At 39.0% G+C, this 72089-nt stretch overlaps 2 protein-coding genes across 2 annotated transcripts; one reads left to right on the top strand and one right to left on the bottom strand.

Moving 5' to 3' along the window:
• Positions 1-48179: 48179 nt before the first annotated feature.
• Positions 48180-59072, top strand: pou1f1 (POU class 1 homeobox 1). The gene is made up of 7 exons (XM_085384271.1): positions 48180-48918; positions 50686-50847; positions 51703-51801; positions 55879-56139; positions 56285-56449; positions 57020-57080; positions 57179-59072. The coding sequence occupies exons 1-7, from the start codon at positions 48783-48785 to the stop codon at positions 57417-57419; spliced, it is 1125 nt and encodes a 374-aa protein (XP_085240397.1). The 5' UTR covers positions 48180-48782; the 3' UTR covers positions 57420-59072.
• Positions 59073-59634: 562 nt separating this feature from the next.
• On the bottom strand, positions 59635-68932 carry chmp2ba (charged multivesicular body protein 2Ba). The gene is made up of 6 exons (XM_085385064.1): positions 68726-68932; positions 65916-66007; positions 63750-63944; positions 62729-62831; positions 62364-62470; positions 59635-61317 (listed from the first exon to the last, which is right to left on the bottom strand). Exons 1-6 carry the CDS (start codon positions 68757-68759, stop codon positions 61204-61206), a joined length of 645 nt encoding a protein of 214 aa, XP_085241190.1. The 5' UTR covers positions 68760-68932; the 3' UTR covers positions 59635-61203.
• Between the last annotated feature and the right edge of the window lie 3157 nt (positions 68933-72089).

Below are 72089 nucleotides of genomic sequence, written 5' to 3'. Positions count from 1 at the left end.
TGTCGGTGCTTTGACGCTTCCCATGATTTCTTTTCTCACTTGACCCACTAGAACAACACCCTCACTGTGTACCGGAACTCCCGATTTCCAAAGAAAGATACTTGGCCAAGCATTGTGTCTTTTCATCCTGTTAGTGAAGTGCTCAACATGGTTGTGTGTTGGTACTATGCAGAGCTTAGCACAGCATTGTCTACATGCTGTAGCTGTGTACTGTCCATCCATCCATCCATCCATCCATCCATCCATCCATCCGTCAATCCATCCATCCGTCCATCCATCCATCCGTCTGTCATCCATCCGTCCATCCGTCCATCCATCCGTCTGTCCATCCATCCATCCGTCCGTCCATCCATCCGTCCATCCGTCCATCCATCCATCCGTCCGTCCATCCATCCGTCCATCCGTCCATCCATCCATCCGTCCATCCATCCGTCTGTCATCCATCCATCCGTCCGTCCGTCCGTCTGTCCGTCCGTCCATCCATCCATGTCTAGCTCACAAAGGCAGTAGTCTAAGCAGAGAACCCCAAACCTCCTTCTGCCAGGCCATGTCCTCATCCCATCTCAGAGGATACTGACGCAAGCCTGCTAAGAATTATTAAATTCTCTCTTAGAAAACCTCCCCCAGCTTCCCAAATGACTAAACTCCTTATCCTATTGATAAGGGACAGCTCATCCACTCTTAGGAGGAAACTCATTTCTGCCACTCAAATCTGTGATCGAATTCTTTCCATCAGTACCTAGAGTTCATGGCCATAGATGAAGGTGGGACCATAGACTGACCATAAACCTTAACACTCAGCTCCTCTTCACCTTAACAGACTACTACAGCATCCACATCACTACAGACGGCACCAATCCATCTATCAATCTCCCACTTCACTCTCCCCTCACTACTGAGTAAGATCCTGATGTATTTAAACTCCTCCACTTGGGCAGAAACTTGTCCCTGACCCAGATTCAAAGTAATATTTTTTCAGAGTTTCTTCCTCTTCACTTTTAATTTTGCTGTCATTACCTTACCCGTACATGACAACTTTTCAACAGTACAGCATTCTACCTACATAAAGCATCAACGCTGTGGGCTTACATGTTGTATTTGAGTTGGAAGACTACATGCAAGAACATCTGTATTTACATAGACAAACACCTTTGCAAACGTATACTAAGGTGTAAAGCCTGCGGGAGGCTTATAGATAGGGAATGTTTTCACAGATAGCTGTCAGAGTCAAATTTAAGCAATTTTAGGCTTTGAAAGGCATCAGCAGTTATCTACAGGCCACTTTGCCCTTTGTTTCTAATGGTGATCCACTTTTAATAAACCTATTAGAGCAGATGAAAAGGGAACAGCAGAATGCAAATGCAGCGTGAATTTCTTTATTATATGGTACTTCCAACAAACAATCACCCCCACTTCAATAAAAACATGTCTACCACCATCACTGTTTCATAGTGTATCATCAAATGTGTTTAAGAAAATGAACCAAATAGTGCTGTTTGCTTGCCTTCACCTTTTTCATAGCATGTCCACATCATAAATCTGTTTTTTTAACATTATCAATAATATTATTGACAGGAATGTTATATAATTTATATAAATGATACAAAAATAACTGCACCTTTTGGAAGGATAAGTTAGTGACGCTTTGAGTTTTCAAAGGGAAGAACTGGCAGAAAAAGGGGGAACTGTGCTACACTATTCCCTTTGGGATGAATGCAAGGATTCTGTGAGACTTTCAGGTCTCCAAAAGACTTTTTGGGCTGTCTCTTTGATGCAGCCCCCAGAAGATATGCAGGCATAGAAAGAGACATAGAATAGAATTGAATACATGGATGGACATATGAGATCCTGTGGTCTTTACTGCATTGCTCTCAGAAAACAAACCTAACCAAGTGATATTGTTACATAAGCTTTCAAGATGAGCATATAAGTATGATGAGTTGTTTATTCCTTAAAACACTCTGTGTAATGGACATTACAGCCTCTAGGTGCCGCTAATGGGTCTTTATGGGTCCTCCCCCCCTGTTCCATTAGGAGTCAATTTCATATAAGATGCCATAGGGGAGACCATCTTTCAAGGTCCAGGGCAGAGTCCACTCAGTTAGATATGACCAGATGATGGACTCTTCAGGGCTAATAACAAACCCCTGTTTTTCTTTTCATTTTGTATTTTTCTTTTAGAGTGTGCATTCATCACCCTTGCAAAGTCATTTAATGTCTAATGGCTTCAATTAATTTTTAAGAATAAAACAAGTAAATAGGTGGCTATTTTATTGTTTCTGCACACTTATCTATCTCTCTCTCACACACAAAAATGAGAGTGTGCAATATTGCTATGTTTGTTCTCTGCTGTCATGGTTTTGAGCATCGCCTTCAAAAATCCATGAAAAAAACAATAAGAGCTGTCAAGATTTCGGTTTCTTTTGGCGGTTAATGTAGGCATAAGAACCCTTAATTTGAATTTTCATCTGCCATGTACTGGTGACAATTAATTAAACATTGATTCGGGGAGGCCTTGGACTTTTTAAGGTAGCTGGAAAGCAGTAATGCACATCTTTTTAGGACAGGCAGAGCTATGAGACAGAGAATTCAACAAGATATATTTTCATTGTCTGGTAGCAATTGGTCAGATGTGTCTAAACAGGTTTTGATTGAGGCTCTTGATTCTGTGACATGTGTCAGTGAAAAGATGTACATCAGCTATGTGGCTGGGCTTTGTTAAGAGCCAGAGGGAAATGGAAAGAAGACAAGATAATGCTTGTCCCAGAAGTCTTTCTTTAAAACGATTTAAGCCATTACATTTATGAAAAATGTGCCAGCCCTCATCTGATTTACTTGGATCAGCTGAAAGAGAAATCTTAAAAGCTTCATTTCTCTAATAAAATTATGTTTTGAGGTAAAAGGTAAAGGATAACATGTGTATTTAAGAGTAAAGACAGCAAACAAATACCCCTTCAGGACAAACAATATAAGATGTTCTATTTTGCTGATATACTGTCTTTTGCACTGCTGATACTATCAAATAATTCAAAGTGTAAACAGAAACAGCAGGTCTTGTCTGCATACCAATCACAAAACTACAGATATTACATACTTTTAAATATTTAAAGAGTCTTATGTTAGATGAAGAACTCTCAGCTAAGCACTGAAATCCACTGTGATGCAAAGAAAACAAGTTTATCGGAGCATGACATAAACAGAAGGGGAACACAAGGTAAATATCATTTTTGTAGTGAGCAAACACATCCGCTACACCTTTTGGTTTAGTTCATCTACTCAGTGCTGTTTGCTAGTTTCCTTTGAGGGGCTGCAAAAACTCAAACTGTAAAATATTCAGAGCACAATGCATCAACGCACAGGTTATTCAGTATTGCCATAGAGCTTTGCTCTTTACTGCTCATCCCTTATGGAGTAATTATAATAATAATCCTGCAGCCCAAGCTTACAGCCTAAAGTTTACCAACATTGCCTCTCAGAACTTCTCAGAGGCATATTTTTCAGCTACCTTTCAGCGTAAGGGAAATATTAATGTTACATTCACATTTACATAAAGTTGCAGGGATGCTTTTATCATTTCTTACACAGAATACCGTGATGCACTCTGGGTGAATTAGCAGAATGTGTGACATGGGTGTCTGTTTTATTGTTGAACCCTTGTCATTTTGTGTTTTGTTTGCTTTTTCTGTTGCTAAATGTTTATATATATATATTCTGCTCATTTTCCATGTTTTGTTTGCTTTTAATGTTTCTCTTTTTATTGAAGTCTTTGTAAGTCTCTCCAACCCCACCCACCTCCTTCCCCGAAGGTCCCTAAACCCTCGTTAAGAAACACAGAAGTAGTGTAGTACCATTGCTATTAAAACTGTGACTATTAAAATGGGATCTCATAAATTTCCTATCTGTAAATTTGACCTTTGACCAAAATCAAATGTGTCAGCTAAAGATGTATGAAGCTTTAATAATTTAATGAGGTAAATATGTTCTTGCAGAATCAAGCATGATCACAAGTAAGGATGAGGTAGGACAAACTGTCAATAAAAACTAGCCTCAGGCAAAATTGATTCTATTGCTGTACTACTGCTCTTATTGATATTTAAAAAATAAAATCCTACTCTGTCTTGCAGTATATGTTGCAACATAAATTTTAGAATGGATTTTGCAATGACTTGGATCTTTTTGTTAAGCATGAAATGGATAAAGCATCACTCTGGTATGTGATATTGTATCTATGGGAATCAGTTAGCATGAGCTACACTAAATACTTGCTACTCCGGGGCCCTCAGACCATCACGAGCCACGACGTGTCCTTGGTCTGACTCTGCTACTCATCACTGAGGTCCACTATTTTTCTTTCCAAGATAACTTCGCAGCTGTAATTAAGTTCCATAAATAAATGTGTCACCTTGACCAGAAAAAGAGCCCAGCGTGGAGACCTTCTCAAATATTTCATGTCATTTAAATGAAAGAGTCCTTAATACTGTCCTCAAGCTTCTGAAGGATGGTGTGGCACTTTGCTGTGCGTGCACATGGACCACTCTAGTATCCTGGGAGTTATATCCATATGTACATCTTATCTCAATATTAATGTCAGTGGAGCAAGATGTATATCCTTTATAACGAGGCAGGAAGTCAGGGGTGGATGAACATTTACTGTGTCCAACTGACATGTAGCCAGGACAAGCCCTGCGATTAGCATTGATATTTCCATATCCTGAAAACACAGACTTTCACCATTAGCCAAGTCATTGTATAACCTTACTATAAACTAACCTTGCCATATTTTCCATAAAAAGACTCAGCCATGTGCACACATCAGGGAAGAAATACTCTTTTTTTCAAATGTTGTTAGTAGATATAAATGTTGCCAAATTGGCCCATTAGGATATTGACATTCACATCTGCAGATGTGCATGAACATGCATGCAGTCAGATATGTGACCATGCTTGGTTCTCACAACTATATGAAAAAGCAAAGCCTCTCCTTTGATGCCATCACTGTTTCTCACTCTCTCTTTATCATACCAGCACATAATCCTACACATATGCTGTAATACGCACACAAACACATCCACACTCCCTTCACATACAAGGCTCTGCCTGTCTCTACCACACATCATCCTCCTCCTTGAGCACACTTGATGTAATGCTGTAGGTTTGATCTTCCATGGGTTGGTCCAGGAACACCAGTGAACCTGCTGATGCTGCTGGTCAAAGAACTATTTCATTGCAGCAAAAAAGCCTTGTAGCTGAATTCCACCAGGTATTTGGAAACCTGATTGCCTGCTATAAAATGTCCTTCTGATGTGAAGCACATTATGAGCAGCCAGAGAATATGGCTGTATTATATATTCACAAACACACATGTAGCAACTCGAAAGCCTTTGCTTTCAGAAGAACATTTCAAGACAAGATGATTTTTTTTCCTCATCCTTTTTCACTCTTGATAAGCCATGAAGATCCAAACAATACTCAGTCAATGCAAAAACAGCCTGTACCAGGAGCAGGTACATTAATTTGTTGCTGTCTCTTATATAATTAAAACCGCACGCTCATTATGAAGTCACTGTGTTAGATCTGAGAGGAGGGTAAACTGAATAAAAGAAAAGAAAACGAAGGACTGTAACTTTATCAAAAAATAGAAAGGTACAAGTGTAAAGATGGTGCATCGTTCCTGAGTCTTTTTGAACATCCAGTTCAGACTTTATCGAATTATAAGCGTGGAAATAGTTGTGCTTTGCACAAAGGTGGAGGCAAAGTGGGAGCTCTGCTTTGATTTATACATGTACAAAGACAACGTTGCAATATCTGAGTGACATTTCAAAAAACAATTAGGGTACCAAGACTATATTGATGCCACATTAATTAAGCTTAATATGCACTTGGCACATAGAGATCTGTCTCTGTCTAGAAAGTACTTCCTAATTTCGGTCCATGAATTCAAAAGCTGAACACAGTCTGTCTCTCAATAAATGCACAACCTGCAGAAAATAAACTTACCCACTCTTCCGCTGCAGCGATTAAATAACAGACGAAACCAGTCACTGAGAGAAGTGTATTACATTCCCCATTAATGTCCATTCACAGCTCAACGACGCTCACGCCGACACCCGTCCGTGTGCCGACGGAAGGGGACGCGCAAGCGAGAGCGCGCCTCTTGGCCAGCATAGACAGAGCTCTGAGAGATGCGTCAGTAAGGAGGAGGTGTGAAGACAAGATAAGAGTAATAACAGCCCTCCAGTAATGAAGAAAACGAGTATTATTGTGGCATTTTGTATATAACTTTGCCAGATGCGCAAGAACGTCGCCTAGCCTGCTACTGGTTCGCTATGACCTTAGTGTAATGCAGCGTAATTGGGTATCTTATACGATGGAAACGGGGTAGTGGATACAAAACAAGGATGTTTGACTGCTTAAATGTGTTGGAGCCACACGCAAGTTGTGAACATGCATGCATCAGGTGGAGTACAGAATGGTTATAACTTCTGTAACTTGAGTTTTGCACCAACATTTGTGCTGAACATAAATAGTTAACATTAACATGGGGAATTTGTAGCAGCAGTACACAGTGCCTAGAATATGCATCATTGGTCACATTAGCAAGAAAACTCGCTGTATTGCAGAAACACACTTATTTTACAGAGAAAGTGTGAAATCTGTGCAGGTTTCATGAGGAGGCGATGAAAGCCTTCATTAAAGAATGCAAACAAGTATGAAGCCACTAGAAAAAAATAATGGAAAAAGTAGATGTCATTTTGGTTGTGTTGGTGGTTGAGATGTTGGTCATTACTAGGGAATTGGAAAACACTGATTATAAAATGAGCTGGCTTATGATCTAGAGCTGGAGGTGTGTGTTATCAATCTCTCAACTCACCTCCCTCTGAGCACTGCAGCTCTCTGCTGTTTATTTAGCCGGGTGTTATGTAAATGTGTAGTCACTATGTTTCCTGTAAGAAACCATTGGTTGATGTTTAGTCTCTTATGATTGACTGGTGGATGTAGATTGGCTTTATAGCTGTTATGGCAGGGTGTGGAAATAAAATATGGCCACTTTGTGATGTGTTGCGTAGGCTGATCATGCACTGTGGACTTGCATTTGCTTCATTTGATTTAATAAGAAAACATAAGACTGGAAAATGAAAATAAATTGGTCTTAAATTTTCTGCACTGCAGTCTACTCGGCTTGGCCACAGTGATAAAGAATTATCATTGCTGCTGCCTACAACAACACCTGTGAGAAGCTGAAGCTCCTGTTAGTCACTGAGAATAAAGTATTGGTTGCCAAATGATACAAAACCTTTACTGAATCACATATAGACAGAGTGAAAAATTTGGTTCTTGTAAGTGTTGACTTTTGGATAAATGTTCCATTTCCTTAGAGATAAATCTGTGGACAGCCTTAATCTCTACAATATCTACATCAGGTGATTCTATGCTCCTCAAAACAAACACTGGCCACATGTAACAAACCTCCTTTATCTATTTAAAAAAGCTCATTTGTGAAACTGACATTTTATTTGATATGCTGGCTCTTGGGTTTCTCCAGTGGGGCGATCGTGGCTCAAGAGTTTGCACTTCATCTTGTAATCGGAAGGTTGCCTGTTCGAGCCCCGACTCCAGCAGTCTCAGTCGTTGTGTGCTTGGGCAAGATACTTCACCCATTGCCTGCTGGTGGTGGTCAGAGGGACTAGTGGCACCAGTGTCTGGCAGCCTCGCCTCTGTCAGTGCGCCCCAGGGCAGCTGTGGCTACAATGTAGCTTGCCATCAACGGTGTGTGAATGGGTGGATGACTGAATGTAGTGTGAAGCGCTTTGGGGTCCATAGGGACTAAGTAAAGCGCTATACAAATACAGGCCATTTAGTCTATGCATAACAAGTGGCCTTGTTCTGTGGGAAAGGAGAAATACAATTAAGTAATTCTGGGAAACCACAAGCCTATTAAAGTGGAAATGTCCCTTCTTTTAATAAACCCTCCGGAAAGTAAACCAATTTGATCAAAGTGTTGAACCTTTGGGGGAAGCCATCTATGTTGTTATGTTTAGGTAGTACAACCTGCAATGAATCTGCAGTGAATTAAGGCAATTCAGAGGCCAAAAGAGGGTCCAACACTCATACTGGTAAGGTGTACCACTAAAATACAATTGAGTGTATATTATGCTGTTTTAATGCTAAAACAATTAATGGATCTATGAGAATGCAACCTTAAGTGGATATAATTTATTGGAATTTATTGGCCTGGGAGCTGCTGCCATTCCCCTTTGAGACATTCTACAAACCGCAGCCTCAATTCATGCTCAAGACAGCTGCCATTATCTACTAGAAATGGTGTCAAACCTAAAATGAGGATCTCATCCCAGGTAGTGAACTAAAAACAAAAACAAAACCTTAACTTAGCGATCCATTTCAAAGTGTTCAGCTTAGATGTTCAAAATGCAGGGTCAATTCCCTAATTTGTGCACTCAAATATTCTTAAAACAAGTGCGTACACAAAATTATCAATCGGCGAAACGTGTTTATGAGCCAAATCAATTTCAGTTATTCAGTGTAGTGAATTAGAATGATTCTAAATCAAGAGCAACATGCTCACTCTTTGCAATCAAAGGCTCGGGCTGCAATAATTAAGGTGTTGAATGTTGTGTCCCCTAAGGCAAGAACTGTCGCCGAGGAAGGAAGCAGGTGGAGGACAAGAACCGCCTGATCTGTCAAACCAAGATCAGAGACTCAGTGCAATAATTTGACAAACCTCCATAACCTAGGTCTTACAAAGAAATGAGAGTGAAAGTGATGAAATCCAAGGATGGAAACTGAATACATTTTATGGTTATTTAACACATTTGAAAGCTGATACAAGCAGTAAGGGAACTAATGGTATTAAATGTTGTTTTCAGTCAAATCCCTTTCAGTCATTGTTTTAATATGCTTTATATACATTCATTTAAAATATATGTTTTACTATTTGGGGATTCGGTATTTGTCCATATTACACAATGTGAAAAATTTCACACAAGAAAATATTGAGTAATCCCGGATAGTAAACCACAGATTTGTGCGTACACAGGTTTGTAAAAAAATAAAAATAAAAAAAGATATGGGCAACATTTTCTTTACCATTACATCTACATACACATATGTGTCCATTTCATTAGGGTTTAATGATATAAGCTGGTAATTCTGTGCTTTCATATGCAAGCAGAGTGCATGAACGATTTACATTTGAGCAGGCTGCTCTTAAGGGTAAACACCAATAAACTGCTTTCTAATTAAATCAATTTCTAGGGAAAAATGTAGGAGTCCAGTTTCAGGTACCTGCAAGCGGAGGCTCGGGAAGTCTATATTTTACGTCTATTGCTGTTGTCTATCTATCGAAACCTAATCTTCCATCATCTTTTTTTATCTGCTTTAAATAACTAAAGCTTCATATTTAAACCAGCTCAGGCTCCTATTTTTATTCCGCATTATAGAGAGACTTTATAAGGAGCTCTCAGTAGAGAAATTACAATCACAGTTGTTGTTTTTAATTAGCAGTGACTTTTTTTGCCATCTTATCAGTGTGAAGATTAAACTGAAAATTTAATGAACCTTCATCCTGCTTTAGTCATGTGTGTCTGCTTATTGCTGTCTTCGACTGCAAAATCTGCCACTTTTAATGTTGTCTTGCTTGTTAACGATCATACACAGCAAGTTAAACAGAATAACGTTTCTGAACAATTAATATTTTAAGTCTTCACTGAATTTAATATAGTATCTGCTGCATTGTCTAATCTTTTATCTTTCTTTTATAAAAAGCAGATATCCATTTAAAAAAAAATAACACTGGCAATTATTACAAGCTTGCCACACTTTAAAAACACCACAACATCCCAGTGTGCTTGCTTGTCTACGCCTACTACTGTACAACCTATTTTACTCATTCTTTTATGTCGTCATGAATGTTATGTAACAAGGTCAACAGATTTGACACACAAATTCGGCAGGTATTCTGAAGGACTATAGAACTGGTATGTTGTCTGCCATTTATTTAGTCACGATGGGATATCTAGAAAGCTCAGAATAAGCGGAGGTTACATCAGTATGGCCTTCTCACTGGGAAAACTTGTGTTTTATTCAGTGTTGTTTTTGTGGCCATACAATGTATTTGTATATTGTTACACATATTTAAAGCAAGAAGGTAGGAAAAACTGAAAAACTGTCTCAAATGGCACATGTAGCACATTTTTGGTAATTGGGTATCACAAAAAATAAGTTGTGCGTAAGATTTTTTTTTAAATCCAAATGGCCACATTTACTGTATTCTTGTACTCCTGCAATCTTATCTGCTCACATTTGTAGTAAAATTACTAAAATGGGGAAAAAAGTTTGCATTTTTGTTGTTTTCTCTTTTTTTGGTTTACTTAAAAAAGTTATGCCAAGCGGTTTCATACAGCTGTGTTAAGTAACTCCCAAAAAACATTTATTTTAGTAATTTTCATTATTTCAATATAATACAGTGTTTTGGCAGTATCTCAATGGCTTTTTTATTGAGTCAGTTCAACATATTTGAATAAAACATAACCAGTTTATTAGGAGTTATGTAACACAGTCGCCTGAAACCTCTTGACATAACTTTTTAAAATAATTCAAAAAATAAATACTTTATTCATGGAATCCAACTAAAGATGATTCTTTAAAATCACCAGTCGTGAGGTTACTTTTTGTGTTTTGAGTGTAACCGAGTCAAATTTTTAGTGGCTTTGCAAAAGCTTACATTATTGTTGTTTGCTGTCTCTTTCAGTTTAGTGTTGATATCACACTCGCTCCTTGGGTTTCAGAGATACTTCAGGCAAAGATCAGTAGAAGATACTCCAGATTTGATGGCACCCCTGCAGAGATATAAACCTTTGCTGTGTCACAACATAGATCCACTGGTGATTGCAGCTCATTGGAATCATCAGAGTGTGTCGCGTATTCTATCTAACATATCTTTTAATTTAAAAAAGAGAGAAAAAAAAACAGACAGAGGAACATCTGTTCTCTGACCCACTGGTGTCAAGACAACCATCTCACCCTCAACGTCGCAAAGACAAAGGAGTTGATAGTGGACTTCCGGAGGTGCAGAGAAGTACACACCCCCATCACCATCAGCGGCGCTGCTGTGGAGAGAGTGAGCAGCTTCCGGTTCCTTGGAGTACATCTGGCTGAGGATCTTACGTGGTCAGTACACACAAACAAAACAGTGAAGAAGGCGCAGCAGCGCCTCTTCTTTCTCAGGAGACTGAAAAGATTCGGCATGAGCCCCCGCATCCTCAGGACCTTCTATCGCTGTGCCATTGAGAGCATCCTCACTGGATGCATCACCACCTGGTATGGCAACAGCACCGCCTACAACTGCAAAGCTCTCCAGCGAGTAGTGCGGTGCTCTGAACGGATAATTGGAGGTGAGCTTCCCTCCCTCCAAGACATCTACAGGAAGCGGTGCCTGAGGAAAGCGGGGAGGATCATCAAGGACTCCAGTCACCCCAGCCATAAACTGTTCAGACTGCTTCCATCAGGAAGGAGGTTCTGCAGCATCCGGTCCCGTACCAGCAGACTGAGAGACAGCTTTTTCCATCAGGCCATCAGACTGCTGAACACGTCATAGACACCTCAGCTTCACTACTGGAACTTCAACATTATGCACTCCACACTGTATATAAATGCCACTTGTTTTGCACATATTCAACTCTGTATATTTTATATATTTTATTATTATTATTATTATTTTATTTTATTTTTTTACTATTTAATTTGTAAAAATGTGTATACACACACACACACACACACACACACACACACACACACACGTAGGAAAATATTTAGTATACACATCCAGAAATGCATACACTATTATATATTGTACATATATTTATTAGTTTCAGGTTGGCCATTCTTGTATTTTGCTCGTTTGTGTTGTTGTGTTTGCACATCTCTGTTGCTTGTGGGGCTCGCACACAAGAATTTCACTCGCATGTGCTGTGCCAGTGTGCCTGCACATGTGATGTGACAATAAAAAGTGATTTGATTTGATTTTGAACTTAAAGTTATTTTTTTCTTTTTCTTTGTGCACACTTGAATACTCCCACTGCCTGCTTTCGACGAGATGCAGTGCTCTTCCACTACAAGAGCAATAAATTGGAGGTTTAAGGATGAAGGAGCACTTGGTAAAAGAGCGTTCAAATATAATTTTTCCTGCTTTACTGAACTGCAGTCCATTATTTCCAAAACAAATCAGCTATTTCACCACCCACACAATTGAATATCAAGAGCAACACAAATAATTTGAACCAAATGTTCTGTGCACAGCGTGGGAACTGTAGTGAAGGTAGACAGTGCGAAACAACCCCGGGTCACACTTGTATAACATGCCAATACTCTATTCTCCACCATCGGCTATTAGTCATTTAAGAGAGACAGATGGATGGCACGGCTTCTTTAATGTCATCACGACACAAGCATTACCTAATGATTTCCTGCCCTCGAGTTTACAGTAAACAGGCACAATTAGGGCTGGCAGGGGCAGCGATAAGTGAGAGCAACCTGGAACAGTCGTATTATATTATTGCCTGAGAATATTATGGGAATGATTTTGACACTCATGTTTCAAGATTCTTAAACAATAACAAGCACGGTGTTATTCTAAACCACCTTTTAATTTTCCATTCACAACAAATGTTCTCATATTTTCCATCTTCCTTCCGAATCACCAAGCCCTCTAATCACTGTGGAGAGGATGCAACAAATAGCCTAACAAAGTTGTTTCAGTCTTACATCTGGCATCCTGCATGCTCTGACAGAACAGCATTGTAGCACAATTCAAAGGAAATGTAAACTAGTTGTGGGAGTAAACTGTCACAACACAAAGTATATTGTACCCTGCTGTGCATGAGGCTGCGTAGCCACAGATCAGTCAGAGTACCCATGTCAATAAACGTCTACTGTGCCTTCACAGGGCATTTCTACCTTGGAGCCAAACAAGCTGTTTTTGACAGCTGGGTATGTTTACACAAAATAAGCCCAGCTACAGCCAAGTGTTTGCCAATGGGGACTACAAAATTTTCTCTAGTGACCACTGGTTACCAGGGGTCTCTGTGGCAGTATCGCTGGTGCCTTGCCTCAACAGGAAGTAGACAAGTGTCACGACAAGTTGATGTAGAAACAGATGGAAATGTTCCTGTATCAGTTGACCCTTAAACATGTTGTCCTATTTAGCACAGTAATGCTGAAGACGTTTAAGATTATTTTTTCTCAAATGGCAGATGCTGCTTTGAAGTAATTGTAAAACTGAATTAAAGGGATTGAAATTTAAGAGATGTATCTACAAGCATTTCCCTGGTACATGTTTTATACAAACATTTGTGGTGAACATAAGTTACAAGCTAGCAACCTTTTCTGTTTCATAAGTTTCTGCTTTCTGTTGCTACAGCTGCTTAAAAAGACCTTAAATTATAAGCATAAAAAAATATAAAACTGCAGTTCAGTTATGTTTGTTAAATTGCACTCTTTGTTGGAAAATGGAGGTTTTCACTGCTTAGTCACCTTGGTTGGTTCCTGCATTGTGTTAGTGCTTTCAGATACAAGTTTATTAACCTTCTTTTTTATTAGCGATACTTAAGCTGTGGGAATATTGACATAAACATACACACACATAGAGAGAATCTGATACAAGCATATTCTTTTTTAAATTTTTAATGACAACAATCTTCCCAAATATACTGACACTTTTGCCTCAAGATCCAACAGAATTTGTAAAGAAGAAGTGGAGGCAGGTTCTAGCCAAAAGTGCCGCCGCTGAAAGAGCTTTTAGTCATTATCACAAATATGTGTGTGTCTCAAGGATTTTAGCTATGAATATAATGTGTAATGTTCAGGAGATTTCTTTTCTCTAGCAGCCTTCATTCTCAGGAACACCTTACACATCAACACCACCACCACAAGCTTTGAAAATGACCAGCAAGCTGAATCACCATCACTCTGGCACAATCTCAAGTGACAATAAAAGATTCAAGAAGCAGAAAAAAATTGGTTTGACAGCATTTGATTTTGGTGATATCACGTGTTTGTGTTTAGATATTTGGTACAGTATTTGGCTGATGAGAGTATTTTAATTGTTTTTAATGTGTTTGGTGAAATGACCATTATTTGCATTCTTTTGCTCAGACTTGTAACCATTGTTTGGTGAGCGTTTTAAATCATATCCATGGACTAAGCATTTTTTTAAGTCACCATGCAGTAAACTAATCCATAAATACCCCAGTTTAAACAAGAAGTGGAAGTTGTTCAAACACTGTAACAGCAGGGTTGTCAACGCTATCAGCTGTTGTGCTTTGAAGCATGCTAAAACCCTCCCATTACACCACCAAAATAACAATTGTAAGTGCTAAATTGTACATTTAGGAAAACGTACATTCCTTTTATTGTTGACGGTATTAATTGATGCTTTAAAAGATTAGATTTATGGCTGGTGGATTATATAAGTTTTTACAAGTATGCCTTAATGCTACCAACCTAACATACACCTACCATTATGATCAATGAAACAGGACATCTCAAACTATTATATTCTAAATCTGAAGAGGAATATGTCAGAGGCTAGTCTTAGCAATCAATTTGACTTAAATGCCATCTTATTTTAATGAAATTAGTGGAAAATATTCCAGCTACTCCATATATGGAACACGAGCTGGTAAATAAATAACATCAGCTGGCATTGAATTAATAAACTACGTACTCGGGCAAACCTGGCAGACATCTGGGATCCATCAAAGAGGGTCTGCAGGTCGGAGTGGTTGGCTGAGGAGGAAAACTTTAGTCCTTCAGTATGTCACCAGTAACAAGGTAGCATCTGCTACATCTTTCAGCTTTCTGAGACATTTTAATGTCATTATTTCTTACATCATGTTCACACAACATGCACTGCCAACACTAACGTGGTCGAGATATTTCAGTCTGGACTAAAGTAGTCGACCAACTGTCACTGCCATCCGTCATCCCTAGAGGCATGCTGCTTTAGCTGAATAAACATTAACATAGTAAACATAGTAATAAACATAAATAGTGGAAATTCTCCAAGCTAAGCCAGTTTCTCATTGCCAGTTGTGAGAAAGGTTGTTCTGAACATTTTATCCCACAATAGTACCAAAGCTCACTCTGGATGTATGGAACTGTGTGTGCAGCCTCTGGGTCACACTGGTCTTTGAATGCAACTTAACCACTGCAAACAAAAGTTTTTCACAATGTGAAATTTTTCACATTGTGTAATATGGACAAATACCGAATCCCCAAATAGTAAACAAAATCTGTCTTTTACTGGCATGTCTAAGTGTCCTGTGATGCTCCAAAAGCTGTTTCACATCTTGGCCATGAATCCTTGTATTTTTGGAGTATAAAAAGTAAAATCCAAGTTTATTGTCTGTCAGTGCAAAAATTCTGGCAGTCGCAATCTAAAAATTGACATGGGTATCAGACATCTGAAAGCACTTATCAGTCAAACCCTGTAAAGGTCTGTGCCAGTCTACACATTACCGCAGATTGAAGTGGGTTTGGCCTCCGCCCAGTGTTCCCTTGGTCCAGCTGAACAGCGTAAGTGATGGAAAGTGCCATCTGAGGGCGAGCTCACAAACAGGATAATGGAGGATCCTGGCACACGCTAAAAAGATCATACACATGTAAACACGTGCGCACAAGCCCACTTGAACACAAGCAAAAATATGTGTCTGGTTCAACTAATATAGCCAAGGGAAGATGTGTCACTCTCAGAAAAGCAGTCACTCTCACATCTTAGCGACAACTGAGGCAGCGCTAAAAAAGACAAGCAGATACAGATAATACCAGTCCTATCTGATAAACAGCAATGACAATGCACGCTGCTATTAAACACACTCGCATAGGCTAACTCACTGAATGGGAAAATGAGGGCATCTTTGCTGATACGTTATAATGGGCAGAGGAACACACAGTACTGATATGAGACAATAGATCCTGAGAGAGATGGTTGGGGTTTTTTTCTGCTCTGCAGGAGAAATAATTATTGTATAAGCCCAAGTCAAAACCTGGCACTCTTTGTTTCTAAATCTGGTCATTGGCTCAAGTGACTTCTACCTCTCAAGCTTGATGTCCTTGAGGTCTTAGCCAAACTGTCCATCTTGTCATTGAATTAATAGAAGTGAGGTTTCTTTTATTATTATTATTTTTTTAATTTTGTTTTTACAGTGCCTACATAATTTAGAGCCTGTTTGGCTTTTAGTTCACTGCTTGTCTATGCAACCTCTATGCAATGTTATCTTGAATTAATGCTCTTAAAGAAAGAGGGTCACAGCATTGTGGCATGATTGTTTGCATTTAAAATAGCACATCGCACTAAGTGTACAGCAGTGATTTCTTTTAAAACAATGTGTTATTTCAAGGTGGAATAATATAAAAGAACAAAAAAGTGTGGTGAACTTGCAGTTTCTGGATTGTTTTTCCAGTCTGTGTCTCGCAGCCAAAACTGGTCAGTAAGTTCCCTGATTGGGATTTGTTGTGCCAACAAGCATCAGTTCTGTTTGTGGCAGCTTGGGCAGATTAATCCCCAAACTTGCCAGCAACTCTGTGTTCTCTTATTTTCCTCCAGAAATTCACTTTCCCAGCCTAATCTCTGTTCATTCATAGAGTCTTACAACAGCAGAGCTCTAGTGGAAATTGAAATATTTTGGATGTTCACGGTGTTGTTAATGTCTCTTTTTCAGAGCTTTTCAGATTTATTGGTGGGTTTAGATGAATTGCTCCCTAGGCTTGGTTTCAACAGCAGCATTTAGGTCTTATTCATGAAAAAAAAAAAAGCTTTAAAAATCAGCTGTATGCTGCCTGCTCATAGACAAAAATCAGACAAAGATAGCAGCCAGCTGTGGTGACCATAAGGGTCCAATTAATAGCCAGATATTTTTCTCAGAGTTGGTGGAGATCAACAAATAATAAGAGCCACGCTGGACTAAGCCAGTCATGTCCTTAGATGCTGAATGATTGCCCAAAAGGTTTAAAAAAAAAAAAAAAAGTGATTGCGGGTGTAAAAGAGATTTGGGGATATTTAAAAAAGACATACAGGGAGTGCAGAATTATTAGGCAAATAAGTATTTTGTCCACATCATCCTCTTCATGCATGTTGTCTTACTCCGAGCTGTATAGGCTCGAAAGCCTACTACCAATTAAGCATATTAGGTGATGTGCATCTCTGTATTGAGAAGGGGTGTGGTCTAATGACATCAACACCCTATATCAGGTGTGCATAATTATTAGGCAACTTCCTTTCCTTTGGCAAAATGGGTCAAAAGAAGGACTTGGCAGGCTCAGAAAAGTCAAAAATAGTGAGATATCTTGCAGAGGGATGCAGCAGTCTCAAAATTGCAAAGCTTCTGAAGCGTGATCATCGAACAATCAAGCGTTTCATTCAAAATAGTCAACAGGGTCGCAAGAAGCGTGTGGAAAAACCAAGGCGCAAAATAACTGCCCATGAACTGAGAAAAGTCAAGCGTGCAGCTGCCAAGATGCCACTTGCCACCAGTTTGGCCATATTTCAGAGCTGCAACATCACTGGAGTGCCCAAAAGCACAAGGTGTGCAATACTCAGAGATATGGCCAAGGTAAGAAAGGCTGAAAGACGACCACCACTGAACAAGACACACAAGCTGAAACGTCAAGACTGGGCCAAGAAATATCTCAAGACTGATTTTTCTAAGGTTTTATGGACTGATGAAATGAGAGTGAGTCTTGATGGGCCAGATGGATGGGCCCGTGGCTGGATTGGTAAAGGGCAGAGAGCTCCAGTCCGACTCAGACGCCAGCAAGGTGGAGTACTGGTTTGGGCTGGTATCATCAAAGATGAGCTTGTGGGGCCTTTTCGGGTTGAGGATGGAGTCAAGCTCAACTCCCAGTCCTACTGCCAGTTTCTGGAAGACACCTTCTTCCTGTACCACTGCTTGAAGAAGTCTGCATCCTTCAAGAACTGAACCCCATTGAGAACCTGTGGTCAATCATCAAATGTGAGATTTACAAGGAGGGAAAACAGTACACCTCTCTGAACAGTGTCTGGGAGGCTGTGGTTGCTGCTGCACGCAATGTTGATGGTGAACAGATCAAAACACTGACAGAATCCATGGATGGCAGGCTTTTGAGTGTCCTTGCAAAGAAAGGTGGCTATATTGGTCGCTGATTTGTTTTTGTTTAGTTTTTGAATGTCAGAAATGTATATTTGTGAATGTGGAGATGTTATATTGGTTTCACTGGTGAAAATAAATCATTGAAATGGGTATATATTTGTTTTTTGTTAAGTTGCCTAATAATTATGCACAGTAATAGTCACCTGCACACACAGATATCCCCCTAAAATAGCTAAAACTAAAAACAAACTAAAAACTACTTCCAAAAACATTCAGCTTTGATATTAATGAGTTTTTTGGGTTAATTGAGAACATGGTTGTTGTTCAATAATAAAATTATTCCTCAAAAATACAACTTGCCTAATAATTCTGCACTCCCTGTATTATTAGTTATTATCAATCTCTGGTTCTCTTCTACACAATGTCTTTGTGCATCCTTCCTCTGCTCATCCTTAACTTGTTGCTGCAGATGGCTGCCCCTCTCTGAGCCTGGTTCTGCTGGAGGTTTCCTCCTGTTAAAAGGGAGTTTTTCCTTCCCACAGTCGCCAATGCACTTGCTCACAGGGAGTCATATAATTGCTGGGAATTTCTGTTTTCTCTGTATTATTGTAGGGTCTTTACCTTACAATATAAAGTGCCTTGAGGCAATCTGATTGAATTGAATTGAACTGATTGTTAGATTCTATATTAAAAGAAAACCCCTCAGTATAACATAACAATGTGTAGTTTTAAATCTATCTGTCACCTACCTGTTGTAAATGTACTGCTTGTCCCCGAGAGGTTGCCAGGCTATTCTATCAAACTAACATATGAGGGTGAGCTAATGCTTTAAGGTTCACCTGAATAAAGAAGGAAAAACAACATTTTGTTTGCTTTTTCACAGTCGTGTCACTCATTAAATGCTCAGTTTACAGATGGGATCAAATGCCATTGTCCCACCATGGTTTTAATTCTCTAAATAGGCCTCTGCTTATCTTGTACCCTTGCCTACCTTCTGCCTGCACAGATCTGTAAACAAATATTGGGTCATGCAAGAAGAAAGAAAAACTGCACCAAAATAATTTTCTCTGTCCAGTTTCATTTAGCTCATATGCTATGAAATAATGGAGGCACAGATAATGCCTGGTGAAGAGCAGACAGGATTCTGGCAGGTAATTTGTTTGCTTTGTTCATCTGACACTGCCTTCCTTTTGTCTGATGCAGGGTAAATAATCATTTTCAACTGTAGCAGAAATCTGTATGAAAAATACAAAGACTACTGTATATGGCACGTTTTTCACGTCACTGACCCCGTGTAAGATTTAACCTACTCGATACCCCGGAGAAACGCTTTGCCACCCATTCAAGTGTTCTCTTTTGGTTTCTACCATGTGGACACTGAATAGCATGGCTCTAATTCCCCTGATCAGGCCAAATCAGGAGTAGCAGCTGCAGTAGGCTTTTATCACAGGCATAATTATTGAGGGATTGCTGCTAGGTTTGTGAAATAATTGGTTTTTGAAGAACACAACAACCTAAGGCCAAGGGAGAGAGTGACTCAAGTTTGGAATGTGAAAATGTGAAAACCTTTTTGAAACCTGGTGAGCTGCCAATGTGTTTTTTACCATCAACCACTTTTTTTTGTCTCAGCAACATTGAATGAATGTTAGGTGAGTGTCAGTAATGGTAATGCCTCAGTTACTGTTACGAGACAGAGAAGTAACAAAGGCAGGATTCAGGTATGATTTGCAGAATATTGAAACTGGAGAAATTTTACCAATCCAATTTTGCAGTTTTGTGTTACTTTTAAATTTGTATAAGGAAACTGACAACACAAAGACTAAGATGTTGCATGAGACAGACATGTAAATACACTAACAGATATGGTACTATTAGCATTATTTCTTAATGCAAATGTTTATGTGACCACTAAGGGCAAACATGACCAGACAGAATAACTGCGGCTTCTCATGGTTTTCAAATCTATCGCCCAATTTATGTTCCGCAGAAACAAGATTGAGACGCTTTACTGAGTCCTGTAACACTTATTCAAGGATGTGCATTGTACAGCTGCTGAGTGCATGGTCAAGGCTTCCTGTATTATTCATTACAAACCCACTGCAGTTCAGAAAATTGCAGGAATATTGTAACTCATTTTGTTCGAGCACAAGTAAGTCTGATTGAGGCTTCAGTATACATGTAGGTGTATGCGTTTGGGCTGTTCATCCCTTAAACGAATGCTATTGTATAACATGTCCTGTTGTCAAAAACCCCCCCACAAAACCCTAACTTTAATTACCAACAGATGCAAACATGTCAGACTGAAATGTAATACTTGTTTTACGGTTAATTGAGAATGAAAAATTTAAAATAAGTCCCCATTATTCTTCTCAGCGACATGAAAAAGAACTCCAGCAAGTATTCACAGTTTTAGTTTCTTACTTTGCTGCCTAGAGCTGTACTTTTGAGAGCAAATAATACCTTTGTAACAATGAGCCATTAAACAATGATGTTCTTGAACCTGTCCCAATTCGATGTGACAGACCTGAAAGCAACCCATCCACTCATCCATCCATCAATTCATCCATGAGGAACATATAGATATATATATGTGAGTGAGCTCCTATGAGATGCCCAGAAGGCATCCTAGTTACATGCCTCGTCAGTGAAAATTTTCCATGGTGCCAGATTCAGCCACCATGTACCGCCATCTAACACTAGCATTAGAGAAAGACGAACCCTTAATCCTTAAACTTTGACCAAGCAAAGTACTGAGAACCTTATTACTTCTAAAAGACTCCATTCTTATAGCAAATCACTGTCAGCTCTGTGAACGACTTACATGGTATCCCAACTTTTCAGAAATAGGCAGTCATGCTAGCTTAACCAGTATTATAATCTCCTTGCAAGCATATGTTCATTGCTAAGACAGAAGAAGAGTAATTCTGCAAGTCAGATTGAATAGTTTTGAATAAAATTTAATTTAGACCTATCAAACAGATAAATCACTTTACTGGTTTTCAGAGGTGGGAAGTAACAAAGTACAAATACTTCAGAAAAACTGTGTACTATAGTCAGGGGTTAAGGTGATGTGAAACAAGTGAAACATGCTGCTAAACAAACTGAGGTAGACTTACTGTGTTATTTAAAGGTTGCATGAGCATAGTTTGCTGTACTGTGACAGATATAAAGTAAATAACAGTGTGTGGCTGTGGTTTCATGGTCAGAGTTTGGTCACAGAGCCTCATAGCAGAGATTCATGTGCATTTTAACCGATGATGCTTAGCTCCATTGACTGAACTCAGCTTTATGCCATCTAGAAAAAAGATAGCTAAACAGAGTACTGTCAGTGTGGAGGATGGAAATCAGCCAGGACAACTCGTGAAACATCTGCTGACATCTGCTTGAATTCGGTTGTGTAAATCCACAGAGAGTAGCACGTCAGCTGATCACAGCCTGTACACGAAGAACATCTACTGAAGCACTCAGTGGTGACTGTGAGTCACACTGAGCCATTACAGCTGATTTTAGGGGTCTCCTACCTGCTGAATTGAAGACCTGCTATTAGCACAAGGTTCACTTTTACTTTTTCACCTTGAGTACATTTCAGAGCCTGTACTTTTTTACTTTTACTTGAGTAAAGAAGTTGATTTAGAACTTCAACTTTTCCTCGAGTATTTTTTAACAATAGTATTTGTACTTCTACTTACGTATAGAATGCCTGTACTTTTGTCAACTCTGCTGGTGTTGAAATGCTTAAATAAAAATCAAAGCAAGTACTGTCAGAATAAGATGTTGCTTCCAGTGTACTGATTAAAAAAAAAACTCACAAAAATCCATCCAAGTTGAAATATTTCAATTTGAACGCCAAATGTCAAAAATGCGGTTGCACATGATGAAAAGTCAAGGCATCTCCAAATACTCTAGAGCATTAGTGTACGGGCATCTGTAATTCGAAGGTTCCATTTTTCATTATCTTTAAAGGGAAAGTGTCTACTGGAGTTTTGAGTGAGCAGCTGCACATGAAAGAGGTGTCTTGCCAGAAAAATGAGTCTGTAGATCCTGTTAAATCAGCCAAGGGTGTGAAAGAGTACCTGAAGATGTGATAAAAAAAAATGTCCCACATTCTCCCACAAAACATGTCACCAAGTGACAGCATGAACAAGTGAAATTATCCACTGTGGATAAATTAGTCATTAAGATGATAATGATGGCATACAGAAGAGAAAAACATATATTCTTCCAGATTTAGGTCCAATTAAAGTTGTTCGCCGAGGTCTCTGTCTGACACTAGTTCGGTGGTGAGGATCTTAAATATTCTTTGTTATTTCTACTGTAATTCACTTAACTGATCTCTCACTCTGTGTGAATTGTAGCAATTTTCCTTGTATTTGATTTATTCTTTTCTCATCCATGATTAATTCATCAAGCACTCGGGTTGTTGTCCATGCAGGGTTGTGTGGATCTGTCAGAATTTATGGCCACGTTGGACAGTGTCTGTCCTTCCTCAGAGGACTATGACTGTGAGCCAAAAACATACTGCCAGATTAACCTCCTCAAAAGAAACAGAAAAGACAGCCTCTTTATGGAAGAGCAGACAAATGCTTTTGTAGAGGAGCTTACAGTGGAAAAGCAACAAATACACACAGGTGAAACGCTAGGATAAAAGAAAACTTGCTGCCTTGGATATTGACATAACACTCTTTTATTGTTGGAGGGTTAGGCAACCAAAATGGGCAGGGGATGAAAACAATGATCATCCTATACTATAAGATGTCTGGGGATATAGCGAGCCCTGATTATCAGCACACAGAGTGTGTATTTTGTCATTTCCACCAGTGCAGGATTATGTCTGCTTGGGTGACTTTCTGCTCCAGTCTCATTCCAAAAGAACCTGTATTAATTTCCACAGTGCCTATTACCCAGAGAAAGGGAATGACACAACCTAGCAATTACAGAAAAAAATCTTCAAAGCCCAGAGGAGTAACTTTCTGAAACTGAACATTTCTTTTAAATTTAATTTATCCATGGCAATCCAGCCCTGGATCATTACTGTTTTTCATCACAAGTGGTTACAGCCTTTCCCTGTGCATTTTTAGTTTTTACAGTGCAACGTTCTGCCCAAAATATTGCCCTATTACCTCAGTACTGATAGTAGTAGTTGTTACAAGGCACTGCTTTTCGCAGAAAGCTAGATGTTGAGAAAGAGCTGAGAAAAAGTGTGTGTGTTTTTGTTTGCTTGTTTGTATGTGAGTCTGTGGGCCAGAGGGAGTTATTAGAGTCAGGCCATCCTTTTTACAATCAGATGCTATCAGCTCTCCAACAACAAAAGCAGACTCACATGTACACTTTCCAACCTTCAGTTGGTCTAAATGTCAACTAAGGGCGCAGACGTAGAATGGTATTTCATGATGTCAGGAAGAGGCTGGAAGGAAATGAGGTGCACATACAAATGTCCATTGCTGGATTAGTCAAGCTACTTTTCCATGCACAGTACGGAAAAATAAACCCCCACCAAACGGTTTATTGCATTATGGCTATGAAAATTGCATTATCTTTAAGTATCTTTAATGTTCAATAATAGGGCAAACTGAAAATATTTGTCTCTCGCTCCCTGTTTTGTCTCAGAGCAGCAACAAGAAACAAAAAGCAGAACGCATTTCATTTCTACACAGAAAACACTCTAATTGGCCGAACATGCTGTGTGTTGTAACATAACAGTGAGCATGAGCTAGAGCTGTGGTAACTCGTTGTTAGTTGCACTGGTCTGCTGTGCTCATTAGAAAGCCCACAGTGAAGAATATGCCAGACAGCCTAAACCATATACCAAGAGTTTCCTCACGGCTGAACATGTCCAGATTCAGTCACCCAAAACCGGCTTCTTTAATCTAAACCTGGCAACGAAAGCAACTTCATGAACTGCAACTAAAAGTATTTGATTTTTAATTGGTAAAATTTAAATAAAGCAAACTTCAATGCATGAACTGACAAACTGCCTGTAGCAGATTCCTGTTTGTAGTTAAAAAGTCTAAATTCCTGTTGTGCACTGCCTGCTCAGCACCATGCAATGGGCAGGCGGTCTTCAGGGGACAATCTTGTGAACATAGCGGAACATTTAACAGCTTAATAGTTAGAGTGAACACAGACAGGTGCTTTAAGGAGCAGAATAAATTCATCGCATCTCCTTCTGTTTGAATTTACTTAAAAAGAAGTTTGTGATGGACACAAAGTCTTTGTAAGTGAGTCCTGACTTCCAGTGGATGACAACATCTCTTGGAAGTCACTGTCGTCTTCACAGAATCAAACGAGGCTTAGCCATCTTATTTAACTTTAAAAGTAGCCCTTTCCTCACTGATGCTTAATTGATTGATCTCAATATTAAACCTTGTGTCTTGATCATTTAATAAATATGTTCATCCACAGAAATATTTGAAACATTTCAGTCTGGTTTACAATCATTGAAGGTATACAACAATCTCCTCCGTGTTGATTCATGGTCTGGTGGCGTTTTAGTCATGCCCCATGTTAGCACAAAGTTTGATAGTGTTGACAATATTTTGTGACTCTGCTTTGTTGGTTGGCAGAGACCAATTTCACACTGGTTTCCTTCCTGTCAGAGATAGAAGCATCTCTGTCAGAATACAAAACTGTTCTCCATCCCCTGCTTTCATTAAAGGTGGCATCCCTCATGCTTTAATTTTAGCCCCTCTTATTTCCTTTATACATTTTTCCTCTTTGATTCTTTCAGAAACAATGTTCACTGTTGCAGAAGATGCTTAACTTAATCTACTCAATTCACCTAAAGTCTGGACTTACAGTGCTTAACAAATTCATTAGACAACTCGTCATAAAAACAAGAAAACAGAAATATTTAGAAATCTGACAAATATAGATTTAATGCAAATATAAGATTTTCTGTTGGAAATGCCAGTTTCTAAATGTAAAATGTGCTTTATTTTGTCTGTTTTCTGTAAAACTTCATGAATAACCACAATAATTAGTTTTTAGCATTAAATATTTGATCAAAGGGTTAGCACATGCTGGTGTATTAACCTTTACAGAAATATAAAAATGGATTTTGGTAATATCCAGTACTGTTAATTTAGTGCAGCTGTGGCATAAACCTGAGATTAGGTGCTAGTCAGATGTAGATGTTAAGTACTGTATTTCAACAAAATGAAAACAAAACTTAACCAAATTACTCCGCCTCCATTCTGTCATTAAGCTAAAAAACTGGTCCTCGGTCCCCTGTCCACATATCCACAAATACAGTCATTAAAAATCTTGGAGTTTGCCTGACATTCAATGAGAAAAAGCTATGTTTTTAAAGAGCAGCTTTTCACCAACCTGTACAAAGGAGACAAATTATAGATATTTTCATCTAATAAGTACTCAGAGACAGTTTCCCATATGTTTATCACCTCTCAGCTGGACTCCCACAGTTTCCTCACTGAAAGGTTACTCGATTCTACACTTTCTAGAGCCTGGTTCACAATGTAGCCATCAGATTTTTAATCACTCCATGCTTTAGAGCCTGCTGATCTGAGTCAAGGTGTTATTTGCTATAGAAACAGCATGTTCCCAGCAAGTTTTATAATCATAGCACATTGACTAAAGAATCATTACACTACTATGACAAAAACAGATGTGGCATTATTAAGCATCATTTCTGCTGCATCAAACCTGGTGCAGTTTAGAACTTAGCCAACACCGAAGTGAGTTAAATTTTTTTAGACCTTTTAAAAGGTCTTAAAGTGTACAAAAAAGAGCACCACTCAGTCTTACTTAGTCATAATTCAAAGGCAGAACTGACTTAAAAATGTTCCCATGCCTTAGCTGCCAGGTCACTTAGGTCATCCTGTTACCTGGGTTAATAAGTCTCTGTTTACTATTGTAACACTTACATGATTTTTTTTAAGGGGGTGGTCTGGTCATAATCACCTCTGAACTCTGGAGCAAACAAGCCTAATGAAACTGCTGAAATTTGTCAAAATAAACAAAAAAATATAAAATTACAAAATTAAAACTTAAGAATGGATGCTTAAAAAAAGAAATATAAAGCATGGGAAAAAATACTTACCCCTTGCAGTAGAACAACAGACAACTCTTGTGCATCCTTTTTACATCCCACTCAGTCTATACTCTGAATTACCTTCACCCAGGTCACCACTAGGATTCCCCTCTGCATACAAGAAAAACAACTGACTGAAACAAACTGTACTAGCAGGTGTAAAAATGTAAATGCAGTATATCTCAAATGCCTGCTTCATTCACAGCCCAGTACACTGGAATCATTGAGGAATAACAGCTAGAGGGAATGTCAGCGTCAATCACCTTCAGCTGCCTCCTTCCTCCACCCATTAGCCTCAAGGTGAAATAGCCTTTAAGGTGAGACACCTCACCAAACTCATCTCAGTCTTCCACTCTTGCCTTCAAGCCAGAGACTCCAGACTCCATATTATCTGAGTCTCCCCTTGTCCTTGGTCATGTCATCCTTCGTCCCTCATAGTTGTGTGTCCTCTTGCCAAATGTTTTCCAGACTTCTGTTAGTAAAATAATCAATTCTCTGAGAAGTCCCACCATAAATACAACCTGGTGTTAACACTAAATCCAATTAAACATTGAATGTTGCTCAAATCCAACAACAAAACAAAAATCTGCCATTACTTTTGCTTTAGTTTCTTATTTTTTCACAACTGTTGGAGAAGTGTTCAGCAGAGAGCGTCACCGGCACTCTCGCTAGCACTCTGACCTGATGTGGCGTTCTGATCCAATACTCAGTGAACTGATTACTATTTCTAACTGCACCAAGGGAAGATGCAGTAGATGACATCTGGACAAAAGAAGCACTAAGCAAGCAGTTGTGAACCCCGTGGAAGCTTGTTGCCATGGATTTGTAGCCTCACGCACCATCAGTTTACTCTGTGAGTTTTAGGATTGCAACTTCTAAAGCACCCAGTAAAACTCTGGATTTAAAGAAAAGACACACAGGTTGGAAAACTTGCAAATACACCTAATGGTAAAAAAAATCCTAAAGTCAGACATTGTGAAACACAAGGGGGAAGTTATCCTATTTACTGTGTATACACAACTGTGCTTTTCACAACTCAAGTTACCACCTGCCATCTGTTGCAGACTCTGTGAAAGTGTCAAATAAACAGAGTCTCCCAGTAGATGAGTGAAGACTCTATTTTAATACTTGGGTAGTTTCCCAACCTTTCCAGGCTCATGACCTATTTTGTGTTCCCCAAATTCTCTTTGCCCCAGCAATGAGAGTTTCCAAGCTGTCATGTGAACTAAAAGTATGACCAAAATAGATCAAGAGCAGATTGCATGGATACATTTCATCTGATTTATTCATTTTATAATAAACATAAATCAGTTCTATATTAAATGTCTGTGATAGAACAGATACCATGTGGGCCCTGACTCTGAGTAAGAATATATAAATATATGCATCGCATATGACAAACACAAATCCCAATGCAATAAATACATTTGATGGTCCATATGTTATAAGAGTATGTGTTAAAGACAGACCAGATGCCAGTTATTGCATTTTATATATAAATAATATTTAACTCAAGTGAAAAATTGGCTGTATAATATTTACAATACAACCCCAATAGGAACAAAATATCAGACATTATCCGACTTAAATCACTAATCACACTTTATTAGCAACATTAACTTGATACGGCAAAAGCAGGTAATCATTTTAAAAACATGATTCATTTTTTTTCCCATAGCTGTTGTGGGAGGTTTCTGTTTAGGTGGACCAAAAAAACCCCTTGCTCTAACACTGGTTAAATAAGGCACCACAATAGGACAGTCACCAGGCAGATGGTTATGTAGTTAGCTTTAAAAGTGTGTGTGTGATGTTCATTTTCTAAAAAAAACGAAAGCCCTCACTGTCACATTAAAGGGGTCTTTTTAAAAGGTTCATAAAGCAAGTATTAAAAAGAAATATTGTTAGTGTTACAACAAGAAGATTAAGCTTATGTCTGAGATGCTGTCACGTAGTTTGAAAAGATTAGGTTTTTTTCCAAGTTAAAATAAAGTTGAGACATATTAGATTGAACTCTGTGGGGCAGAGTATGTGCTTTGTTACCCCTGTGTGATTGAGATATATTGCCTTTCTTACATAGACAGATTCATGCTGATGGTGGAAGCTTTCAGTCATGTGAAATAATGAGAAACGGTTGGAATTAAAAGTTCCCTGCTGAGTTTTTTTGACCACTAGTAGCACAAATGAGCAAAACTTTCTAATTTTGTTTGAATTAAAGATATAAACGGAAACTCCTGCTGCTATTTCACTGCTTTTTTCAAATTGACAGTTGTCTGATGTGACAACAGTGTTAAAGAAGAAGACTTCAAGCTAAAAAGCACAGGAAAAGAGGAACAAACTTTATAAATACTTGTGGGTAAATTATCAAGAACCAGTAATTGGCCCTAAGTATGCTCTTCTGTTGCTATAGCACATCTGCTTCAGTGTTTGATGTGTTGTGCATTCAGATATGTTCTTCTGCACACCTTGGCTGTAATAAGGGGTTATTTGAATAACTGTTGCATTCCTATTGGCTAAAAGTAGTCAACAATCATCAACACAGCATTTTCACTCAGAGAACTACCACTGGCTGAATGTTATCTCTTTTTCAGATCATTTTCTGTCTGAGAGTTTGTTTTAATGTCACTATTAGGCTGTAGACAAGGGTTTCTTTGAGCTTACTGCTAAAGTCTGACATCAGCATAATAATCTTTAGCAGGTACCAGCTATGGCCAGCATATATTTAATGTGTAAGCACCCTATTTCTTAACAGTGAACTATTTGAAGTAAATGTTTATCTGCCAGTGGTGTCAGTTAAACAGGGGGAAATAACTTGTTTCAACAAAATAAACAAGATCAGTTTATCAGTTAAATGGATTCATCAGTTTGTGATTTCCTCTCAAGTCCCACAAACCCAGTGAGAACTCTGGAAATTTGAACAGAAAAGGACAAAGGAAATGCATTGTGCATCGGTCTGAGTCTGTTCACAAAGCGCAAGGTATGAAATCAAGCCGGATGAAATAATGCGTAAGAAATTCTCAGGGAGGAGTGTTTGGTATTGCCACAGGAAAAGGAAAGAAGAACATCTTTCAGTATATTTCTGTTTTTAACTGAAGGCATTTTGCTCCACCACCAGATAAAGGAAAGTGTTGATTCATCTCAATCCCTGTCAGTCCACCCCCATGCGTCCTTTTTACTTCTTTTTCACCATTGTACCAGGAACACCCCAGGAAATATAACAGTTGTCATGCACATTACTGCAGAGGCTGCTGTGGTGTGAGTCCTAAAGTACTTGATGATTCTCAAGCTTTGCTTTATTTAAATGTTTTCTTCGAGCTGTTAAATTTACTTTCTTGAGGCAGTTATAATGGCTTTTTTTTGTGTGTTTTTTTCTGTTTGTTTTACAAAGCTACTTCCAGCATGTTACCTACAGTACCATGCATTACAATATTTCAGTAAGTATATTAAAGTTACAGGTAATACATTAAATGATTCCCATTACCTCAACATGAATGCAAGTTGTCCTTTCACACATGTATGCTTCCAATCCAGAAACATTTAGTTTTACTAGGATTCTCTTTTGGTTTAGTTGATGGTGTCTCCTGGGTCGAGCATACTCTCTGACTACAGATCACCTTGACAATTACCGCCTCTATCCTTACATGCCAGCAACTGGGCATCATACAGACTTGGTACAAGAAACTTGGGAGCAGCTGGTGGAGACCAAGGACACTGATAATAAGGTGAAAATTAGACTTACATTCACCACACCACCACTATATTACCAGAAGTATTCAGTCCACTCCAAATCACTGCATTCAGGTGTTCCAATTACTTCCATGGCTACAGGTGTATATAATCAAGCACCCTAGGCATGAAGACTGCTTCAAACATTCGCGAAAGAATGTGTTGTTCTCAGGAGCTCTGTGAATTCCAGCGCGGTACCTGTGCAACAACTCCAGCTGTGAAATGTCCTCTCCGCTAAATATCCATCAGTCCATCCATCGATTCTTTCACGGGGGCAGCAGCCTAAGCAGAGGAGCCCAGACCTCCCTCTTCTCAGCCAACTCCTCTACCTTTTCTGGGATGCTAACAAAGGCATTATTTCACAGTTATTGGGATTATAACAAAATGGAAGTGATTGGCTCCCATTTTTGTGGAACACTTTGATGATGGCCCCTTCCAGGGCACATCAGTTCCCAAAGCAAGGTCCATAGTGACTGTTGTGATATTTTGATACCATGGTAGCATTTACAGGATATTGTTTTATTGTGATATTATACAGAAAAGAGTTACTCAATAAGGCCCATTTAATAGTTGTTTTTCTCTTTCTCTGTGACCCAAGAATTAATGTGTAAGACTCACAGGCTGGTACCCCAAGGTCGAAAATACCACAGAGACGAGACCACTTCCTTACTCCCATCCTCCCTTTTTCTTTATCTCTTAGAAAAAGGCTCGTTAAAGGCCAGGTGGTTTGTTTCAGAATTCACTAATGTAAGAACTCTGTATTCTATGTCTAGGAGTGTATTTTGCTGGGATGATCATAAATTGTAGCTGAAGAGAGAAACTACACAAAGGATACTTCTCTGCTCACAAGGCAGGAAGACGTTTCCTTATTTGGTCTGTACCGGTTTGAACTGAGAACTTGCTGACACACGAACCTTTTTTTCCTCTATATAAGCTGTTATGTACCAAATAAACCTTTGAGTCGATTGGGAAGGCAACCTAAAGCAGTCTCTGTTTTCTTGTTCTCCCAAGCTGCTCCCGAGCTCGTACTAACACGCTGAATGGCATACCTGAGTGTTACTTTAAATAATTAGGAATCTTAGAAGGAAAGGACAGAACTCTGCTTATCGCTCGTGCCTTGGAGGGAAAACCGGGATGGACATTTTTTCCTTCAGTGACAAGGATGAGTAAATTTGGGGTAGAAGCACTAGACTGGCCTGCACAGAGTCCTAATGTCAACCTGATAAAACACCTTCGGGATGAATTAGTGTGAAGACTGCAAGCCAGGCTTTCTTGCCCAAGATCAGTCTTATCTCAGAAATGTGCTTTTGGAAGAATGATCAAAAATTCCCATGAGCACACTCCTAAACTGTGTGGAAAGCCTTCCCCCATATCAAACCCTGTGGATTAAGAATGGGATGTCACTCAAGTTTAAATGTTCAAAAGTTCAAAAAGTTGTAAATGAGACATTGAGTCTCAATGGGACTGGCTGTATAAATAAAGGTTAAATAAAAATAAAATATGGGTTTGAAGACAGACGAGCAAATACTTTTGGCAATAGCGTGTCTAGAAACCAAATTACAATTAGCATTAAGGGGATAACATCATATGTCTACAGCTATGGTAATATGCAGGCATTTCCTTTATTTCTTTATTTATTTGCAAATGGATTCATTACAATTAAATATCTTGGGGGAATTGTTTATATAGGAATTGATTTAACAAGGCCCGAATTTATATGCACCGAGGCACTTAGAGGGTGTGACATGCAAAATATTGATGAAAATGTTGTGCATTCATCTTTGTCAGAAGCTATCTCTTTGGTGCATTTTTGATCAGCTCTCTGACGAGGGATGTCTATCATCTGTTCAACACAGTGTTTGCTGTTATTTTCTTTCTCTAGTTTCTTCCAGTTTTTATTAAAAATACAATCGTCACAAAAGAACAGTTCAGCTTGGAAGTTGCCACGTATAGAATAATTAGAAGCATACATGCTTATATGTTCATGTAATGATGCAGGCCATTTGCTGGAAGGACACAGGCAGAAAGTAATCTTGTTAAATACTTTACATTGCTATATTTTCCTTCCGATTGGTTTATAAAAGGTTTTAGTATCGATCAGTTCAGGTCTGTTCCAATCATGATGTTTACACTGTGTGAAGCATTTTTATCTTTTGGTGCTTTTTAACTGATTACACTGCGAATGCAAACATTTGTTCTGCTCACTCTGTGGGAAAAATATCTGTTATCGATTGTGTAAGTAAAAGAAAGTAAATGCATGCTATAAAAACATTAATTGCCAGACATTTCGGTCTATTTGACCTTGACTTGTAATAGAGAAACTCTCCGATGTACAGCAGCTTAGAGAGAGAAACACAGAGAAGGAGAGAGAGAGAGATTATTTAGGGGGAAAATGCCTTTTTTATAATTGCATATTACCGTGAAAGATAGAAATGCAGCTGAATGAAAGGGAAGCTTTGCAGCTGGCACAGAAACACAATTAAGTTATATTATTGTAAACATGGAGAGGGAACAATCCAGATTTATTAAATACAGCTGTTTGGTCTGCACTGAGTCTGAATGTGCCATGTTCACCACCTCCATTAGGCTGCAACTGCAGTCGCAACTGCTTAGTCGCATTAGTCGCAGTCACCAGACATTCAGAGTTCTCTCAGGCTTGTTAGATTGTGGGTCTCTGACAGGCAGCTGACAAATAATGATGAACCAAGTGAAGTGGGACTTAGGCAGTTGCTGAAGCACACACGCGCGCACAAAAAACATTGAGCCTCTGAAGCAGGTGGCCTTGAAAAGATTCTTGAATGCTGTCAAATGATCGAGGGAAACTTCGTTCTGCCCAGACTCTATACATTGAGGAAAATAAGAGACTTGCTGACCTCAAATGCAGAAAAAAAGTTGTAAACCAAAAGGAATACTTTGAGGATGTCCTGAAATCCAGTGACAGTCTGTCTGTAGATGAAGCAGTGTATGGGAACGAAAGGGGCGACTGGATAAAAACTCCAGAGTTCTTTTATTTGTCATTCTGTGTTTCACTGGGTGCTTCATTACAGTTCTTTTTCCTGCCACTAAAATATTCTGAAGTATAAGAAAGTTCCTTTTTCTTTCATCCAAAATATATCAACATCAGTTGCAGTCTTCCTGTGACATTTCTTCTTCCACTTTCATCAGTGCATTGTTCTCATTATCTGCTCCTAGATTTGTTTTCTGGCTCACTTCCTCTCGGCGTTACATTTCCAATTTTCCTTCCAACTTCAAAATATGTCTTCCGCTCCTCTCCTATTCCTCTCCTCTCCTGTGCTCTTAACTATTCTCATTTTGTAAATCAAGTGCTCTAACAATTTCCTTCGTTGTCATAGCTGCAGATTTGCGAGAAACAATGATGCCTCGACAGGGACCCGTGTCACTTCACATGAATGGACAGGCTAATCAAAGAGACATTTTCTTTGACTTGCGCTCAACGTGTTTATATGCTTAGGATGCAAAATCATTTTATGCAAATTACAGCAAGACCATTCTTTTGTTAGCGGGCAATTCTAATTCTGCTGACACCGATCTCAGAAGAACTGCGGGTGTGAAAACTGTTGCAAGAAAAATGCGAAGATTTTGAAATTATACACAATATATGGTGTTTAAACACAGGCGCAGGTTCGTAATGGAAACGATTTAACAAAAACTTGTAGTTGCAAGAATATCATCAGGATATGTGATTCTATTGATCAAATGCAGAGAGAACAAAACTGCAGGGCCTTTCTTGGTTTTCTCTTAAGAGTTTTATTTTAATGCAAATTGTTTTCCTTGTTGCACTTCCTTAGATGTTTGGCGATCTTACTCCCTCTCTGTTCTTTTTCCTCAAAGATTCTCTTCTAATTTATTCCATTATCTTCCTGAGCTGAATCACCCATATAATTTAAGTACTCAGTAGAAGCAGATACAGATACTTTTACACAAAACTGTTTTTTTTTAATCTTTTAATATTTTTTCTAACATGTAAAAATTATGTTCGTGAGTGGAAAACAATCAAAATTACATTTATAGATTGGACAGCCCTATTTTGACAACTTGTAGGCTCTTTCACCACAAAGATGCAGCTTGCTAAGAGAGCAAAGTTGCATGTGGAGGATCATTGATGAGAGCTGCATTTCTGGCTACAACTGAACAGTTCTCAGCAGTTTCCAGTGGAAAAGCCCATATTTTGCAAGCCTGAAGGAAGCGGATGGGGTTCTGTGCTGTGAAATGGTCCCCCAGGGTGAGACTGTCAACGTGGAGCTCTGCTGTAACATTGTGGGGTGTCTGAGGGAGAACATTGAAAGGATACAATCAGAACTGTGGCGCGCGCCAGCTCAGAGAGCATTGAGAATGCAGGAGGTTTGTGGCCAGACAAACAGTATTCCCTTACTTCTTCATTCACAAAATATGTCTCCCTGCAATTTCATCCACTTCCTGAAAGTTAAAGAAAAGTAGAGCGATTGCTGCTGAGAGATTGATAGCTGGAAGAGATATTGCTAAAGCACAACTGACATAAGAGGACTTTCACTGAGATCTAAACGCAGCAGCCATTCTGAACACAGTCCAGGGACCAAAGAGACGGTCAACATTTAAATCAGGCCAGTTGTTTTCAGAGCTTTTTGATCATTTTTATCATGACATCCACCCATCCATATATCATCTTGATCTCTTATCAAACCAGATTCTCAATGGAATGGAGGCAACTCATAGCTGACATTGGATGAGGAGAAGGATAAGCCATGCAAGAGTCAATTACAGGGTTAACAGAGAGAGATACACAACCATTTACATCCATAATCACACCTACACTCAATTTAGGACCTCAAATTATCACTACAACCACTAAGGCAAAGGCACTCTAGAAAAGCCAGCCAGCCACATAAAGTATGCAAACAACAAAGAGAGAGGTCAACACTCAAAGGCAGATTTGACCTGAAACCTTCTTATGAGGGATTTATGGTACCACATTTGTGTCTGTTTGCTCAGGTATTTGCCTACGCAGCTCAAAGGATTATGGGCATGCAACCTACACAGATGGGCTCGCACACAGTCCTTTAAAAGACCAACTGAACTGTGAACTGTCTAATGCTGGCTGGTTGAAAACTGTTGACGAAAAAACATTTAAAAAAACCATCAAAGAGCAAAAAAAGTGCACAAAAAGTACAGACAGTGTGGCCGCAGTGCACAGCTTTAACTGGTTTAACATTAGATTTCACTTCAGCTCTTTGTAATTAATTAGAGCACTAGCTGGTTGCTTGTGACACTGCCCCCTGGTGACAGTAAATGGCTACATGTACATGTGAGTCTGCATAGGTGTGGCAGTCTCTGTGTGGGACCAACACACAGCCATTTTTAAGCCTTTACTGTGAAGTGGCAGAACTAACAGAACTCGCCTCTGTCAGTGCGCCCCAGGGCAGCTGTAGCTACAATGTAGCTTGCCATCGCCAGTGTGTGAATGTGTGTGTGAATGGGTGAATGACTGAATGTAGTGTGAAGCGCTTTGGGGTCCTTAGGGACTAGAAAAGCGCTATACAAATGCAGGCCATTTTACTTTTGTTCTCTGGAAAAAAAGAAAAATGTTGAAATTTCCCACAAAAATGGCTCAAATAGTGGATTAGTGGTTCCCATTTTGGGGCGGATTTAGCCGATATGCAGTAACTTACATTCTCACATGAAAAAACAAGAAAATATGACTTCTGCATATGTAAAGTGAAACAGTAATTCAGTCGGCAGTCTTATCAAGCTACCAGGACCATTAGGATTTCTGCATTTCTTAAAGAGAAGAATTACTATTGGCAACATTTTGCAATGTCAACAATTCCATCTATTTATTTAATTTATTTCCCACAATGTTTTCCAGCTCTTTGATGGAATAGTTTAATACAATTTACCTACTTATTGATTACATCAATAGATAGCTAAAAAATGGGTTATCTGTGGAATATTAACTCGTAACCCATCCAAATACTAAGAAGCAATATTAATCTACTTTGAAAACAAATGTTTTATTATGTTTGTTTGTTTGTTTTTAAAAATTGCCTGTTGCTTACAGTTCTTGTTTCCAGAGGACCTGCTGTATTATGCTAGACTGTTCTCTGTCCCCACGCCAGCAGAGTGCAGCTCACACCACACACTGATCTTTGCAGTCCTGGGTCAGGTCTTGACTGCACTGTAACATGACACACTTCCTAAGCCCATTGCTTCAATATTCAACAGGCCTTGGTCAAAGGTGTGGGAGCATTAAAAGCACTGTGAACTGATAGTAAGGTCCTAACCATGTTTCTCATTCATCTTGTCCCTTTTTGCAATTTTTATCATACACACTCTTACAGCTTTCTCCTAGATCGATAAGCTCTTTCTTCATGAGATGGTTTGATTGACAAGCGTTCTGCTACTGCGCTATCTGCTGTTGCCATGGTGACGCCAGCATAGTCCATCGAATCTGTGGTTTTGGTTGCTTCCTTATTTCTCAAGGCCAGCAAGTCGTATTTCACCCTCTTAAATTATTTCATTTGTAAATCAGGAGATGTTATGAAACTTCATGGGCGCGTGCACAGAGGTGATAGCACAACAGCAGCTGCAACCCCATAGCAACTGGTCAAACTCACATTTTAAACATGGTTTAGCCACGAATACCACGCAGTGTTTCACACACAGTGCAGGTGACTGCTATTCATAAACAAAGCTAAAGATTGCCCTGACCAGAAAATCTATAAAAGTGTTATTGCTCAAAGGCTTAAAACAGCTTATGGTTATGTTTCCCTGACTACTGACCTTTCACTGGAAAACCTTTTAAAGAAGGGGTCTAGATGAATGAGTGTTGAGAGTGTGACCATGTCATGTGGCACTGCTTGCTTCTCTCCTCCTACACACATTTTCTCATTGGTTTCTTTTAAACATGATCACGACCTCTAAATCGGTGGTTTCAGTTTTCTAACATCTCACATTTGAGCACTTATTGCAGATCAGAACATAACTGTATTCATAATAGTGGCATAATATCAACTTAAAAAAAATGATGCTATGTATTCGAAAATGGATTTCCACTTCCAGCCTCCAAAGAGCAAACAACTGCAAAACAAGCATTTAACATAGTCAAACTGCATTTAATTAATAGTATATTTAGAATAAATAATAACATAAAGAAGAATAAAATAAATAATGTTTATTTTATATAAAAAAATGTTTTTATATAGTCCTGTGCAAAAAAATATTTAGCCTCATCTCATGTATTTATATTTTGTCTCCAAGAAAGTTATTATATTTTTTAAGTGATCTTGAGAAATAGTTCTTCAGGCTTTGGATGATTTTTTTTTAAGTTTTTCTTTGGCTACTTTTTCTTTACCAAGAACATAAATTGTACTTTTTAAGGGCTTTAATGCTAGCAGCCTTGTCACAGAAACACATAATTCGTTCCAGTTGATTTAGCTGAATCAATGAAAAAAAAGGCCAAAGATAACACAGGTTAAAAGCTTAAAATATTATTTTTGCACTGTAAGAAGTTTCCCAAGAGCCATTAACCAAAAACCTAACATATCTCAGAAACAGGACCTGAAAGATGCATCTCCCCCCACAGTCGATCAATTTAAGCATCAGAAATGGTCTCAGTGGAAGGGAAACAGGGAGAAGAGCAAGAGGTATGCCAAATTACATAAAAAATGGACTGAAAATCATTGGCCACAGTTCTCTTGGAGTGATAAATACAAATGTAAAATTTATGGTTCAGATCAACACCGACATGTACAGAAATATCAGGAGAAAGGTACTACAGTGAGTGTTTGAAACCGTCTGCAAAACACGGTGACGGCTCTGTCATGGTTTTGGGCTGCATTCCAACCAGTGGTGTGGAGATCTTGTCAAAACTGACGGAAGTATGAATGTAGAAAATCTACAATGCAGTACCATCTGGAATGTGTCTGACAGGCTTCATTTTTCAGCATGACAGTGATCCTAGACACACTGTCAATACAGTGAACGCATACCTGAATAGAAAAACACACAATAGAACAGTATCAATCATGGATTGGCCACTCCACAGCCTGGACCACGTTATAAAGCATTATTATTGAAGCAAGGTGGGATCATCTCGAAAGAGAAAGCAATGAAAGGCAGCCAACATCCAAAGAAGAGCTTTGAAATTCTTCCAGGAAGCCTGGAGAACTATTCCTGAAGACTACTGAAAGAAGAAAGCTTCCCCTAGAGAGTTCAGGTTGTGTTGGCCTTACTAACAATTGACTTTCAAGCTCATTGGAATTGTACAACCCTCTTTCTTCTTTATATACTGTTCCATGTATGTTTGTAAATGTTTCAATAAATTGCTGCATTTATTTCCTATTTTGTATTAACGAAAAAAGACAAAACCATCAATAACATTCTTGTGAAAACAACTTCATTGAAAACATTTTTTTAAAACAATAAACAAACTGCCCCTTTCGCCGTCAGTACAAAGCAATTCAACTGTGAAAACAACCAAAAAACTTCTTATGTTTGTAAAATACCACAACTGGAAAATACAATGGGATTTGTTTGAAAATAAATATGCAAATTATTTCCATATTTCTTTTGTGCCTGCAAAAACAAAGAAAAAGAAAAAAATCCTGAACAATTCTGTATTTACTGGTATGCAGTGCACAAATGTGCGTAGGAGGAGCCGTGTTTGCTGTTAGCTGCTGTGACAAAAAGAAAAAAAAGCAGTTAGTAGGTTCTAAATTCATCATTTTATATATTTCTTTCACATGCTGGTTAAAACATACTACAGCAGATGGGTGTAGTCTGTGCTGCATTCATTCTCTGAACTCACACTGATGCAAGAGCTCAGAGTGATTCTCTGTCTGTCTTCTTCACAAATCACAACCAAATACTGGACGTCTGGAAATATTCTTCCAAGCACATGATGCTTGACCAAATCTATCAGTGCCTGTGCAGTAACATTGCAGTCGTATTCTAAAGTTCTCGGGTTATCCAACACTTTGCAGTCAACAGCTTTAGTGCATTCCAGCCATTCAAATCAGTTACTTTGAAACACAGTTTTGCAGAGGCGGCCTTCAAGCTGACAGCAGCAATGAAAAGTAACTGAACTGGAATATGTAAGTCTGTGACTAATATGAAAATATCTTCAAAGGCAAAGATGCAGTTTATTGTCCAGGCCCTTCTGTGGAGCACCCCGATTATCTGTGTACAATCACACAATCTGACCAATGATCTCGAGTTCACGTTGCCACTCTTTGAAGCTTTTTAGGTACGGTCTAGATCATCAGCGCAAATTAGCCTTTATTTGTTCCTTCTCTCTGATCTTGGTGGCTCGTCCTTTCCTCTCCGTGTCAGCCCTCAGAGACCTGCTCTTTTCATCACTACGACCGTTTGATCTGCGCTGCTGAGATCTGGTCTTTACAATACAGAAAGAGAGGGGGGGGGGGGGGAGGATGATAAAGAGCATAGTCTTTTTTTACTATGCTGCCCATTTATCTACAGATATTTGTGTTGTCATGGGCACAATTATCACACCTTTCAATTTACTTGTTGTGCTGCTTTAATCATATCAGCTCTTTGAATTGTGGTGAGAGTACAAACAAAGCATAATACTTTGTTATCCATTCCTGTTCCCTTTGTCACTACAGGCAAGAGCAGGCCTGGATAGCAAACCCAGAAATGTCCTACTACTCTGTCTTGTCTGGTGCTTATCAGCGTACCAGTGACAGACCCAGTGCTTGTCAGTGTCGTCCTTTCGTATTTGATCTGCTCCCTTGGCACCATCAAAGACAGCCAGGAGCATAAATGGCCTATAGGCCCACTGGCTTAATTAATGTTGGTTTCCCTTAAATCCTCTGCTGGTTCTTTTATTGATGCTGTCAGTTAAAAGAAAAAAAATACTTTATTTTTAGAAAGGTCAGCTTTTCAGGTTTTAACAAATTTTCTTGGGTTGTTCTGCTTAGTGAGGATTAACTTCTGAATTGGAGAATCTGAAGGGATTTAAAAAGATTAAAAAGGTTTCTGTAAGGGCCTAGACATTATTAAGGTGTTTTAGAGACCTTAATAATATCATTTAATTTATAAATAAACTGGAAAAGAATTAGGTTCAAAATGCCAGCTCCCCTTGATGTACTAAAATCATCCCCACTTGGTAGGAAGATGATTGAATAAAGATTTATAAATGTTTTGACCACTCCTGAGTCGGGGTTTCTCTGTGCTATCACGGGGATCAAAGAATCGGGTTTATTACCATCTTGGTAATGCCTCTGGGTACTTATTTAAGGAGTCCCTATCCTAATGAATAAGGACTCTTGTTAAATTCCAGAGGGAGACACAAATCCAGCATCAGGTGTCACAAGCTAGTGTACTCTCAGTGTTGATCCCAAGACAAATGTGTAAAAATCTGTGCCAAATCAAATATGCAGATCCAGTCACTGGGGGAGAAATATACGTGCAAATAAATGCATCTGCCTATTTAAAAGCATAAGGAGAGAGCCATAGCTTTCCTTTTAGCAGTCACTGGGACAAAAATAACACCCACCTAATCACCAGTGAAATACTCATAAAATGCAACTTAAAAACATTTGTATTATTACCACAAAATATGGTTCAAAATACTTTTTACCTACAAGCTGTACTTCTTCTTAGCATGTGTAAAGGTACAGCTTCATTAACAATCTATCTAATCTCAATCTAAAGTACTGACACAGTCTTTTCTAGCATATCCCACTAGAGGACACGCCCATGCTAATTTACACTATGGACACAGTAACCAATACTCTTTTATGAAATTATTATGGTTAGCATTTGACATGCAGTCGCCATGATCTGCTTTTTCCCATTGCCTTCCCTCACAAATTGCTTGTGGTACATTTATTTTGAAGTACTTTTTATAAGTGCATTAATAGTTTTCCATTAATACAAAGTTTGTAGTGGGATAATTTAGTGGTTAGTTTTCAAAAAAAGTTAGAAAATAAGTTGACGGCTCAGCTGGTGTATAAAGAAAAGGAGCCTTCCCATTTTCTGCCTGCGGTCTATTCACTCCAAAGCCAAAAATGTTCAAACAGCTCATAATAATTGAGATGTTGGAGGGGGGGGGGGGTTGTTTTTTTAAAGGTGCTGAAAATGCAGGGTAGCACTTTTAGCACTGCTGAACTGTTTTTTCCACACATGCACTTGTTTCTTTGTAGCTCAGCAGAATGACAGCAGGTAAGACAGGTAATCAGCTCTTACAGCTTTGTCAGACTGTGTTGTGGGAGTCTAACAGGGATGGATAGGCATGGCTGGGAAACTGTTAAGCCTTGTTTTATGCTTAACTTTAATGCTCCTACCTGTACCTATTGCATTGTCTTTTATTGCATGTGAACAGCTGCCAGGTAAGTTACAAGCCTGAGTGAATCCACATAAATAAATAACCCAATATGACGCTAACCAGCTTATCTGCCAGACTGTCAGGAGCCTGTCATCAGCTGAAATGAATTCAGCTTCAGCCTGGCAACAATGAATGCCTTGATCCCATGTAACGATTTCCCCCCCAACACCAGCTTTAATTTATCTGTGTAATGCAGATGAGGCTGCACTCAAGAGGGGAAGAGTGTCTCTGCTAAATTTGCAGCTGGGGCTGTGAACATATTGAACAGAACATGGCTTAAAGGACTCTGGGGCTAGACCTGCATGTGGGGTGGGGTCAGAGCATCTCTCTCAGTGTTGTGATTGCCCCTGTGCTTGTTGTGGCCTCCTGGTGGTCAGGTAAAGCAAAATCACAAGGAAGCAGACGGTGATATGCAATTTTAAGTCTTGCTGCAGATGCTTTATCTGATGGGTTGTAAGTAGACCTTAGGTTTAAGTAGATAATATGTCTAAAAAAAGATATACATAAAGTCAAATAAACTTCAATGTCTGCAAGATTTAATTTGGCCTACAAGCAGTGATCCATACATTAAGAAGACAGACAGGTAACAGTACAGCAGATGTGGCAACCCTTAGAGTCCATAGATCGTCGTATTGAAGTTATCCTCTCAGTTTGTCAATCTATAGAAATTAGTGTCAAAGTGGTACAACTTATGGCAGTGGAGACATTTATTCCACCTCATAGGTTTACTAATAACAGTAACTGAGCATGACATGCAGAAAAAATGGGTTTCTCTCCCTAGCAGCTTTCATTTGTGGACACCTATGGGGCACAGCCTTTTTCAGCAAATGAAGAAATAAATGGAAACTCATAAAGCCTGTAGACTTACGGGGCAGAAGAGTAAACTGCCCTGCCTCGGTGCCTGTTGCCTAGCTACTGCCTATCCATCCTGTGTAAAAAGAAATTTCTAGTTTGTTTCTTTTTCTCATTTTTCCTTCCACGTGCAGAGTCTTGGCTTGAATAAGGCTGATTGCGCTGCAAGCAAGTGTACACGTACGCCTCAGGTACTGCACATCTCCTTATGTTATTTTTCCTTCTTCCTCTTTGATTGATTGATTGAATCTTTATTTTGAACATGTTGAAAAAGTATAAAAAAAAAAAATAGAATTAAAAGAGACAAATGAACAAAGCAAACAAAAGGAAAACGAGCAACCACAACTCCAAATAACGTCCATGTTCAAAAAGGAGCAGGAAGAAGCATAAGCATAAGCTTCTTTTGTTCCCCTCTTAATGCTCCCATTTACTACAGATCTATAAGAAGGTTTTTAGATCACGGCCTCAAGACAAGATAACACGAGGCATCAGAGACAGGCTAAGTTTTAAAGTACTGCTGATGCAGAGCACATAAAGGCAAATGTTGACCTTTATGTGATGAGACAGTTTTTATTTTTCACGCTGTAAAACAAGGCGAGCACACTGCAGCCTGATACAACAGATTTCATAGGCATTAAAATGACGCCTCACCACTAGATGAGTGTTACTTTCACATATTTCTTGAATGTAAAGCAGTGTCAACCCCACATACAGCTGTCAGTTTTATTATTATTCTACAATCTGCTCTGTCAAACTCTGCTTCTGTTCTCTCTTCTTTATTCCTGTCTGTGGTTTTCAACAGAGTTATCTCTCTGTTAGTTTTACTTATCCCTCTGCGGCATTCAGTTGATTTGTCCTTCAAACTGTGAGCACTGCAAAGAGCAGAGGAGAAGAATGACAAGAACAGAGCCACAAAGAGCAGTGTGCAGCAGCAGCAGCACTGTTAGTCGTGTTTACTATGTAAAGACTGAGGGCGAAACTCGTCCGGTGCCACAATTGTATATGGATTGTAAAATAAAAGTCTCTTTAAACATTCAGCATGCTGTGCAATAAATATATTTAGCAAGTCCAATAATGTTTGTGTATTTTTCAGAAGGAATACAGGGACAGTGTGTGCTCACAGCAGAGGCTCAGCAGCTGAAATGTGGCTTTTGGGTTCAAGGGATGTGGACAGCTGGAGTTTCACAGGAGGTTTGTGCCATAATCTTGCTTCTTTCTTTACAGTATTGCAGTGCCTACCGAGTCTTTGCAGAGCATTATTGTTACCAAATGCCAGTAAGCACTCGTATGGTGCTGTTTTCAAGGACAATTTTTAAACTTCTGATTAATTCTGTTACAGCATATGGAGCCTTTCATTTACTGAGGAGATAAGACTTGAAGAACTTAATGTGACTTAAAGGTTAACTGCCAATTTAAAATGCTTGCCATTTTGCTTATTTTAATCAGGCTAAAGTTTAGGTTAATGAGGATGCGGTACGGCTGAAAGCTCTTCATACTTCTTCCTGGATTGCATTAACAAATAAACTCATTTGCAGAAGGCTTTAAAAACGTCCTCTGCTCTACTCAATTTTCTTTTTAACAGAGCTGTCATTTCACTTTGTATTCATCCACCTGGTTTTAAATAGGAAACAAAATCAGACACATGCAGAGAAAAACAGTCTGAAGATGATGAGAGAAACCACAGTGAAGTGATCCTTTTTTTTTACTAAAGCAGAGAGCTGTAAAAAGAAGTTGGGAGTACTGTCGTTGAACTAGCACATTTTTGAAGCTGACATTTACTTAATGAAGAGAGATAGTAATCTGGGAGAGACTAGGAGAGCAGATTCAGGACCCGCTCTAGTTTCCTCAAATACACAGTTAACCTTTGCTGTTTGAATAGAGGGTTTTTTGAATATGTTGATGAAATTAGCCTTCCTGAATGCGTTTGACCGGTGTTTGTGCAGCGGTTTGTGAGTCAGGCCCAGCTCTGGGCAGATGGTGGTCGGAGTGGTGCATAAGGTTTGCTTGATATTCATCAGCGGACCTGACCTCCGCCATGATGTAGTCAAGCAACCGACAAACCTCACTCAGTGTTCATCCCTGCATAATTAATGAATACAGAAATTAAAAAACAAGAAGAAAGTTGTTGTTTTTTTCTATCCAAGCTCCTCACCTCACCCTCCTCATCTCTCTCATGGTTGACTGGAGAACGATGGGCATGTTCTGACAAAATGCAGTTTAATATTTATGTGGTTCTGGAAAATGAGAACACTGGTGCTGATGATTGTTTGAACAATGAGGGGCAGGGTCGGTGTGCAAAGTTCAGAATGTATTATTTAAAAAAAATGTATGCACCGACACTTTTTTGTGAACTATAAACCTTAGAAAGTTAGACCATAGCACAGAATTGCAGTAATAATTAAAAATGAATAATTGAATTGTTAAATTGCAGTTAATTACATTTTGAGATTATTGAAATGGGGGTGTTACAATGATAATGTGGTTAGAATTGTCACCTTACACCAAGAAGGGTTCCATAGGTTATTTCCATAGTCCAGAGACATGGATGTTAGGTTAAGTGGCAATTCTAAATTAGCCACAGTGAATGTCTTTCTGTGTTGACGAGAAACGCTGGCAACCTGTCCCAGTTGGGGCGTAACGTTGTGCTGAACATTGGGGGAGTCAAGATCTCTGTCTAAATAAATAAATAAATCTGGGTAAATTTCCAGATAATTAAACATGCAACTATTTTGCTGGTAATACCTGAAACGAGTAAAGAAAATGAACAGCCTATTTATGCAAGATAATTCATAATTATATTGGGGGGCTTACATTGGTTGGGTCTGATTATTGAGGGGGGGGGTCATAACCCCCCCTGGAAATTACGCCCCTGGGCCCTGACCTGATTAGGTTCAAACAATCAAACGACCCTCTTTGAGCAAGCACTTGGTGACAGTGGGAAGGAAAAACTCCCTGTTAGCAGGAAAAAACCTCCAGCAGAATCAGGCTGAAGGAGGGGCAGCCATCCACCACAGTTGGGGTTGAGGGAAGGAAAGAAAGTGGAAGTGGAAGAAAATGGATGGAGAATTAAAATATTATACATTTGAAAACCAAATGTATTTTTTTATATTAGTGTTGCTGAGTGACTTTCTCAGCAATGTCCTCTGTGTTCACTTTTCAGAGGAAGGACATTATAAATAGTTAGTACTGTATGTACTGTGCTTCATTTTCTATTCTTCTGCACATGATGTATTTGTGGTCACCACGAGTACTTGCCTCGTAGCATATTATTCTCATGTCTTGCTAACATTATTCAGTGTAATTTACTACACGGAGATGCACAGACTCAAACACAAAAAGCTGCTAATGAGCATGCAATTAAGTTTTATACAAAATGCAATGCTGTACTTTGTTTATGTGGTGAGAAGGGTCGTGTCATTTTGCCGAAGCTTGCACATGCACATCCGCACACGCACAAAGGCAAGTTTATTACACATCAGAATAAACCACCCGAAATGTGCCAGCTCATTTGCACGCTCTGTTGTTCCCGTGCACACAGACACTGGCGAACACACCTGGTACACGGCGTGTATATGGATGTGATACCTGTGAGAATGTGTCACCTTGCACTGTTCCCACTGCATCCACGGGTGGATCAGTGATCTTTGCTGTGTGTGTGTGTGTGTGTCTGTGTGTATGTGTGCATGTCTGTGTGTGTTTTCATGTGCGTGGTGGAAGATTAATTGTATTTAAACGTGTTATTGCTTACATTTTTTGTCATCTGTTAAGAGGTTAGGGTGATAGTCTGCCTGTGAACATTTAAAATTAAATTTTTGTGGTGTGTGTGTGTGTGTGTGTGTGTGTGTGTGTGTGTGTGTGTGTGTGTGTGTGTGTGTGTGTGTGTGTGTGTGCATGAAGGGGGACGAGGAGGGGGATCTTGAACAGGTGCTTTAAGAGTACCCATTTGACTCAGGGTCTTTTCACTAATTAAGTTTAGGTTCTTTATGTGCATATGTATGTGTGCTTGCGTGTCTGTGGGTGTGTGTATGTGTGGGAAAGCTTTCCTTTTTTCGCTCCCTCATCCTTTGATTTTTTTTGTATTTGTCTAAAACCACATTCAGACTGCCCAGGTTTGATCAAAGCCCTTTGAAGCTGGCATTTACCTTTATTTTAAAACATGCAAATCCATTCAATTATGGCATTTACGATATTTCCAATATGCCAAGAGTTGGGGTATATTTGTAATTTTCAACAATGCGTTCTTTCACGTGCTTATCAAATGTCAATTGCCATTTACAGTCACAATGTACCATATGCATATCAAAGGCAAACACCTTGCCTACACCATGTCTGATCAATAACTTAAATCTAGAAATCAAAGGTATTATTTTAAACATATAAACCTTCACTGTCTCATCTTATGATTGTATGACTGCATTTACCATCTACCCACACAGATGCTGAGCAGGTTAGGCACAGCTCACAAGTCAAACATAAAATAACTTCTATTTCTACATTTCCATTCATTATTATTGAGCATTATTTACTATTTAGCAGTTACTAAGACTTATTGGACTGATTTTTATCAGGGCGGTCTGAATTGTTGGAGACTTGTTTTTCACACTAACACAGAGATTGCTTTAAAACAGAGGTGGTTGAGTCTCTCTGTGTGAAAATAGTCCTGCTTTCACCAGCTGGGAAGATGGTCTTCTGCCTGAGTGGGAGTTGTTGGCAGGAATGAAAGACTATGAAAAGTATTTTGAGAATAATATTGTTGCTGGTGAGACTTTTTTTTTCTGTTGTCACACACCATTACATTCAGTTGTCTTAGTAATTTTGTAGACTTGTTTTCTGTTTCAAATCTGAAACTTCTAGAATGAGATTTGTCAAAGTCCATTTTCATTTGCATAGCTATTTGTCACCAAGACTTTCATTTTTCCAGTGGTCAGTCTTGTTGCGTTTTGCTTAATCAGTCTTTGAAAGATTGCATATTGAAGGGAGGATGGCTAAAGTAACTTCATGCTATCAGAGTTTGGGCTTAGACTATGATTATATTGCCTTTGAGATAATTACTTTTAAGGCCTATTTAGTACTCTTACAAGAAAATGGAGCAAAGCGAAGTCACCAAACCATCAGAAGGCAGAAACAATTTTCATTCCTTTTTTCTCTATTGTAATGACACTGTGAATAAACAAGCTCACAAACTTAGGTTTAAAATCCACGTCAAGCTAAGACATTGTCCGATGTGCTCAGTGCATCCAGTCCAAATTTACACTGTGCTTAGGCAAGCTGAATCCTGCCTGCCACCCACAAGCTATTTTCCACCTGCTGCCCACCTATATCAACAATAGTGAAGCAGAGCTGAGGATAAACACAAGTACAGACACAACAAAGTGCACATGGTGGCCACACTCTTCAGATTAACTTCTGTCCATCCCGTTGAGTCCTATTGTCTTTACCTGGAGCACTCTGCATCCAACACAATATAGACACCATCCTGACACAACAGCAGCCCTTTCTTTCACTAATGCTGAGATGATGGTACATGAGAGTTTTTGTTTCTGAGAGATCAGCAGTAAATAGGGTGGAAGCAGCATTGCTGACCTCCGTGATAACCTGGTTGAACCTTAAAAAAAACAAATCAATTTACAGCTGAAAGATGCTGCAGCACAGTTCAACGTTCTAGGCTGTATTTCTTGGTGCTCCATGTGAATCTTTTGTATCTATTATTTTTTTCTCTTTTTTATTTTAATGAGCATTTTATGTTTTCACTTTATTTTCTCATTGCTTCCTCACAATCCCGTAATCAGGAAGAGACACAGGGAGAGAGCAAGCGAGGAAGAGGAGAGGAGAGGATCAGGTTTCTCAGCCGCTCTGTACCCTAATCCTGGATTTGAAAACAGGATGAGAAGAACACAGGTAAGTACAAACACAAGCAATTACAGCACTGACATGGAATTGGAAGGTGGGGGTGAGGAGCTCGATGGGAAATAGGGAATCTCATAGGTTGAGAGTGGGCGGTTAGTTGTAGGTTGGATATAAATACCTGCAGTAGACAAGGACAGAAAAATGCCGAGGGTATGACAGACGCCGGCTTACCTGCAACTATAACAGCGAGAAAAGACGAGAAGCCTTAATGAGGGAAATCTGTGTAGCTGAGAAACACATTTCAGAAAATGTACCAGTAATTTATCTTGAGCTTGAAGCTCCTGAATATTCATCTTCAAGAGTCTTGGCTGAGGGTAGAGTTGTGACTAAAACTGTGAAGTGTTCTGGATGAAGTGCTGACATCCACTTCTCTAAGAAAAAAAAGGAAACCTATCACAGTTTTCTACCTGAATATTCCCAAGGGACTCAGGGAAGAAGTATGCTTGAATGAGCCCGAGTGAAAGAGGAAAAAACAAGGAGGCGATACATGAAGTGAAAGAAGACTAGAACGCAGCTAGAAAAAGACAAAGCAGAACTACAGAAGGCCAAAGAAGACAAGACGAAAGGCAGAAGGCAAGACAAGGTATCCATAACAAGTCACACGAGAGGAAGGTAAGGAAACAAATAGAGAAGGCAAAGGGCAAGCAAAGCAACATGGGAAATAAGGCAAAATAGGCAAGAGACAGAGAAGCGAAGACAAGAAACCAATCGATGAGCTGTGTTGAACTTCAGCCGATCGCCATTAAAGAGAGGGCAGGAAAAAATGGCCTGTCAGGCATTTGGTAGTGACTCCTTCGCCTCACTGACGGGAGATTCACCCCTGCCTATCATTATGCACCATGGCTCTACCACCGACTGCCTGCCAACCACGTCCCATGCTCAAAGCATGGTCGCTGCAGGTAAAGCAAACGTATTCAGTTATCTTGTAAAACTTGTTATAATTGTTTTCGTTGTTTGTTTTGCAAAGTGGAAAATTGTTTTTTTGTGTGTGTGTCTCATTGATTTAAACTATCATCATCATGTCATAAAACTTAATCTGTGCTTTAGGAAGATGGGCCACCAGAGAGGCCTGTTAGAGTCTTTTAAGGGAAGATTCAGTATTGTGGCATTCTCCACTGCGATGAAACTGTACATGAACAAATCCTGGAAGGGTTCATTTGTGACAGATTATGTATGCATAGAAATGTAGAGATGACCTAACTGTGTGCAGTCGTAGCATAGATCACCCTTATCAAGGCGCAGAACACAACTGTGCCCCGATAAGGCTGCGTCTAGGCGACAGGCAAAACGGATTGAATTAAAAAATACATTTATTCAAATCTAATCCAAATTATGTAAATGTATCTAATCAGCTACATAGTTTGGCCCAGCTGTCTCTACTCAGTGGATAATTGCTTTGAGGATATGTTATCAGTATGATAAACTCCCCAAGGTATTCTTTTTTTTTCCACGATGAAGTGTTGTGGAGAAAACTTCCAGGGGTCTTAAAACCTCCTGACGGTTATAGCTAAGAATAGACAAGATTAGATCATGCAAGACACGATTCAACCATTTAGATAACAGCAGAGTAAACATATTTTGAAAAAATATTTATTTATTTTTCTGCCAAGTACTTGTGAGATTTTGAGGCCGTTGCTCCAAAACACATTGACCTGCCTTGTCTTCTAGTGTGTCTATGAATGACTTGAAATATGGTCACAGAATGCTAATAAAACCCAGTCATAACAGGAGGAGGAAAACTCATAAACAAGGCTTTGATTCTTCTCAGTTGTACAGTGTTATTGTTTATGTGCGAGACCGACTTCAAGAGCGCATCCTAATAATACCACTAAGCATTCATTAAAGCTTGGAGTGAACTCCAAACTGCATAAGAAGCAGAACACATGAATAATTATTTAATTAGAAGGCAATACTATTTTTGATTTTTTTAAATACACTTCATTTAATTCGGTTTTATTTATGGAGTGCAGGTTCACAATAAAAGTCATTTCAGGGTGCTCCGTATTGTAAAATAATCACTTCACAACAATACAGAGAGAAACCCAACAAATCCCTTTGAGTGAGTACTTGGCTACAGTGGGAAGGAAAAAGAAAAGGAAAAAGTCCCCAACAGGAACAACAAGAACCCCTGGGCAGCACCAGACTCGAGGAGGGGAGCCATCTGCTACAACAAGTGGCAAGGACAGACAAGAAAAGCAGCTAGAGAAGACAAACAACAAGCCCCCTCACACTTAGAATCACAGCAGCACGTAAAGCAGTAGTTTTAAAGAAAAGTTAGCACTGATGTGTGTTCTTTGTTCTGCCACTCTTCCTAACAGACTCATTTAAGTTTGTGCTTTAGAAAGTTATGCAAGGTTATTTTATCAGCATCTAATAGTAAGTGATTTCCTTTTAGTGTCTAATTAAAGGAAAGAAAGGAAAGAAAAGAACTCACTGAAAACTAACCAAAGCTACTGACTCCATATGTGATGTGATGAGGGTTGTCAGTGCACATCTAGTCAGTGCACATCCTGCAGTAGGCAAGTCATTAAAATGCTTCCACTTGATATGAAATCAAACTTAAAGATGTTAAAGAAAGATGCTTTACTTGTCTGGGAATGCTTTAAAATTGCACTGCACACGGATCAGATCCTGACTTAAAAAATGTCTTTGTTTGTCTCTGTCAGTGTCATCTGGGCTGTCCCTGGGTCAGCCCTCCAAGCGTTCCCACATGCACCTCCCGACTTCCTCCCTGGGCAATGCTCTCAGCAACACCCCCGCAAGCTTACATTATCCAGTCACCCCCTGTCACTACACAAACCAGCAGGCCACCTATGGCATGATGGCAGGTAAGCAGAGATGATGCTAGGGAAGAAAAATTTGTGAAAACTAAAAAGGCAAACCACGAGTTGAGTTGGTCAATAAAATCTATCAGTGTGTTTTGTATGTCTTAAGCACCAGCTTTATCAAATAGTGGATGGCCTGTGTTTAATATATGATATTTAATATAACCTTGACTTTTACTCTTCATCTCTCCGTTTTATACTGTGTGGGTTTGGGGTTGAAGATAAATTGTAGCATTCTCTTTAATGATATCTCATCATTTTTACAGCACTAGATTCACATTTGTTTCTGGTGGAAATGTTATTTTGCAGCATTTCCAAAGCCAACATTAAAAACAAAAAAACTGAAGCTGATGAAGACTCATGGGGGAGGGAGCAGTATTGATCTGTGCTGTTGGTTATGATGATGAGGACAAGGACAATCAATTCTAACTATGCCAGGTTTTGGAAGCACTGAAATCGAGCCTCAAATTTGCAAAATTATTCTGTTTCAGTCATGTGTGGGCATTATGTAGTCACGATCTGCAAACTGAAAGTGCTGCCATGCATTTAGAAACGACAGGTGTGGCTAACTGAAGACAAGTTCACAAAGTGTCAGGTGCGGATAAATCGGCAGAGTCGAGACTTTTAGGCAAGTTTCTGAAGGAAAAAGTCAGCTGTCGTATTGAAGGGTGACACTGAAAAGCAGGACTCATGCTGATTATAGCAAGGCTGAAATTACAATGTCACACTAACAGCGATGGCTATCATAGAGGTTTAGATGATGATGAGTATAGTGCAGGCAGTGACAATTACACTATACAGTAATTGCGATGGTGGTGTCGATAATAAAGGCCTCTGTCTCTCTCTCTCTCTCTGCAGCACAGGAGATGCTCTCTGCCAGTATTTCTCAGACTCGTATCTTGCAGACCTGTGGTGTCCCTCACCCTAACATGGTGAGCGGTGCAAATGCATTGCAAGGTAAAGATCAGACACACACACACACGCTCGCTTGCTCCTTCCCTCTACTTGCCTGTAGTTAAACACAGTAAATTGAGCAGAAAATGTGTTTATGTTCCATTTAATTTTAAATCTGCTGCCAGTTAAAATCAATTTCAACCTTGATTATCTCGCGTGGACTCTTTAGCGCACTTACTTGAGCTTTTTAGAGCACTTGTTAAGTGTAACTGTCAAAGATTACTCCCCAATTCCCTGTCCTGCTGTCAGGAGTGGGAGTTGCACACTGTCACGATTGTTGCTACAATTGTGATGGATGGGAATCGAATTAGTCGTGATTAAACTTCAGAAAAACTGCCATTTTTCATGAATGTAATTAATAACTGTAGTTAATAGCAGTTATCTTTAACAAAAAAAAACACTATTTCCCTTAATGCATACTGTTCTTATAGCCTTTATTAGTTTGTATCATTTTATCATATAAAACATGCCAAACTGATATTGTAAACCAACCAGATTTTAAAGAGTTCTGCCGTTTCTGTATTCCAGACATGAGCACAGACCTCAAGAAACATGACACCTTATCAAAGTTTCACTCTTTCAGACTTTAGGTCCTGCATGCTGATTCTTTTGAATAATATGAAATAATGAAAAAGGACACAGAAACAAAAAGAACATAAACAACCCTTCAAAGTCTTAAGCCGATAAAAAGAGAGAAGCATATCAGATTTGATCCATTTTTTTTAGTTAGACAAAGTATAACTGAATTATTCTATATCATATAACCATGTGAGAGTACAAAAAAAAGAACTCGACCCTAAATGAACCCAAGAGTTTTGCTGAAGAAATAAAGAAGTTTCTTTTTACAGACTTCTCTGTTTGGATTTTAATCACCTGGGCAGAGACCCGGTGACATCGGCCCACTTCTGCAAACGGCCTGACAAAAATTATATGAACTATGGTGTCAAAGACTGCACTGATGTACATTAGGATTAATTAAACAGCAAGTGCCCACACTTATTACCACCAGGAGGTAATTTGTCACCTTAATGATGTCTGTTCCTCAACTGCTGAATGATCAAATGTCTGACTGACAGCTTAAAAAGTACAGCTGTAAGCTTGCCTGAGACTGGTGTCAAGCTTCTGACAGCAATGTTTGACAAGACTGACATGAGGTGACATAAATTATGTGGGATGATAAAAAAGGGAGGCTGTATCGCTTGAAAAGAGCAATGCAATGCCAGGCAGAGACAGGAAAAAAAAATCTCATGTGTGCGGTGAAACTGATGGTAAAAAATCCGTCTGAATCATAAAATGAGACTAGCTGAAAGCATTTGACAGCAGAAGGACACGTTTAAGTTAAGAAGAGAGAGATAAAAGTTAATGTCATTAAACGGGGTCCTGAATTATGATAGCTGAGGTCAGAGGAAAGGAAAAAAGCCTCTTTCATTTTTTAAAGCTGCATTAATCCATTTTTATATTAACAGTGGATCAAATAAGTGTGATGTGAAAGGTGCTGCCCTACAAACCCACGGTGATTTATCAACTCTGCAGTTCCCCTCAGTTGGTCTCTTTCGTCTCATCAACCTCGTGTTCAGCTGCAAATGGTGACATTTTTCAGCAACAGCACTCTGGTACACCCACAGTACACCCCCTGCCCAGCAGCAAATAGCACATTTAAAAACTAAAGTCCCAGAATTCCCTCACTGCGGCTGGTTTTAAATCAAAAGAGACATGAAATAAAAGCGAATAGAGCACTAAAATAGAGCTTCAGAAGGTAAGGTTGGTCACTATACGCTAGATGTGTAAACGGTTAACTGTTTTCCAAGACATAACTTAGCGTTTGACTAAAAGGCAACTCTGGGATTCCAGCTTGTTCAGACTACAAAACATTGTTGAAGCAGCTTTTAATACAGCATCAAATCAGTGTTTGTTTGCTTTCTGTCCACATTTAGCTTAAATCTGTTGAAGCTTTTTGGATGGTGCACATGTATAGCTGCTGGGAGGTCCAAGGCCATGTACACAAAGGCTTGTGAGGTGCTTTCACAAAGTCAGTAAGCCCACATGTGCAAGGACCAGGGCTTGCTGCCCAGTCTGCCTCCCTGCCACACAAACAACGGCTGTGTTCACTGCAGCATAGCTGCATGTAAGCTCCCCAGAGAACATCAGTGCATACATCAGGGCGAGACAACGAAGATTCCTCTCCCTTTTGCCAGCTCAGTGGGAAAAACAGGATGCCTCCAGCTGAATAATCCAAAAACTGTTGTTGTTCTCAGGGATATAGTATTAGCCCCAAACACCCTCTTACCTATGCTAAACAACTGCAAGGTGCATACTGCACACGGAGCACTCACTTTTGGGATGTTGATTTTAAGAGGCGTCTGCAGTTAGGTGGAAAAAGCTCTGAAATCTAAAGGCTACAGCTACAAATGCAGACACATACTGTACATGCAGCCTAAAGAAGCAATTTCAACAGAGAGAGGAACTCCAACCTCTGCCTGACACCTTCGGTACAAGAGAAGATCACTGATGCATACAGTTTTGGAGAAGAATCTGCCATACTGCTCTCCAGCTGATTTATAGATCCAGCTGAACAATGCAATGGGTCGATGGTGCTGTTATTTTCGCCACCACTTCATGCACAGGGCTCGTGACAGCTGTAACTGTTGTCAGTATTTCGGTTAGTGAATTCTATCTAGTCCAAAATGGCTCAACCACTGCTGTTGTCAGGCAACATTTTAGCTGAGCTAAAATCCGAGTTTCTGTAGAAGCTTTTGTTTCAGTGTGTCACGTCAGGTTTAAAAAGAAAAGATGTTGCTATGTGCTGCTTTGGAAAGTAGCGGCAGCTCATCCTTACTGGATGAGCAGAAAAAGAGAAGAAGTGTTGCTCAAAGTTGACGAAAAGTTTAGCCAAAGGATCACAAATATGTTTATTGACTGAGATTCAATTTCACATTAATAAATCATTTTAGCCTACCTTGGGTAATATTAATGGAGTAGGTAAAAATACTGAAAATACCATGCTTACCTAGCTTCCGCAACAAAACATATTTGGCATGCAATAACACCAAAAAGACCAAAAATTTAAATCAGCACCTCTGAAACAGTTTAAACCAAAGCGAAACGGTACTCTTCACAAAGCTGAGGGTTTGTTGCAAGGATGTATTAGACACTTAAGTGTACCCAATAAATCGTCAGCCGAGTGAATGTTCACTGTCAAGAAATATTTTACCATTTAGTTTATGTGAAAAGAAAAAGGATACTAAGGGTACAGATATTATAAACTAACTAACTGAGACTTACCAACTGACCTTTATTATATTAGATCCTATTATTGTCTAAAAATAGTTATATATAGTTTGCACTACAACTGCAGTAACACAAGAGGGGAGTGTTGCATTACTCACTTACATTACCAGCAATATGGATAGCAGTTAAGGAAAACGGTGTCCCTCATGAGCGAAGACAGTCCTGTTTTGCACATGCCTAACTCGCTTAACGTCTCCTCTTGTATGCTAAATGCGACACGCAGACTGACATATTTTTAGTGCTGTTAATTAGTGGTTGTTTTCTTTTCTCTGCAGCTGTGCAGATTTGTGACGCAAAGGACAGAATCACATTAGAAATTACAATTAGTCATCCACCCATGAGGTACCGTGGCAGTCATCTGTCATTAATCTGTCATTAGTGATTAGCAGCAAGAGCTCCACTCCAGCTTACCACTTAACACTAACAGCCACCTGTAGCAATAATGAATCATCTTGAAAATTGTAACACAAGTAAATACAAACCTCTTGTCAGATGGTTGTGAGATGTTTGCTCACAGCTGAGCAGCGAGCCTTTAAAAAAGGTAAAGTTATACATGATCTACACGGTGCTTCACACTATGAAGACTTTTTATTTATAGAAGGAAAATGTTCTGATTACATTTAAACCTTCATTTTTTCAAAGAGTTACTGTTATCCAATATTGTCTATCGTAGCAAAAAGATTGAAAAAAACTCACATTAAAATATTAATTTCCACATCCCAGCTGTTCCGTTGTTCCCTACCAACAAATTTCCCCTCTCTTTCTGCTCTCTGCCACTCTCTGTTTTGCTAGGATCTCTTACTTCTTGCTTGTACAAGTTTCCGGATCATGGCCTAAGCAGCGGCTCTTGTGCATTAAGCCACGGTTTCTCTTCACTGCCCTCGGCCCTTCTTTCAACTGATGAGGCCCCAGGGGGCCCAAGCGGAGAGATAAAAAGTGACGGCCAAAGGAAGAGTATGCGGGACCCAGAGGACGCGCCTGCCATGGATTCACCGCAGATACGAGAGTTGGAGATGTTTGCAAATGACTTCAAAATACGGAGGATCAAACTCGGTATGATTAATACAAATTTATCTCACTGTTCAGCTGCAGCAATGAGACGCTTCACTACAGATGGTTTTATCTTTTTTTCCCACTCCTCTACTCCTCTGTGCTGCGTGTATTTTATAAAGTATTTCTGTTTCATTTTGACCCGCAGGGTACACTCAGACTAATGTAGGGGAGGCGCTCGCTGCCGTGCATGGTTCAGAGTTCAGCCAGACCACGATCTGCCGTTTTGAAAATTTGCAGCTGAGCTTTAAGAACGCCTGCAAACTCAAGGCCATTCTGGCTAAATGGCTTGATGAAGCTGAGCTGGCGGGTGGTGAGTCACACGTATCCACTCAACTCACAACCCTTTGAGAGTATTTATTTGAGGGTAGCGTTTATCTATTCAGCAAGGTAAAATGTATCCTTCGGATTCAGTCTCTTTTAATGTCTCTTAAAAAAAATATTTGAAAGTAATGCTTTCTTGGGTGATTACTAAGATCTAATTAGTTGTGCCTCATCTTGGACAGTGTTTGCCAACACTTTTAGTCTTACATCCTTTTCAAACGAATCGCTTGTAATGCTCATCACATGATGCATACATCAGATTGATTTTTTAGTCTCACATTTTATCTGATTACTTAGGTGTAAAGAGCTACAACTTTCCAGATTACAACAAAGAAAAAGAATTTCAAATAAACAGATGCACCGTGTGTGTCAAAGAAGTGTTTTTCTGTCATATTAGTGGCCTCCTCAACACCAGATTTATTTTATGACCAAGGTCATATAATGATATTTGATGTGGTGACACGCTAAATCAGTCTAGGGAAAGTTATGGGTTACACTAGCAATCAGCCAGAAAGATGTATCCTTATGTCCTTACAGAACCTACTGTTGTTTCTTGCAGCTTTGTACAATGACAAAATAGGAATGAATGAACGGAAGAGAAAAAGGAGAACAACTATCAGGTGTGTACTGTAAAGATCAAACGTACAAAATATGCCATTTACCAAGTGAACTCATAATCTTTTTTTTTATTCCCCCTCTCCCTTGTTTCACTCTGTAGCCTTGGAGCTAAGGAGGCCCTTGAGCACAGCTTTGTGGAGAAAAGTAAGCCATCCTCTCAGGAAATAGCCCGGATAGCCAAAAGCCTCCATCTGGAGAAGGAAGTGGTCAGAGTTTGGTTTTGCAACCGACGCCAAAGGGAAAAACGTGTTAAAACCAGCCTTAACCTCAGCTCGTGTTTGACCAAAATCAGTCCGAACTGCATAGCACAGATGAGTAAAACGCAAAGAGCAATGACATAATTCGAGGTTCGATGTGAGAGAGGCTCGTTTGTGACCGTGGTTAAAAATGTGCTCTTTTCAAATCTGACATGTCCAATAGCAATTATTCCAAATGCCACAGGAGAATTTTACCCTGCTGAAAACAGATAAAGCTTCTTTTGCCCAGCGTTAAGCGGCTGCTTCACTGACTTAATACTGACAAGAGAATTTATATAAGACCAAGTTTGCCATAAAAAGTTTATCTTTGTCTGTTATCTTTGCACAGATATGTCTAGATTTTCTGAATGTAATATATAAATGTCTGTTTTTATTTAAAATTGCAATTTTAAACAGGAGACATAAATGTCAAAGAGCAGCCCGGCCATTATTTCCTTGTTGTTTGAAGTTGAAACTGTGAAGATAAAAGGTTTTCAATAACTGCATATGAACTGCTGTCTTGATGCTGCACCTGCCAGTCTTGACATTTAAATGTACTGAATATTGGCTGTGCCTTGTTTGCTATACAACTGCTGAAAGTATATTAACCACACAAACCAAATCTCATTTAATACATCAGCATCAGAGTACAGACAAGTGCTCATAAAGATCAGCTCTGTACCTTTCTGAAAGAAAGCAATACCATTATTGATTTTGTCCTTTTTTTCCTACAAAAAGAAGTTTTATTGTTGATGAAATGAAGTGTTCTACATTTACATCTATATTTAACCACAGAACTCCCTGTTGTAGTTGTGTTTGTGTATTTTTTGGTGCCTTTATGTCCCTTTTTTTTATTAGCTGTCAGTCTTAAGAAAAATGCTTTAGCCAAATGAATGTAGTTGCAGTCAAAACAGTAATATATTTAAAAACTTTACAACAACCTATTTATTTGAGAGCTAATTTATTATGTCAGGCTACTTTACTGTGCACAAGCTCTGTGATTTATGGGATGAAGCCAGGGACATAGGAAACTTTTTGACAGCAAATGGATATGCAGTCTTCTGTTTCCCTGATGTAAGATAGATGTTGATGTTTTTGCTTTTGTCGTTGCTGCCTTGATAAAGTGTCATACAAAGAAGAACACCAGCCAGTCACAACTCTGACCTGGTTGAGGTGACTGATGGGAAAGAAACGGAAACGCCACGCCTTTCGTAAGAAGAAGAAAGCACCTAAAAGTATAAGGATGTTTTTATTCTTTTAAATTTGCATCAGAAGCCAATAATTATTGTAAAAAAAAACTAGAAAATGTGATATAGGACTGGCAACAGACTGATTTAAAGGGTGTTTATTATACTGAAAATATAAAAATATGGCAAATATCTGCCCTTTTCTTTATCAAATTGCTCCTTTCAGTTCCCAGGCACTCAAAGCTCAGTCAATTCACTGCATATGTAGCAAGCAGTGACCCACAATTCATAACTACAGTACAAGTGCCGTCTCTCATTTTTACTGTAGTACTACATAATATTATGTTGTGAATGTCTCACTGGAGATTCATAAATAAACATACAAGACACTTAAATTCAGAAATGAGTGGTTTTCACTGTGACTAATGTAAGGCTGTATAACGGGAGCGCCAGGGGAAATAAATGCTGCAGGGTCACACCGACTGCTGTCACTCCTCTGAGTGTCTACACAGCAAAGTTACAGGCACAGCATGCTTACTATAAAACTACTAAGAAGCTTCTGAAGGCAGTCGTCCAGATGCATTTAGCCTTAAAGTTTTTCTCATATCTACTCCTTTTCCCCCCACAGTTCATGTATTCAGAGAGCTGAATGGGTACCATGTAATTTTTATATAAGTAAATCCATAAACGTGGCTAAAATATATGCATGTGTTATGTGTCGGTGTGTTTGCGCTTCTGTTTGATACTCTATTCAACTCTTCATCAGATGGATCATCATGCATCATTTAACAGTCAAAATTTATTTGGCTCCAAAATAATAAGTTACTTTTCATTGCCTGATAATGCACTTATATTGCATTACCATGCACTTTTTTTTTTTTAAACTGTTCTGCAGTTGGGGGGGGGGGGGTTTAAAAAAAAAAAAAAAGAATTTCAGCAAACTATTGTCTGAGTCTGTCATTTATATGGAAATGAATGGAAACTGATGTCTGTCTTTAAAGACAGCAAAAAAGATATATACCTCTTTGTGTTGCTCGGTTTGAAGCGAAGCCTTAAAAAACCTTGAATACAACTTTAATGAAAAAGAAGGGGGGGGGGGATAAAGTGGAGACTGAAAATGAAAAAAGATCCGATCATACCTGAGGAAACTTTATTCCTTATAAAAGCCATACACCCTTTACACTTTACAATAAGAAGGAAACAAAATGAGTATACATACACAAAATGCATGGTAATATCCTATTGTAGAACTGCACTCAAAAAATGTCTGTTAACTGATTCTGTTCTCAATCACAACAGATTGGTGTAAGGTTAAGGAACAAATTTTTTTGACAAAAATTCAAAGAATTATGACTTGTAGATTTCAGACATACGCAAGAATGAATCTTATTCGGTTTATTTTGGCAAAGGGAGTCTAAACGAGGGGGCACAAACAGATAAAACGTTGAGCAGATATGGCTGTCACTGTCACGAAGCCTGGAACGGCTGACGCTGACAAATTACTGTAAAGGAAAAACCTGCTTCAGCTGGAGAAGAGAAGAAATCTCCTCAATCACAGTGTTATATTAGCAAACGTTTCCATCATTTCGTTCCTTTAGTGTCTGTGTTTCTGTGAGTGAGGCAGCTTAAAAACAAAAAAAACAAATGACAGCAACTGCACAGCAGCTGAAAGAGTAGAGGGACTGCAGGATCAGTACCACCTTACGATCTCTGTGTAAATCAAACGTCAACCCAGAAGCCTCTGGCTTTAATTATGGATTGAAATCTCTTTGACATGCCAGTCTTTCATTAGCCCTAAATTGTGTTTTTAATCTCAACTTTATTTAATTTTATAATCTGTACAATATCACAAAAATGCTAGCCAGTTTGCTCTCGGGTCAATTTGTCTTTTCATTTCATGCACGTAAATTGAAAGCCTGACCCCAGCCCGAAGATATTAGTTACATGTTTCACATGCATATGTCTGTCTGCAGTACCTATGGTGGCAAACCTAAAAAATCTTGGTAATGATTTGGCTAGTTAGCATGATTAAGTGTCTGTCTTATCTCGAATATCTCAGGATGAGAAAGAAATCAAACAGAGGCATTTTATCCATAAAACATTGCAAATTTGACAAAAGAATGCCTTAAAATGGAAAGTTTGCCTCAGAGAAAGTGGATTCAATTGGTTTTAATTTTACCAATGGCAACAAAGATAGCACATAAATAGTCTGAGTTGGAAAAAAATACAAGTTCCATCTGCTTATTGACATCCCCAAAGCTGCTTTTTAATTACCATGTTTAATTCATTAAAACTTCCTGAAGAAAGACCATCCTTCTTCAATCGTATAAAAGCAGACCGAGATTATAGGACTAATTCAAGATTGACCAAAAAACCAGAAGGGAAAAGCCAATTCCAAGATCTCATACACTTGTAGCCCTTATAAAGACAGATGGGTGGTAAACAACAGCGTAATCAGTTTTTCAGGTGAAACATCAACTGCTGGTCCACCTTTGAGATGTGGCCTCTTCGATGTTGTAATAAATATTATTTTCACATAAATAGATCACATGTTCTGCCATAATGATCTCTAAGGCGAATGTGACAATATGTATGTGTTAATAAACGTATGTGTATGTGTGTGCGTGTGTGTAAGTGTGTACGCTCGAACCATGACAAAACCAGTGTTTCTAACAATTTGAACATTAATACGAAGACGAAACCTAGTCGACTCCCAGAGCTCGGAGCTGTCTTTCAATCTCGTCGTCAGAGATGGTGGCTTTGGAGGAGGCAGCAGCACCGGGGACACTTTTTCCTGCAGCTGGAGCTTTCACCATCTGGAATCACACATGGGTAGAAAACCCCATTAGCAGCCACATCAACTTCAAAATACACACGTTCAATCGCGGAGCTGCTACTTGTTTCGAGACCGTCTACGATGTACAGCTGCTTGCTGACACTCAAAAACAAAGAAAAAAAAAAAACTGTTCAAACTGAGTCACAATTTTGTCAATTAACTGTAAAGTTTACTTTACATAAAAAGTGCAGTTGTTTGGGTTTGTTAAAGATCAATTACTGCATCCTATAAAAGATGCTGAAACAATCTGGTACTCGACACCAAAAGGCATGATTAATTTTATGCCGGTTACTTTTTATTTGCAGAAAAAAACTGAAACTATTCACAGCCTTTGTTAGCTTCCCAGCTGACTACTTACTATCAGTAGACACATAATTATCCCAGTAACAATAGAAGTAACATATGGATGATTATTTTATTATGGTAGATTTTCCAAACTACCGTAGTTTGTGAATCTTGTTATTTTATGAAGCCGTTGGATTACTTTTACTTTTTAAAGAGCATCCTGTGTGTCTCTATCCCTCCCAAAAAAACCCACAAAAACAAAACAAAACAAAAACCCCACCCAAAAAACCCTGAGACAGTCTGATGAGCTTTTTTTTTTTAAAAACTGCCACTCCTGCTGGGGGCTTTTTTGGGAGATTTGTCGGTTTGTGCATTGTTTTGTGTGAGGTAATAACTCATGCAGCACCCCAGGGGGAGCCAGACACACGGCAGACGGACAGCCTGGCAGTTACAAAGAGGGAAAAAAACAAGGAACAGAGCTAGAAGAGCTGAGGGCTAGCCCCACCATGTGGCAGCTGGAATACATTTTAAAAGCAGAGTAAAAGCCATGTGGACCATTTATTGTTCATCTTGCTAGGGGCTGTGTGCTCCATTAAGTGCATCTACATCTGAAAATGTGCAGTTAAATCTGAGACTAAATGGTAAAATGTTAAGATTGTTTTTCTACTTGGGCATTATGCGCTATTGTGATGTCTATAAAGTTGATGGATGTAGGAGAGATGTGGTTTTTGAATTTCTTACCTTCCCTGAGATCTCAATGCCAATCTCATCCAGAACCTGGTTGACAATGTCCTGAGATTCCTCTTCATCTCCAGATTCTTCAAAGATCTCATCCAAAGTGTCATTGACTGAACAGATAGTGAGACAGGAAGGAAGAAGATAAGGACAGAAAAGTCAGTCAAATTGATTTCCAGTCACAAGTTTGGACTTTAGAGCAAGACGGCTGCTGCATACAAAAAAAACAAAAACAAGCGTCAGTGTTTCTTCTGAAAAACATCCCACAAACATATTTTGCCTTTGCTGCATATTTTGCAGCACACATCACTTCTCACACTATTCCCATATATCTTCCCAAACTTGTTTTGCCAAGTGCATTGTGTTCTTACTCATATCCTCTGTCATGCCCATCTTCATGTTCTCCTTCTGGAAGTCCTGCATGGTTTTCAGTGTCTTCTGTGGATCCATCTTTTTATTCACTGCTTGCATTGTCTGCAAACATTTAAGGAACGTATGAGAATCTATCTTTTTAGGTGCTACTGCCAAGAAATAACACTCTTCACGATGTAGAAACCTCTAATTATGCTCAACATGATAGCATGAACTTTAGTTGCACAAACTATTCGAGATAATTTACCTTTTAAACTTTAGACATTTCACAAAATATTCGATCCTCAACCTCAAGTAAATTTGCTTTGATATCATTTATCATCACAGAATTATGCGAGTCCTAAAGACAGACCAACTTCCTGTGAAAGATCAGCACAAACATGGCCTACTTTCAGACCTGAGTCTGACACAATACCTGATACATCAACGTCTCAACTGACAAGCTTCTCAAAATCATGCAAATCTAAAGCTCAGGAGAAAGGTGATGGAGAATGCATCACTTTCTACTGAAGACACATCAAAGCTGCAACTTTCCTGTGTGCGTCTGTGTCTAAACAAAATGTGTATCTGACAGAATATAATTAACACATTCTTTGTGACATAGCCACAGCCTCGCGTAAACTTGAACACACGCCATTAATTTAAAGCCTAATTATATTTGACCTGTCTATGTTTGCTCAGTGTGACTCTGTACAGTACATCGCTCCTGGCCAATTAGTACCTCTCATACTTCATTAACAACAGTGCTACAAGGCTCGGGTTTTAAACATGAACAGACCCCACATTAATACTTTAATTGCCACACTAGAATATTAATGTGTGTACACACTGAACTTAGCTTGTGTGGAAAACAAATTTAACTTTTCCATTAGATAGCAACACCTTGTTCATACAGACTGTCTAACGGCAATGGCACAAAGTATGTTGAAGTAGGGACTTGTTCACTTTGTATATGCTGCACTGTATCCATATTTCTAATTCAAAATGAGCTGTACTGATTGACAGGGTTTAGCATTTTACCTTGGCTGAGGTAGACATGGCACCGGCCATCTTCATTTGGGAGTTCATGAGCTTTGTCTGCGTAGACATGGAGGTGACCTTGGAGCTGACAGCGTACGTCCGGGTCTTCTGCTTCCTCAGCTGAACTAATTGCTTGGCGAGAATCTTACAAGCCTCCCTGTTACCGCTCTTTGCCATTTTCTTGATCTCTGCTTCCTGGAGAAGGAAAGAAGAATATGATATGACTCCTCACCTCTGTCTTTTTTTTTTTTGGCATTATGAGTGTGTGTATGCATGGTCAATGTGCAAATTTACCAAGCGTGAGTATAGACATAACATAAAAGAAAATTCTAAGAACTGGCAGAAAACAGGGAATCAAAAATTCTCATTAAGATATACTGTCCACATCTGGAACTAATTGATTGAGGCTGCTGAAATGCACCATTGTCTCCTGGTTATCTGCCTAATATTGTAAATAAGCATTATATTTAGAGCTGATGTGCTTGTGTTTGCCCATATAAATTGAGTAAAATTGAGTGTTCAGGGATGGCCTTTCTAAAACAACATGCTGCAGATTAGCTGAAGCCAGGAAACTACTTTGTTTTGAGAAATGTCAATTAATGCCACTGATTTCCCGACACCTTCAACACCACAGCCAGCCCGAGGTTCAGGAAAATGAAAATACGGGGAAGACGGAGCTTTTAGGCACCTGCAATTTCTCTCAGAAGCTTTTATTTTTAATATAGAACACATTGATAATACACTAAATAAAACATTTTATTGGACTTTAGGGATACTCTTCATATTAAAAATATATATTTATGCATAAAACAAATACATCCACCGAGTCCCAGAGAAACCATTGTGTTTGTAAACACAAATTTGTAAACACAATCATCCAGATCAGTTGTTACTCATATACACTTTTAGCTTCAGTACACAGCCAAAAATACTCCGAGCCCCACAGGGATCCTGTGTGTGGGCACGATTCCCGAGAGACAACGGAGAAGCTCCAGGTTACGATGAGCCAGCCAATATGTCTTTTAGTTATCGTACATGTGCTGAAAGCATTCTCTTCAGGAAATTACAATCAATTATTAATGTTTGATAAAGCTAAAGGCTTTCCTCGCTCAGCTGTATGCATCTGTGCCTTTCTCTAATGCAGACACACATTCAGCAGGTCATTTGAGTTCAACCTGTATCTCCCTGCTTGTAAACAATTCAAATAATGCCATGGGGGAAAAGAGCAGACCTAGTTCAAAAAAAAAAAAAGGCAATAATATTGTCAGCTGCAGTGTTATCTGAAAGAAAAAAGAAAGACTAAGAATGCATTAACAGGGGAAAGAGAGACGAGTACGACGAACTGATGCTGACGGGAAGCTTATAATGTCTTATTTACTGGCCTGTCAGGGTAGGGTGGAGGAGGTGGGGCTGTGATGGATAGATAGTGCAGGAACAACTGTGAGGCTGTTGGGCTTTGCATGCTAGCAAATGGGAACCTTAATGCATTAACAAGGCCCAGTGCTGAAGATTTTTCTGAACAACAGATGCACAGTGTGCTGCTAAAGGAGCCTCAATCCAGCTGTTAGTAACATTTCAGGCGGCCAAATGCTGTGCAGCACAAATATTTTAAAAATAAAAAAAGATTCTATCGTGCTAAAAAATGCAGATATAGGTCATTTCCATTTTTTTGTCTTAATCTTTTATTCAGAATCTGCAACAAAGCTTTTAAAACGAGACTAATTAACGGAAGACATTAATGTAGAATAAGAATGTTCGTTCCCCAGGGAGGTAATTATGTCCTGTATGATATTTACTTAACACAACTGAGGAGAGGACACAGTCAGCTTCTTTCATCTTCTAGATTATGTGCGACAATGAATGTAGCCTAATTGTTTAACTCTGTGAGAGTGTATGAGAGATAGGCTCACTTGCCTGAGGCAGAGCCACCTCACCAAATCGCTTGTCTATTCATTTAACCCCATTAGCCAATCGGGCACAATCATAGATTGTAGAAAGACAATCTAATATGCATCTGGGGCTGGGATTGTGTCGGTTGGGGAATCAGAGGGTCCTAAAAGGGCTTTGATGCAATATGTAGAAATCTACAAAAAAAAAGAAATGCTATGAATGCACATAGTTTTGTTCCTCATAGCTTTTATATTTAATTGTCTGCATGCTTCCTACCAGTTGTTTTTCTTGTTTCTCCAGCGCTGTTCTGTCTCTGGTGATCTGCCTCTGTGTGCCGCGCAGCTCCTTATTCTGCTCCTTGATTATATCTTCAGAAAAGAATTAGAAAGGTTTAAGAGAGCGAGAATTTTGGTGATGGTACAACACCCCACAATCCTTTGACTTACAAAATGAAAAGAAAAAAAATGTCTGATAAGTTGGATGAAACATATACAGTATATAGTGTTTTTCTACTCTTATTAAGCACTCATTTTATGCCTTTTCTATGCAATTAGGTGCTTTTTACTCATAACCTACACACTTTTGATGCACTCGTAGCAATTCGGGGTTTAGTATCTTGCCCTAAGGATGCAAGATATGCAAACTAGAGCAGCTGTGGCTCAAACCACTGAACTTCCAATGTAAACGTACCCTCTCTGACTGACTATCAATATGTGTGATTTTACAACGATCTTTGTTCAACAAAAAATTTAAGACAAACATATTTTCTTTCTAAAAGAAAATCTATTTATATTCACCTATGCCCTCAGTATGTGTCATGTGTGGTATCTTTTTTGTCTTTCTGTTCAACATCAACGCTGTTGGAACATTAGAAAGGATGGTTCCCGAGCAGCTGCCAAATATTGGAAGAAATCTCAAACATCCAGCCACTGCCTCAATAGTAATCATGTTTGACCCTGCGCCCAGATGCACGTGAAATATCTCAGAGCAGTAACACACTGAGAGCATGCTGACACTGCCAACTGTGGAAATGCTTGGACAGCTCATGCCAATACAGTGTCAGCTCTATACCACCCACACAAACACAAAGTGGCATCATGTGACATAATTTATGACTATGAAGTCAGGCAGTAATCTGTGTGACTGAGGGATGACCCAGTTAATCAGTGTAACAATAACCTTACTTCAAGACTTAAATATAGTTTTGAGATTTATCCATTCCATTTTTCTGTTATTAAAACGCAGGAAGCTTTTAGTAATTCTAAAACTAAATAAATCCTTAAGAACAGAAAAGGTGAGAATCAAGAATAAATAGAGTAATGAATAAATGAATCAAAGAATTCTCATTCAGTCTTATTCATATAGCTCAAAATTACAAACTTGCCTCAAAGGGCTTTGAACTGGTTTCTATTTTTAGAGTTCAAGCCTCAATGAGGCTTCAATGAGGAAAAACTAAAAGAAAAACAAAAAAAGAAAAACTCTGAAAAAACAGAAAAGGGTGGATCCCTCATCCAGGAAAGACAGATGTGCACTGGATTCATTTATTCATTAAATAAATGAATGAATGAAAGAATTATAAAAAAAAAAAACTCAACAACAAAAAAGAAGAAAACTTCTAAATAGCTAACTCCGGTCTATATTCATGAGCTACTATATAATAGGAAATGTCCTACTTTGGGAAGAAAAAAAAAAACATTGACCACTTTCAGAAAAAAAAACAAAAAAACCCAAAAACCTTATTCTTGCTGAAAAGTTCAACACCCACAAACTTGATCGAGATACGTCAATATGCTGGACCACTTAAGAGAACGATGCTTGTATACGTATAAGGTGACGTGCCGCCAACGTCTCAAAGAGGGAGGGATATCGTCCTACAAATATGGGTGATCAACCCACCCCCCCTTTACTAAATTTGCCAAATAACCAGAAACTACGACCCACATCCAAACCCAGGGCATCAACGAGAAACCTGTGTCCAGAGCGCAAAAGATGTCAAACAAAAAGAAAAGAAAGAAATGTACTGGATGGGGGACGGCTGAGAAGACCTGACAGCGCCTTGAAATGGAGTGGAGGCAGGAGAGCACTGTGAGTACAGTATGCAGATGATCGGTATGGGTGAAACTAGAATGACAACAATGGGAGGAGTAAACAGGGAGTGCTCTGAAAAGATTTGCCTTAACCAGTAGAGTCTATTTTTAAACCCAAAAATACAAAGTTGATAATTTTTTCTTTGTAATTCTCCACAAGAATAAGTTTCAGGTCCAAAGAGCTGAGGCACGGTCCGCCTTTTCTCTTGAAATCCAGCCCTAGGAGTTAATATAATTAGTATCCGAGAGTGAATAATTGATTCATTAATTTTGATGTAAGTTTGACTGATTTTCCATTCTGACCTTCTGAGGTGGTTACCTAGCCTGGGGGGGAAATACTCACTTTTTTAGACTGAAAGGCTATTCAGAATTTTGACATTTTTTGTAACTGAATATAGCCCACTTTAAATGACTTAACTTCATATGATAACAGCTTCACTTTCCATTGCACAATTTTATTGCACTCTTTGTCACAAAACTGACGTCATTTTAGTCACAGCACAATGAGGCATTAGTTTCAGTCTGTGTGTAGGATACAAACTGACAGTAAGTTAACCAAATTAAAGTTTATAGGCGTATTTACGACACACGCAAAGTAATCATACAGGGAAAAATATCATGTACACTTAATGACAACTAAGGCTTATGTTTGCCGTTTCTAAGTCATTGGAAACCATGGTGTAACGGAGTGTATACACAGACCTTTACACAGCCTGTAACTCTAACGATTACAGGTGAAGTTCAAAGGAAAGAAACCAAGAGGATACTTGTAACAATTAACACCGCATTTTTTTCTTTAAAGGTTACATTGTAAAACAGCTACATATATACATTAAGTTCAGCAGCGCGTCGAGGGCAGCAGTGTGACTCAGCTCGACTCAGAACAGGTAAAACAAGTTAAATTGGGACGTCTCATCTAACACGGGAACAACAGAACAAGCTGTACGACCAACCGGGCTAAAAACAAGTTAGCTAGCTTTTCACCCTGAGCAAACTTACCGTCGACAGTCTTCTTCTTGAACAGGGAAGCCATGTTGCTGCTGTGTATCAAACCTAATTACAAAATATAAATCCTGTACTAATGTGTTGTGTGATGCCTGTTGTTAACGCCGCCGTTTATCCGTCAGACCGAGACGGTGGATGTTTGGCAGCCTCTGTTTCCTGGTTGATTTTCTGTTGCCGAAGTTCCTCCCTCAGCTGACATGACTCAAAGGCTCCACGTGACGTCACGGCGGGACTCTCGCGTTGCATTCACTTGTGCTCCGTAAAATAGCCTTTCGTAAACTTGAATAAAAACTAGTAAATTAAAATTGAGTCTGGAACTCAAATATTAGAAATATGGGCGCTTCGGTGTAGTAGGAATAGTATCGCGGATGTGCACAGCAGGTCCATTACTGTCGGACTCTCACTGCCTCTGCACTGTCAGCTTTAAAAAATTCCACACTGTTTTTGTTGCATAAACGTCTCTAGTTGTAGGATTTTAAACACAGTGAATGCTGTGTTTTATCCTAGCCTTCAATCTGTCCTATTAAAACTAAAAAATGGTGAGTAAAGTTTAAATAAAATGACATTTATTTTTGTGCAATGATAAGCCTAAGCTAGCAAATCAGGGGACTGCATCCTCGAATGCAGGGGTTTTACTTTTTATCTGATTTTATTTTTTGCACTTCCTTTCATGCTTTTCAGTTATACATATAAACAAAATATAAACTACTCAAAAAACCAAAACATACAAATGTGTAAACTACTACAGGGAAACAATCCTCAGAGTTGATTTCTGTCTATAACATCAACCCCACTGCTTAAAACACTGCGTCATAAATTCTGTTCTCAATTTCATTCCTCTCCTCTTTATCCCCAGAAGACTGGTATCGCATACTCTCCTGTTTGTATTCATATATTCATATTGTCTTATATCATATTAATGTTGAGACCAACTTTATGTAGGGTGGCGGGACTCTTGAACCATAACCAACTCAATTTTGTTCATAGTGTCAGTACATAGGAGGGCAGCGATACGGAGTGGAGGAGAAGACATAAGGTGGGAGGGGGTCTCATCCCAGAAATAGCAAGGGATGCCAAATGATGGCTGGAGCAGAGGAGAGACCGGTGACTTTGAGGAAAAGAAGAGGAGGATGGGTAACCCTTAGCTCTTTTTTTTTTAAAATCTCAGCGGAGGTGTGGATGTGTATCTGTGCATGTGCACAGTTGCCTGTGTGCATCGGCATGTGGTCCTGAGGCGTTGTTCTTGTTAGGTTATTAGGGAAGATGTTTGGCGCTAATCAGCAGAGGACTACAGGGACCCCACTAAACGGCCTCATCATCAGAGGGCCCCAGTGGTGATAAATCTAGCTCCAAGCACCCAGAGGGCCGACTTTTACTGTCTCCAGCTTTGTAGGTACAAACGAGTTGAATGCACCATAACTCAATATTTAGGGATCAAATTTGCAATTTTTTTCTACTTCTGATGTTGCTGTTTTGGCAATTAATTTCAAGTTAATTGTAACTAATTACCATCACTGTAATTAGTTACAATAAACGTGAAATCAAGCTTATTGTGATAAGACTGGATTGCATAGAAATATGGCTTAATATAGCTGCAAAGCAAAGATTTTCAGTACTAATAATTTAAAATCACACTAAATTAACAAAAAAAAGTCTAAAGATTTCTGTCCACAAGTAGTTCATGCTTGTGCAACATATTCTACATACAGAAGTGCATTTAATTATGATTTAAAATAGAATTAAGCATGAAAAAAGTGTGGGGAAAAAGGCCTCTCTCTTCTTTTTCATTTTCAGTGGTTTCCTGCACCACTTTCTCCCCTACATTTTCATTTATCTGTCTATCCCATTCCCTTCCTTCACTGTGTGATGTAGCCCAGGGCGAGCAGAAGTGTAATGTTAAGGCACTAACTACGGAGTGTATGGACACACACACAGCAGAGAGAGACGTTCATGTGTGAAATGAGATCTCAGCACAATCAGTGGGAGTCGCAGCCATAAAGCACATCAAGCTTTACAGCTTTAAGGTAGCAACACGGAAAAAATTGCACAAATCCCTTCATGGGGTGATTGTGAAGCTGTTGCAGTCTAGTAACAACTGTGTGTCAGGTTTTTTTTATGTCTTCTCTTCACAGATAAACCCAAGAAGTCATGAAGCCAAGCGTGCCTCAACAAACCCCAAATGTTGCCGCGATTCAATCGACCTTTTTAGTCTTGCAGCCTGTGATTTAGCCACACGTTACAAAATCTTTAAACAGTTATTAATTTCAACTTTATTTTAGCTTAGAAAAATTACACAGTGACTTATTAGTAATCATAGTCATGAGCCTTATATCCTGCACAACAAGGCAGATAGTTCTGGCTCAGGAATATCTAATTTTTACAATAGAGCACTATAATCTATCAAATACACCAGCAGAACAATGATTTTTTTTAATGCTGTATCATTTGCAATAGATTGTCACCAAATCTCCCACAGGACTCCAGAATCTATGCATCTCATTCTCCTATTTGCCAAGCATAAATCTTGAATCACTGTAGGATATAAGACGTGATTATACTCTGTATTCTTCTATAAACCCCTGACATCTAACTACAAGCTGAAATATGTTTGTATGCAAATAAAGAAAGTCAAGGGGCTATGATGGGTGAGGTGGGATTTCCACAGCTCTTCTTCACTCTGTTGGATGGATCAGTGATACCCAGATGGATGGAGAGAACGACCGACAGAGAAAGAGAGAAAAGGGCACAGACACAGGAGGAGAATGCGTGGCAAAATCAAGGGATTAGCACAGCAGGTGATCAGTGATGATGTTTGAACTGCCATTCCGAAACATTTTATCTTAAACCCCTAAAACAAAAGTGTACAAATCTGGGTCAAATCTCAATACATACAACAAATACACACATATATGTATAAATATGTGTCTTTAAGCTGCACACGAACAATTTCTCTCTAAAAAACTAATAAATAAATAACGACATCATTCATGCAACCCAAGCTTCAGATACACTATGCACAGAGGATTTTATTTTTTAAAGAACCTTCTTAGGGAAATAGGAATGCAATTGAAGCTGTATCCTTTGGTCATAGAAACACTGATTAGCATCGCCACTTGAGTAGAGTGTGGAACCACCACTGGTACAAAAAAAAAAAAAAAATCAGATTTTATCAATCAGCAACTTGAAAAATGAAGATAACAATGAGGTTTAAAAAAAAAAAAAAGAAAACTGTTCCTCTAATGTCCACTTGAGGCTATATGGTCCCATTTTAAAATACCAGACTTTATAAATAAACATGTTTATCCTGTGATACATAAATGGTTTTGGCTGTCTTTTTCTCACAACTTTACAGGCAGAG

The sequence above is a fragment of the Rhamphochromis longiceps genome, linkage group LG16 (genome assembly GCF_057381845.1).
Source record: "Rhamphochromis longiceps isolate RC_006_pf linkage group LG16, R_longiceps_female_GT1.1, whole genome shotgun sequence".
In the NCBI taxonomy this organism is placed as follows: domain Eukaryota; kingdom Metazoa; phylum Chordata; class Actinopteri; order Cichliformes; family Cichlidae; genus Rhamphochromis; species Rhamphochromis longiceps.
This window is presented reverse-complemented; position numbering and strand designations above follow the sequence as displayed.

Excerpts from the sequence above, each read along its gene's own strand:
- pou1f1 (XM_085384271.1), top strand. The coding sequence starts at position 48,783 with ATGGCCTGTCAGGCATTTGGTAGTGACTCCTTCGCCTCACTGACGGGA. Across the intron at positions 48,919-50,685 it reads TCAAAGCATGGTCGCTGCAG|TGTCATCTGGGCTGTCCCTG; the intron begins GTAAAGCAAACG and ends TGTCTCTGTCAG. Across the intron at positions 50,848-51,702 it reads CACCTATGGCATGATGGCAG|CACAGGAGATGCTCTCTGCC; the intron begins GTAAGCAGAGAT and ends CTCTCTCTGCAG.
- chmp2ba (XM_085385064.1), bottom strand. The coding sequence starts at position 68,759 with ATGGCTTCCCTGTTCAAGAAGAAGACTGTCGACG. Across the intron at positions 62,832-63,749 it reads CCATGTCTACCTCAGCCAAG|ACAATGCAAGCAGTGAATAA; the intron begins GTAAAATGCTAA and ends AAATGTTTGCAG. Across the intron at positions 61,318-62,363 it reads GCATTGAGATCTCAGGGAAG|ATGGTGAAAGCTCCAGCTGC; the intron begins GTAAGAAATTCA and ends GTGTGATTCCAG.